The 72,089-nt window shown below is 42.2% G+C and overlaps 3 protein-coding genes across 6 annotated transcripts in view; 1 reads left to right on the plus strand and 2 right to left on the minus strand.

Annotated features, from left to right (window-relative positions):
• Positions 1-15,702: 15,702 nt before the first annotated feature.
• On the minus strand, positions 15,703-50,327 carry CRY1 (cryptochrome circadian regulator 1). 2 transcript variants are annotated; one of them, XM_031600058.2, is made up of 14 exons: positions 49,893-50,327; positions 30,756-30,864; positions 27,503-27,645; positions 26,129-26,313; positions 24,819-24,907; positions 24,018-24,158; positions 23,607-23,918; positions 21,318-21,469; positions 21,021-21,223; positions 20,144-20,245; positions 19,739-19,834; positions 18,687-18,758; positions 18,455-18,562; positions 15,703-16,612 (listed from the first exon to the last, which is right to left on the minus strand). In XM_031600058.2, the coding sequence occupies exons 1-13, from the start codon at positions 50,048-50,050 to the stop codon at positions 18,459-18,461; spliced, it is 1,866 nt and encodes a 621-aa protein (XP_031455918.1). In that variant the 5' UTR covers positions 50,051-50,327; the 3' UTR covers positions 15,703-16,612; positions 18,455-18,458. The 2 variants fall into 2 exon arrangements, with proteins under 2 accessions (XP_031455918.1, XP_031455919.1); XM_031600059.2 differs by lacking the exon at positions 23,607-23,918.
• A 299-nt stretch (positions 50,328-50,626) lies between these two features.
• On the plus strand, positions 50,627-57,706 carry MTERF2 (mitochondrial transcription termination factor 2). Of its 3 annotated transcripts, none has more exons than XM_090143286.1 (3): positions 50,627-52,587; positions 52,786-56,239; positions 56,449-57,706. In XM_090143286.1, exon 3 carries the CDS (start codon positions 56,460-56,462, stop codon positions 57,654-57,656), a length of 1,197 nt encoding a protein of 398 aa, XP_089999412.1. In that variant the 5' UTR covers positions 50,627-52,587; positions 52,786-56,239; positions 56,449-56,459; the 3' UTR covers positions 57,657-57,706. The 3 variants fall into 3 exon arrangements, with proteins under 3 accessions (XP_089999412.1, XP_089999416.1, XP_031455916.1); XM_090143290.1 differs by having other exon boundaries at positions 56,112-56,239; XM_031600056.2 differs by lacking the exon at positions 52,786-56,239.
• A 2,750-nt stretch (positions 57,707-60,456) lies between these two features.
• The window catches only part of TMEM263 (transmembrane protein 263), a 12,419-nt gene continuing 786 nt past the window's right edge, over positions 60,457-72,089 (minus strand). The window contains exons 2-5 of the mRNA XM_031600057.2: positions 71,445-71,510; positions 70,349-70,480; positions 67,287-67,356; positions 60,457-63,047 (exon numbers count right to left, since the gene is read on the minus strand). Coding sequence (XP_031455917.1) covers positions 62,761-63,047; positions 67,287-67,350 — 351 coding nt within the window. The 5' untranslated portion in view covers positions 67,351-67,356; positions 70,349-70,480; positions 71,445-71,510 and the 3' untranslated portion in view covers positions 60,457-62,760. The remainder of the gene's footprint in view (positions 63,048-67,286; positions 67,357-70,348; positions 70,481-71,444; positions 71,511-72,089) is intronic.

Raw genomic sequence — 72,089 nt, forward strand, 5'->3', positions numbered from 1 at the left:
ACTGGGGGCCCCAGGCCTGGACGCAGTACTGCTGATAGGGCCTCACAAGGGCAGAGCAGATGGGGACAATCCCCTCCTTGCCCTGCTGCCACCCCTCTCTTTTGATGCAGCCCAGGATACTGTTGGCTTTTGGGGCTGCTAGCACACACTGCTGGCTCATGGCAAGCTTTTCGTACACCAGGACCCCCAAGTCCTTCTCAGCAGTGCTGCTCACAATGAGTTCTTCTCCCAGTCTGTGCTCATATCTAGGATTGCCCTGACCCAAGCACAATGCTTTGCAGTTGGCCTTGTTGAACTGCATTAGGTTCTCATGGACCCACTCCACAGGCCTGTCCAGGTCCCTCTGAATGCCATCCCTTCCTCCTGTTGTGTCAGCTTGGTGTCATCATAGAAGGTTCACTGCTTCAGATTGGGCATTACTGTGAATTGAGGTGAAATCTGAAGGATGTCAGCAAGTTTAGTCTTTTCTTTAAGTAATGAAAATGTTTTTTCTGTGTATATATTTTGCACTAGGAATGTAAACCTCAGTGCAAACAGCCCCCTCAGCATGCTCTCTCCTGCTAACTGTTACAGCACTGCATTAAAAGATGCAAAAGGGAGCCTTAAATGAGCTAGAAGAAAATAGAACTTCACTTTCCTCAACATATATGAGATCTCAATTAAATAAATAACACCATGACTGAGAAGCAGAGCATGATCCAAAACCAAAACTACCTCAGCATCACTACATTAAGCCTCACTTACACAAGAACACTCTGGCAGCCCCCAGGCTGGGAGCCTCCAAGCAGGTACAAAACACAGCAGCACCCTCTAATTCCAGGAGCTGCTGCTGCAAGAAGGAAAGCACCAGCACATGCACACACACACACATGCAAAAACACAGAGCTTGTGAGGTCATCACGTGCAGTGCTGTCTCTACTGGCCTTGTTGCAATTAATGGCAAGGCTGTCCAGTTTCATCTGCTGAGCTTGGCAGCAGGTGAGTTCCAAAGGCATGGATTCCAATCGTATTAAAGGAAAACGGTCTTCTAAAAATAAAATACCCAACCAACACACTGTTCTTTCATTTAGCTCAAAATGAACACATAGATCATGTAAAACTGAAAGAGCAAAGCAGAGAAACTGGCCTGCCTTCCACTCCTGGGAGAAGCTGGAAACTCATTCCATATTATATTTTAAAATATCATTTTCAGAAGCATTTGATACCTTACTTGGAGGACCCTGGGATGGATGGGTCCTTTTTTCCCTGCAAAAAGCCTGTTTCTTCTCCTAGGCCACTAGTGTAAATACCAAAATAGATCACTCTGAATTGGCCTGTTAACAATGATTTATTTAATGGCTAACCACAGTGTCTGAGGCTACTGATAGACAATTTAAATATGTCACACAAACATAGCACTTTGTTTTCAACTCATTCCCCGCACACATTCAATAAATTGAGCATGGGAAAATAATAAGGCAAGCAAGGCCTTGGTTATCAGTTCTGACAGGGTTCACAGTCCTTCTAAACGAGTCTTTAAGTCATTTCATCTCACATTTGAGCATAATGCTCCTGACAGCCATGGCTCAAACTGAGCTTTTTTAAAGCCAACACAGCTTGGAAATAAATACTGGAAGCTGTTTGCTGGAAGCTGAAGCAAGGCCGAGGTCCAGTGCTGCAACCATCATAGCTCCTCAGCAGCATGGCTCCTGGCACAGCCCAGCACAGCCCCAGCAGGCTGGGGGTGCTCAGGATCTCCTTAAGAACCAGGCTGAAGATCACCAGACACCGCTGCATGGAAGACAGCCCCAGCCTCAACATTTGGTTTCTGGCATCCCTAAATGGGACAGGGCCATAGATGTGGATTTGGGGCCTATTGGCTCCCTGCACAGATGTGAATGCCCATGCTGACCCTCCCAGCTACAGAGAAATCCTTAGAAGTAATGAAACGGGAGGTGGTAGAGTTACTGTCCCTGGAGGTGTTCCAGAACCATGTGGATGTGGCACTGAGGGACACGGTTAGTGGGCATGCTCAGGATGGGCTGGTGGTTGGACTGGATGATCTTAGTCGTCTCTTCCAACATTCATGATTCTACAATTATATGTGCCCTGAGGGCCTTCAGGATCATTTCTATGGCATGCCGTTCTGCATGCTTTCTGTACCCATACTGAAGCTCATATTACTCTCATTTACACTTTCCTATTAGATCCATTCCACATCACAATTAAAAACTATTCCAGCATGCAGTATTTAATGCACTTTAACACTTAAGGATACAGTATCTTGCTGGAGGAAGTCAGATCTTCAATGAAATTTGGTCTGCTTTGATTAATAATTGATGACATTTTTGCATAGGAAAGTAAAAAAAAAAAGTGACACACTTTCTATTGATCTGAGAGCCTCAAGTAAATGAAACACATTGCCTACATCTGTTAACTATTGATATGACTGCAATGCAGAGCAGAGGCTACTTCACAATCAGTACAGATTTAAGGGTGAAAATAGAGAAAGGCTTAACCTGCATGATCTTCAGTTTCTTTGAAAATGTAATTTGACATTGAACAGTCAGAGAACCTGACAATACAAGGTTACACCTATCTTCCCTGAACACTGCAGTGTTAACAACATAGAAGTAGTGGAGATAGAGCAGACACTTCAATAACTGAAAGAGCTTTAAAGAGTTTAGGGTAGGATCTTGAGCTGGAGAAGAAACCATTTTGAAAGTACAGATCATTAGTCTGACCTCTATCATATACAAAGTTTTAAAACGGGTATTGAAGGAGATAATAATAAAGATGCAGAAACAAATGGAAGTGAAATGCAACGTGATTTTAGGAAAGACAGCTTGCATCTGACTAAACTTGTCTGAATAATGCCTTGTCTTGATTAGGGAAAAGTGGTATACCTTATCTACATGGACTTCCATAACATTTGAGCTGGACCCACATTCAGTGAAGCTGGAGAAGCCATGTGGTTTGGTTTTGTTTTCCTTCTGTTTCTTTCATGAATGCCATTGTACCAGTTCAACTCAACTGAAGATGGGTCTTCTTCCAACTTGTGCCAGCTGTATTAAGCTTGCAGGGAGAACCTGAGCGCTAACAAGGAAAGAGCCCCTTCCCAGCCGTGGCTTCCCTTGATTGATAGCAGACATGGGAACCTTAGTGGGACCTGATGCCAAGCTCCATAGAGGCACAATGTTACCTTGAGCCCAGGGGAGCTGCGGAGAAGCTTGCCTGGGTAAGGAGCAGCACTTTGCTGCACTTGATCTGCAGGAGACACTTCACAGCCAATGGGAGAGGATTATAACTAACCAGCAAGGACACTCTAGGAGAGCATTTCCAAGTAAAGAATATTTAACCAGAAGAGCTGAGAGGCAGAGGAACTTCATAAAAGAAGACTGATGAGTTGTTAGCTGTCACTCTATGCCTTTCTATGCATCAATATTTCTACTGGAAGTAGGCAAAATTAAAAGTATTAATGGGTCTCATTTGCCCCAGAATTTTTTTTGGGGGAAAAAAAAAGAATAGCAGAAATATGAGATCATTTTCTCTTCCGACACATTTAACTGATGGCAAGTACTTTTGTTCTCCAATGTTTCTGGTCTTACATTTTCCAGAGTCCCAGCTCCCCTTAGAGGCTGAATGATGACTTGGTGCACGTGTACATTTATAAACACGTCCTCCTAAAGATGTGTGCCTTTCCATTGCACACATCTCCCTAGAGGCAACACAAAAAAGGAGTGATGGGCATTGGGTACTGCTGGTGTGAGGGAACATCAGTGCCCTCAAGGTGATGAGCAATAACAACTGAAACTAGCCAGAACTACCCATCTCTTTGGGACATCTGTTTTATTGTATTTCCATCTCACACTTACACCGACTGCAATTTGTCAGTGGTAGGACGCTGTGAGAGCTGCTGGGCTGTGCACTCGTTTTCTGGAATTTGTTGAGTCCATACCTCGTGATTTCCCATATGATTATAGTGGAGGAAATCAAACTAGACTGTGTCCATACTGGGACTGGTATAATCTGGGCATGCTTCATAGCCCTTGCCTCCCTGAAAATGTAGGTACAACTAATGAGTTAATCTAGAACCACTGAAATCCATCAACATTGTGCACTGATTTCAGTACAGACATGATCAGACTCTGTACCATCTTACCAGCTATAACCTACCTTACAAGATTAAGGGTAAAGGAAAAAAAATAAATCAGTGATAAAAAGCTTATCGGCAAGCCTATGGTATGAAAAGCCAGCAGGATGTTTCCTGGCTAGGAAGGGCAAAACAGAATTGTTTTTCTCTCAGTCAGCAGTAGAAAAGCAGACTTCAATGTGGCTATAAGATGAACTCTTACAAGCTGAATGAACAATCAAATCAATATTTCTAGTTTTACACTCCTACACGTGCAACGCAATAAACCTTTCAGTATTTTGATCACAATATTTGATGGCTCAACAACAAAGAGAGTGAACCAAAAGGAAGAAAAAAAAGAGGCACTTACAAATTTGTTGGGTGAAAGCCACAGAGGCTTTCTTTTAAATAGGAAATGCTTAAGTGAGTTTAACGAGTTTAACAGAGTGAAATAAGTCATTTTGCAGATTTGCAAGGCACGTTCATTGAGGTAGCACTTTACTTGAAGCATCTCTTGATGTACCCTAGCAAAACCTTAAAGAGAAAAATCACAAGCTGGATGTACCTATATGGATTGGAAGAAGGAGAAGCACTCATAAAATTCATAAAAAGCAGGTGAATAAGATTGTTCTTTCCTTTTTTCAGATAAAAGGATATATATTGTTAAGGTATTTAGAAGAAGCTCACACTCAGAAAGGTACTGCCAACCCCACACATGAGCCTTTGCATGTTGAAGGGTGGCTGGGCTGGCTGGAACAAGCAAAACATGTATCTACAGAGTATCTACAGGCCTGGAACTTTGCAGGAGAGCCAGCAGATTTTTGTGTTTCACAGCAGCTGAAAGCTTGTCTCAAGGAGCAAGTGACGCCAGTGATACCATTCCTTGAGTTATTTCCAGGAAAAAACTTATTTTTTAAGATACTGATTAAAAGCAGACTTTTGTTCCTAAAACTAACTCAGCCTAGACATCAGGAAAAATGAAATAAACACAATTGCCATAGATAGAAAACTCTGACAACGCTGTTGCAGAACAGAGAGAGCGTATGAGTGATTAGACGATCACTATTGGCTTCAGTTCCTGATAAGCGTGGGAAGCAGCAGTAAAACATCTTTCTGTGCTGCACAGCATGGAAACATCTTCAGCAGAACCACCCAAAGATTTGTACAGAGTGGGTACTCACACACTAATGTAAAATAAATACGGAGAGGCAGAAAGGGAATGGATCTCTGCAGCAGTTCTTCCAAGACAAAACATCAAGACCCTTGCTGGTCATAGGAGGCGGAAAGGAGTTGAAAGAGGAGTGCACCCTCTGAAGAGCTGCTGTATGTTCATGAAGAGCTGTGGATTCTCTGAAGTACACCCCAATATTAGCAAGTGGACTGACCCTGCGTATTTACTTTCAGGTCCATAGGTCCCCTGCAACTCTTCTACCACATGCTTATCCTCCAGCTGATGTTCTCAGCCTTCCTCAAAGGGTGACAAAATTCCTTGGGTTGGTCAGCAGTGGTCAGAAATAAGTCAATTCAGATTTCTGTGCTAAATCCAGCCAGTGCAGTCAGCATACTTTTAGGGATCACCCACACACAGGGCCATCCTTATCCAACACACTGCGAAGCCATCCGAGACAACCAGGGATGCAGGGCAGCCTGGAGCACGGTCCTTTCCCCAGCTGCTCTGTCTTAGGCCTGGAACACAATATTCAGTTTGTGTGGCCCTGTTTCACATTCTCAGGAAGATTTTTTCTGTCATATCACCATACCACAAAGCCTCATGCTGCAGCAAAAGGGAAGGAAAAAACAGGAGACGAGACAGGTGTGAACGGCAAAGGACAGAACGGAAAGGAGCAGAATAACATCTTTCTTTTCCTCTTCTCAGATAAAGGGAAATACACTGTTAAGGCATTTATAAGCAGGTCACAGAGATGAAAGGAATGTGATCACTGTGAGCAGTTGGGGGAGGACAGTGTGCCTGCCCCCAACCCCACAGAGCAGCCCTCCCTGCAGTTTTACAGACTCTGTTCTCCAGCAGCCAAAGTGGGAACTTCAGCTTGGCTTTGAAGGCTTTGACTCACAGCTCTTAGCCTCCCTCTGTCCATTGACCTCTGTCTCCATCAAGCCCAGCATAACATCCATCCTGCTAGGATCCTCTGACAACGGGCAAGAAGGAAACACCCTCCTCTTTGCTGGGCTACATGTGATTATAGAATCATTTCAGTTGGAAGAGACCTTTAAAGGCCAACTCCACTGCAACGAATAGGGACACCCATATCTAGATCTGGGTGCTCAGAGCTCCTTCAGCCTGACCCTGGATATCTCCAGAGAAGGGGCATCCACCACTTCTCTGGGCAATCCGTGTCAGTGCCTCACCGCCCTTATCGTAAAACTTCTGTCTTATATACAATTTTCCCCTTTTAGTTTGAAACCATTTTCCCTTGTCTTATCACAGGAACCCTTCTAAAGAGTCTATCCCCTTCTTTCTTACAGCCCCCCTTTAGGGCTGCTTTCAGGCCTCCCTGGAACCTTCTCCAGAATGAGCAGCCCTGCCTTTCTCAGCCTGTCCTTGAAGGGGAGGTGTGCCATCGCTTGGATCACTTCTGTGACACTCCTCTGGATGTACTCCTGCAGGTCAATGTGATGCAGGTGGCTCCTTGCTGGTGAACGAAAGGAGCATGGACCTACTCAACAAGGACACTCAGGGAACAGAGATGCTAGCTTCAGCTCTTCTGGTCCAGTCTCAGGACTGAGGGGATGCTCTGCAAGGAAGAAGAAAAGGCAGGACAACAGATACAATTCAGTGCTGTGCAAAGGAAAGTGATAATGAGAGATAACACTGGGATGGAAGAGGGGAAAGTATCCAGGACATAAAGTGGTGCGGTATTGGACAAGGCCTTCAGTTACAGGTGCAGAGAGAAAAGGCAACACTTCAGAGCTGTGCTGAAGAGAATAAGCTGCAGGGACAAAGGATACGATTTCTACAGCGCTGCCTGGAATTCCCCATAGACAGATGTGCTGCTGGATACTTTCCAAGCTCACTGTAAGACAAGCTCTGCCCCAAAGCCCATATGCTATGCCAAGAGGGATGGAAGCTTCCTTCACTTATCCCTCACGTTGCCCTGTTCCCCAGCTCGGTGTGGAGGTGCTCGCCTTAGAGCCCAGCAGAGGAGGTCTCACTGAGGATCCAGCATTTCCCTGCACAGCAAAGAGCAATGGGCACTACTAGTGGATGCTGTGTGGTGTGACCCACCTTTTCGGTGGGGTCTGAGTGATGAGATAGGGCTGTTTCCACCCAGGGGCCTCACATCACCCTGGGGGGACCCCAGGGCCTGCAGCAAGGAGGCACCAAACAATGGCGGCCACTCCCTTTGGAGGTTGGGGAAAAAAAGGCCTTGGAGTGAAGAGTTAATTACAGGTATTGTGTTCCATTTCCTACAATTAGGAGCCCATCTGTAGAGATTTTAATTAATGGAGATCTTATGAGGAGCCTCAGTTTGGCTGGAGGGTCTTAGTGGGTGCGTTTCCATTTCCTCAGGTATTTTCTGTAGCTGTGCAGTCATTACCATTTGCCATTAGAGATGGTGTTAGATGGCAGTAAAGGAGGAATGAACAATATAATACCTTTCATGCAGAGCAGATGTATGCATTTGCCTCTTCTCCTGACTCCCACCATCCTTCCCAAATTAATACAACTGCCGACTACAAAAATCTTTTTTTTTTTTTAAGGGTGCATGAAGCCATTTTTGCAGAATGGAATGAAGAAGCTTCACCCTGTGTACTATCTCAAATATAAACAGACACAGGGTGGCTATTAAAAGGAATGATCTAAGTAAGTCCCTTTTCCTTCTAAAGCATTTTCATTTCATTGTTTTACTATGTGTCACAAGTAAGACTTACCAACATTTCTATTGATTCCTTCATTTTTTTCCAGCTTTCTTTATATATAGCCCCTTCTCTGGTTATGCTGTTTTTTTCTCAGTGTAACCTACTTAGTGTCATCTAAAAGTGCCTCAAAACCAACATTCCCAGATGAAAGAAAAAGCTTAAATCACATATGTCATGTCTGGTACGTGCTTAAAATGCCCCAAAGCCTTGAGTTTGAGCAACCATGAGGACTGCACAGCACTGTCAAGAGCGTAAACCACCAGGGATCTTCTGGCTTCAGGGGGCTTTGCATGGAGCAGAACTCATTTATTTGCTCACAAAGTAGCTGTACAGGTGCTCCTGGCCAACCTTACCTGCAAACCAAAGCACAAGCCAACTTGCATAGCCCAATCAGGCCAGGTGTGCACAGCTGACTCCAGAAACTGTTACTGGGCCCTTCCTATTAAATGCCACAGTGTGTGTTTGCCTGCAGTTGTATAATCCTGATCCCCCTCCTACGGCTGAGCCTCAGCAATATGGATGGGGCTTCCACTGCAGGTCGGTCCTGGAGCCAGGACTGCCCAGCACTGCAATCTGGAGACAACTGCACACATGTCTGTAAGGGATGAGAGATGATCCTGTAGATATAACCAGAGTGGTGCTTTTACCCATATGGGAGTGCTTTGAATCTCCTGCTGCCTGAATATCACTTCAGTTCCTTCCATTTACAGAAACCATTTTTCATTCACTGTCTTTAATGAGACATTCAGCTCCACAACAATATCTAACTCATCAATCTTCTCCCTTCAAGAGCACTTATACTGATCTTCCATTTTCTTTTATTATATACAGAGCTATACACACACACGCATATACATAATGTGCGTACACTGTAGGTTCCTTTATTTTTGTCTTTTTGTTCTTTGCTGTGTTTAAAACTAGTGTTTATAACACTAGTACAATTACATGACTGTTGATTACCTTATTGATTTATTGTGCCCTGAATGATCTCTCCTCCCCTTTGCAGCTGCTTGAAATTTCCCAGTTGCTCTTAAAGCTCTGTTTTTTAATACATTTCTCTCAGGAAAAGTATTAACCAGCTTCTGTGTCATGTCTTCTCCTGCTTGTTAGTTGCCTGATGAGATCTACCCACTCATACATAGTTTTCTGATGAAATACAATCTGCAGAAGTAAAGTGTATTTATTCTGACCTTCAGGGAGTCGATCTGACTCAAAGCAGAATTCCAACTAACCTCAGATTACCACTTAAGAGATTTTGCAATGTCTGCCCTCCTAGCTAGGTCCACCATGTTACTCAGAGCCCCAAGAGACAGTTCTGCTTCCTCTCGTTTGTGCTCTCTCAGTTCCCTAAGCAATCATTCCCAAATTTCCAAAGTCAAAAGCTTTACATACTGTCTATTCTCTGTCTGGCCTGGAACAAGCCACAGTTGCCTTTGCTACTCAGTCAAGTATTACTGAAAATGTGGTAGATAGACAATATGCTATGCAAAGCAGCAAGCCTTTGGGGGGTTTGAGGCATTGAGTAATGCAGCTTCTCCTGTGGGAGTGGCGCAGAAAAACAAACCAGCTGTCTGGATTGAAATCACGAGCAATTAACAGCAGTTTCAATTACCCAGAACAGAGCTTAATAAATATTTGCAAATTACACCCTACCTATTTTCACACGAACAGTGGAAGCCCTTGAGAGCTCAGATCAGAGGGACATTGGCGGAGGGAATTCTGAAGGTCAAGAATTCAGCAGATATTTCAAAATTCTCTTCTTAATTAGAAGAGAAAGAAGCAAAGTCTTCTCTGCTGTGTGGAGTCGGGTATGAGAGCTGCAGAGAGAAATGAAAGAGGATGATCAGAGAGAAATTCTGCCAGAGCTTTCTCTTCACAGTGCATGCCATGGAAGGAATCCCAATGGGAAGAGATCCTACTCCTGCCCAGCCTTCAGAATCCAGCGGAGACACCGCAATTGCACAGTCAGAGAAAAAAGGACCCATTCATATATACTTGTCTTGTGAGAAGAGACTGTTCTGGAAATGAGTGTTGTTGCATACCAAAAAGTCTCCTCTGGGCTGAGGGGATCTCAGTTTCCTTCTCAGAGCTGAAAGAAACTCAGGGTTCATAACTGCTGCCACGTTAAAGCATATCATGTCATGATAGCTGCAGAGACAGAAACCCTCCACAGATCATCTGATAAAAATAGCTAAGATACACTGGGAATGGAATCCATCACCACTTCACTGGAGCCGCAGGAATCTCTTTCCATTGTAAACGCACTCCATACGACAATGCCAGCTCTCGCAGGAGCGATAGTAAGACATAAATCACACTAACTCAGAACAGCACCCACCAAACAATGCAAAATGCCTATAAAGTGAGGCTTGACTCCACATTTGGAGAAGCATGCCTGAAGTTGGAACATCCAGGAGGGAGGCTGGAGATAAGAGCCAAGTCTGTTCCGACGGTGGGGAGGTGAGCTCCGTAACCACCGACACAGACAGCCCCACACACTTGAGTATTTTGTTACTAGCTCATTCTGGGGAGATTACGTGCTCTCAGCACGTCTAACAGCTGATGCACAGGTAAGGAGAGTCCTAGTTTCTACAAGAGCATAAAGTCACAGATCTGTGGTACCTGTATGGCTACCTGTCTTTCTTCCAAAATCCTTTCATGTGCTCAAGCAAAGTTAAGCACTCCTGAGCATCTCAAGCATCCAAGTGTTTGCCCCGTGTACCTAAGTCCTTTGTGGATGGCACACTAAATGCTTAGTAATGAAGCAATAAGGTGTTGTTCCACATGAGTAAAGACAGCAGAATGAGGTTCAATGAAAGAAAGCTTTAGATTCACAAAGAAGGCCTGATTTTCACAGGAATCTAATCAAAGTCAGCTCCTCCACCATGCATCTGCAAATTCCCATTGCAAGCAGCTTCAGAAGAGAAATAATTTGGTTAAACCTGAGAGTGACTACATTTTGCTGTCATTCATTATTTAGAGACCATCTAAAACTGGATTCAGATCCTGAGGTTGGGTATGCAAATTCGAAAGTCTTGGCACATGAAACATCTCCCATGGCTTCATTTTTGTCACAAATTTCCACATAATATTAATGAAGACAGAAGGAGAGTGATTTCTCTTACGATGCACTCTAATTGCCCACTTACTCAAAGGGACGTGCATACACATCCTAAAAATCCACCCAGAATTTTCTGCCAGTGGTGGTAAAATGTAAATTGAATAAAGGTTCATCAATCCGTATCGCTGCAGTTTCAAAATTGCATTATTCTTTATCTGGATCCACGGGAACACACTTGATTAGGACTGTAAGCACATGACAAAATGCCTGGCAGTACAAATGCTGCCTAGTCATAAACATAACATTCCAATCTTTCCCCCGCCCCCCATCTACAGACATCATTACTTCACACAGTATTTTATAGTATTGAGCAGGAAACTGCAATAAATTTTTCAGATGCTACAGTCAAACATGCACTAAGGTAATTTTTCCCTTACTGGTTGTTAGGTGGTTTTCTACATGGCTCAAGACTTCAGTCCTTAAAACAGGGTTTCACGTGCCATCCCATGCCAAACTGGATGTTCCAGCTTTACCAAAATTCTCAGCAGGCACCTAGCACCACAGTAAGCACCAATAGTCCCAGCCTCATAGAATTGCTGAATATCCCAAGTTGGAAGGGACCCACGAGGATCACTGAATCCAACTCCTGGGTCCACACAGCCTCCTCATGGCTCAGTTAGCCTCACTTCTACAGCACAGAGAAAAAGCCCCTTCTGAGTTCTGGATGCTGAGGAAGAAGCCCAGCACCGAGAGCATGGCAGAAAGGCAGTCCTCTCCTCATTAAGTGCCAAAGCATCACTCTCTGGAAGTACTTCAGAAGAAATCTGTACTGCTGTGTACCTAAAGTACCTGCAAAGGATCACTGCTTCCCCCTTTCTCGCCCCCTCAGAAAAGGCCTACGTTACAAAGGGCACAGTTATCAAGGTAGTCAAGACGAGGGATGCTAGTTCATACCGGATAAAAGGCACTTAAGAAGCACATATAAGACAAGTAATTAAAGGCCTTGCGACGACCACGTGAACTGGAGCTCTAGAAAGCAAAACAGACCTCAAGATCCTCCCTCTCTGTAATTGCTGTCTGTAAATTGCTCTTTTATTAAATATTTATGGACTTGCTTGCCGGCTACTCCCAGTCAGAAAAACCACAGTTAACAGGATTATCTGCCTGTGCCAGATGCAAGTAGCAGAGATAAGAGAAATGGAAATAAGGATAACTCACCTGCATTTGGAGCATGAGCTGCCACTAACCGAAGGTCCTGGGGTGTGATCCTGCACGTGGGCTGTACTCAGGCATTTTGCAGCTCTTCTATAAGCATTCTGAAGTCCAGAATCGTTTCAATTGGAAGGGACTTTTGAAGGTCATTTGATCCAACTCCCCTGCAATGCACAGGGACACCCACAGCTCCATTTGGGTGCTCAGAGCCCCTCCAGCCTGACCCTGGGTAAACCCAGGGATGGGGCATCCACCACCTCTCTGGATGACCCATGTCAGTGCTTCACTACCCCTATCACAAAAAACTACTTCTTTCCATAAAAAACTTTTTCCTTACATCTAATCCAAATCTCCTCCCTTTTAGTTTGAAACCATTTCCCCTTGTCCTATCCTAACAGACCCTGCTCAATCATGGCATTTGCACTAAGATCTGTCGTAAGCCCAGCAGTGTCAGCCTGAGGAGACGCGCTGCTTTCCTATATCTTTTCCTTCTTTTCTGCATCTTCCACCTCTCTGTTCTGCCTTGCGTTTTGTAAACATCATTGAAATGAACTCCACTTGCATTTTTAAATTTAATATTGAGTTCAATTTGCATTTGAAACACACACAATTGCACTTCAGGAGCCTAGATCACTTGAACATCATCTCCTGTCTGGCAATGGGAGTATAATTACAATAATGTCTGCTAAAAATTTCCTCTGGGTAGAACCCAGTTTTTTTTTTTTTTTTTTTTTTCCCCATGTTTGAATTTCTTTACTTTCTGAGAAACAAATTGCAGTAAACAATCAACTTGAAAGGTGAGACAGTGTATAAGAGGTGTTTTGTCTGTTTGGTGTTGTAAGGAAGGAACTCTTTCCAAAGCAACGCTTGTCTGTGGAAATTAGGAAACTGCACAAGGAAGAGAAGGTTGGTTCTTTCCATCCCGCTTCTTCCATTCCAATCCAGTCTAACCCAACTCAAGACAACGTGGCGGTGCTAGCAGGGGAGCGCGCTCCAAGACCACCGGAGCCATGTGGAACGTGGCCTGTCTTTCACTTGCTGAAATGCACCACCGCCGCCTTGCTGTGCTCACACCCTCTGAGCGGCCCCCATAAACATCCAGCACGCACAGATGGATGTCAGTAGGTGCCATTTCTTCCACAGAGACGAACTCAGAGATGCACCTTTGCTTCGTACGCACCTCTGCGTCAGGCAGCCTTCTGGCAGAGCGCCCTTCTGCTGCCCTCTGTCACACGGCGACAGCGTGTAACGGGGTGTTGGTGGAAAGGTTCAATCCCTACAGTCACACCACCGTCTGCCTTTTATGTTGGCGCAAGGAAACAGGAGGCATTACTTTCGGAGCAGCCCTCGTGCATTTGCGCAGCCCAAGCCGACGCGATAACTTTCCCCAACAGCAACTTTAAAAGAAGAAAATCGGTTTCCGCTTTGGAAAAAACCGCGGCCATCGCTGTTGCCGTATTGAACTCTGCCGCCTCTACGCCTCCCGCCTTCCCCAGCAGGCAGCGGAACGGATCCGGCGAAGGGGAACGGCCGCTTCCTCAGCCCGCCGCCCGCCGCTCCAGCTCCCACAGCGCCATCTACAGAGCGGCGCGGCAACAGCAGCCTGCGGTGCGCCGGCTCAGGGCGAGGGGCTGCGGGGAGCCCCCAGCGCCGCGGGGCCTTTCCCAGCTCTAACGAGGCACCGTTTGTGCTATCATCTCACACGCAGCAAGAAATCTTTAACTGTGGGAGGAAAAAAGACCCGATTTCGCTGCGCACCACCCCTTTCTCTGATGAACAGGGAGATGGCAAGTGCGTCTGCCCGCTGCTAGGAGCTCCTGCCAGGAGGAGAGGATTTCCAAGTTAGGGGATGGTTCATGCCAGTGCTTCAACAGAAACTGGTCACTGACGTATAATAAACATCTCACATCGGGAAGCTCGGTTACAGAACTCCCTTTGCATTTTCTCCTCGTTCTGAATTAAAGATTATCCCCGTAGGGCCACCACAGCTCAAATGAGAGCAGGCCTGTTGCAGGTGGCACCAGCACTAGCAAAAGGCCCACCGAGGCCCTCAGAAAACACTCAGCTCCTTGAGACACCCGCACTGCCACTCATCTTTCATCACTCATCAGCTACAGTCATCCCTGCACATGGGACTCTGTCCCAGGGTTTGGTTTCCAGCCTACTCTGCTAAGAAATCATAGAATCAGCAAGGTTGGAAAAGACTTCCAGGATCACCTAGTGCAACCATCCACCTCCCACCTGTAATTCCCCACAAATGTTATTATTGTGGCCCTTAACGCTATTGGGCTTGTAACTCTTTCTCAACAACCACAAAGGAGTAGTAGCGGGAGAACGCAACTGACACGACACAAGTTTTCCTTTACAAACCTGCAGATTTGTCTGCACCAACCAGAGGAACCCTTTCAAGCAATTAAGGAGGGGGTAGATTTAAGTTACCATAGAAATTAACTCCTTAGAAAATTTTTACATGAAGAATGTGCAGACTGTTTGAGGGAAAGGTGATATTGAAGAATTTTCTTACCTTAAGTCACTCTGCAGGACTTTCTTCACCCCTACATTCAGAAAAGTATTTCAACTAAATGGCATGGTCTTCTTCTAGTAGAAGCCAACAGGAAAAACCCAATAACATCTTCTCTTGACAGAATAAGTCATTTCCTAAAACATTCTCTCTTTAGGACTACCAGAGTCTTTTTTTTCCCCTCCACCCTAAGCAAACAGAAGAATTGCTTATTTTACTGGCTCTGAATGTTACTAAGAAACCTCTCAATTCTACTTGGACTCAGCTGTAGAAAATACTTAGCAAATGTTTCTCCGTTCTGTGTTAAGATTTTTCTTTGAAGATCAAAAGATTTCTCTGCCTCAAGAAAACACTATTTGATAGTAATTTTGATTTTGTTATTGCATCCCAGTCAGTATGCAAATATATTAACTCATGCTGTCAGTCTAATTTTCATAAAATAAAAATTCAGTTATCTAATATCAATGAATAGCCAGCATCACAGCAACTTATTCTGCACCAAATACAGTGAGTATGTTGTCAACCCATGAGTCGAGTGTGAATTTTATTTCCACACCAACACACAAAAGTGCCCCATGACTACAAGTCAATCATGTGATATTAAGAGGAGATAATTAACTCCTTGCAGATGAGAATTAATCTGTGCTTCCATTCAAGTAGATAGCTAACTTATTTACATGTAAATTGTAGTAACTCAGATTGCTTCTTCGGAGATCTTAATGGCCTAAGAAAACATTTAGGCCCAACTTCTTTGAACATTTTAGATGGATGAAGAGTATTCACTAAGTAGCTAATAAACCTGCTGCTTTTTTAGAAATCAGCATCCTCAAAAAGCAGCAAGTTAGCTTCAGTGCAGGAAAGACTGCCAGGCTACCAAGCCAATTCCATTTATAGCAAAAAAAAAAAACCAACCCAAACTAGATTATGAAGAAACACCTAATGAATTTAATGATGAAAAACATCTGATGTTCAGAACACATACATACACAATTTCAACAAAGGCCCAAATTATTTGGATAGTGTTTTCCTCCAGTATCATTAAACTTGAGTGAAATAAAATGTATTTATTGTTCACAGCTTCCGGATGAAGTCTAAAAAATGGACTTTACTCCTTTTTCCCCATTTTGTTTGGAAATTTGTATCAGCAACACACACAAGGACATTTGTATCCATACATACAGTTTTTCTTTTTTATTAACAATGTATGTCATTACTGAACAAGGCAACTGAGAAATACAAGGACTGGACATATACATCAAAATTTTACAACCTGACAAAAAATTGGCATATGACTTATATACAGGTGCGATTAATAAAGATTACAACTCTACTGTATTTGATTAAACACAGTCCTAATCACTTACGTTATGAAAATATGAAGTTGATCATATAGAAGTCAAATTCTGGAATCTAAAAATAATGTTTAAAAACTTCAAAGCTTTCTATGTCCATCCATTTTACAGAACATCACTACAGCTCTTCCTAATACCATATACATGAAAGATTATCAAAAATATATCGATGGGTCTATGCTAATGATGAATGCTTGTATTTACATTAAGTTAGCAAATACTTCACCAAATACTTTATATACAAAACTCAATTTGTCGTCTGTGAAAGAGTCATTAAAAAGTTAAAAACCATAGAAATGCCAGTTAGAAATAATGCGCTCCAAAAATTGGACTTTACAACAACTGAGAACAATTGAAAATAATTTATGAAAAAGCATGTTATTTTATTACGAGTACTCCCACAGCTCTTCAGTTTCAATACGGAGTAGCAGAAACTTTGTCCTGGGTGTTAAGTGGTATCTCCTCTTCTAACAATGCTACAAGAAAAAAAAGAAACATTCTCAAGCAGTTTGTCACACAGGCTTTGAAGAAAGTAGAAATAATTCAAGGAAGCAATACTCTTCCCCTCTCCTCAGTGCAGTAAGCTCTGTCCCCCCATAGTAGCTCAAATACTCCTCATTTCTTTCTCCTTAGAGACCAGAAGGGGAAGGAAAAACACAATCTCATACTCTGTATTTTAATACTGTTCTGAATGTAAACATCTTTTCACCAGCACTGCTTCTCAAAATTTCCTGCCTGATTTTTACATTTTACTGTGATGTTCTTTTCCAGAATGTTTTGAATGCCCATACCAAAAGCAGTCTCCTCTGCCAAACTAAATAATCCTCCAGCCTGTCTCTCAATGGAAAAACTTAGATGGGAACCAAGCATTTGCTCTAAAGACATTTCTATACAGACGTGAGCTGCAACGCTAACCATGGATGCTGAATTAATGAGCACATATTAACGATTAGATGTCTACTGAAACATGGACTCTTGAGTTGCATTCCACTCAGGCCCATCAGAATACCAAAATACGGTTTGGGAACACAGAAGTGCAGTTTACAGGCTTTTGGGTACGTGCCAAAATATCAGACTGATCAGACTCTGGTTTTCATCTTCTTCCAGAAAGAAGCGACAGGCAGCATGAAAGCAGTGTTCTCCACTGAATCAAATCAGCGCAATACAATTGTTCATAATGCACTGCAATGACTTTGTCAAAGTGCTGACACCACGTAACAAGCAAAATTAGATCTTCCTGTCAAAACTAAATGAAGTAGATTGAATTTCTCTTTTTATCTCTGGAGATGCTGACTGCATTTTCTATGCTTGCTACATGGAACTCCTATCTTCCAATTCCACCAAAGCCTAACCATGCTTATTTTTTGTTCCTTATTCTTCAAACACTGTAACAACCAAATCTTAAACCTCTTTTCTGAAAGTTAAGGATGCAATGACATGTCAACCACCTTTAATCTATAGTCTCTCCTACCATCTAACTTGTCCCCTTTTTCAGCAGATAGCCTTTCATTCTTTGCCTTTTCTTCTAATTGCTCTTTAATATGTCTTACAGAGTATTTCCCTTGTTCCTTTCAATTCACACTCACTGGGAGAAAGGATTTAACATCTTTGGTATGCTCTCCTTTCTCCATACCATTAACTGTACCCAAAACACAAATTCCAGTTAACTTCCCTATGTTGATGATTGCACACAAATCCAACTTCTTCCTCAATTGCTTCTTTCTACACACTTTCACATCTGTCTATATGTATCTAGGAATGACAAACTACCAATCTGAACATTGTGCCCAGGTTGCAGACCAATGGAACACAATCGAGACATCAAATCCCTAGGCCTTTTCATCCAATAACTACAACAGCATTCTACACTCTTTGTGATGTCTAAGATATGCTCTCCTTAGTCCATTTGAACATCTAGGACAAATCCAGGCTCTGAGATTTGCCTTGTAGGTTGTGTTACTCTTCTGACTCATGTTAGAAGCTGCTGGCACAACTTAAGGCGAGATGCAGGAGAAGCAGAAAGTAACTGAAGCCATATAAGCATCTCTGCTAACGTGTCTGAAACCAGTTTAACCATCTTCCTTAACATCTCAAAGAACGTGTCCAATAGCCTTTTGTTATTTCTGTAACTATTTCCTTTCAGGCTTTTTTTGTTGTGTTTGTACAGCACCTGCAACTGAAAGAGCTAGAGAAAAAACTGAAGCTCCTTTGCATCGCAGCAATATGGATGTCAACACAGATGCTGCACAGAACATCTGGTAAATGTGTGCAGCAATTTATTCATTATCAGGATAAATGTCAGGTTTCTCACTTCTTACCAGTTTAATTTGTGCTCTGCCGCTGGACTTTTGGCCCAACACTTTGAGTTTCTTCTTCTGGATTTGGGCGTTTCCCAGCGCTAATGCCAGTACCAAGAGATGCTCTTCCTGATAATTTAAAAATCAGTATTCATAATCAAGACACTACTATTGTACTTTTATAAATTCAGGAAAAGGTGTTCTGTTTGGCTGGTTTGGGTTTTGGGGTTGTTTTTTTTTCCCTCTTAATTACCTGGTTGCATTAAGTGTGATTGTTGATTGTCTCCATGAGCGTAGCGTAAGATACTACTTGCTTGACAGTAACCTGTTCAGATACAGTAGATGACAAATAAAGTTCTGAACTTCAGAACGTGTACAGTTACATTACTAACACTAAGAAAAAACACAGTTTATTCTCCATCAAGAAAAATCCTCAGATAGACTGTCCTGAACGTATTACGTGCACACAGTCATGCACTGCATTTGTAGCAAACAGAGTAAGGTAGTCTGTTTGGACACAGTAAAATATTTTAAGCTATTATAATATTTAGCATTGGCATTGTGAGTTCCCCTCTTCCTTTTAAACTACTTGGTTACAGAAATAGTAACAAATCCTTAGCGTAACGAAGCTGTAGAAAAAAAAACTAACAACAAATAAAAGCTATTTGAAAAAGCAGGCCAAATTAGCAAGAGCAGCTGCAGTTTCTTGTTCTGTTGTACTCTGCTTATGTTCTGCATGTTGAAACAAAAAGATTACAACCTTTCATGATGAATAAACATACACTGAGAAGACAGTTGTGCTTTGTTAGCTTGCAACTTTGACCACTACAAGCCACATTTTAAAGTTTTTGTGGGGTAACCAGAAATCTTACACATCACAAAAATATCCAGCAAACAAAAAAAAATACCTGTGGAATTTCATTATATATGGAAGAGTGTTAATGAAATCAGGGAAAAGGTAACATGTAAATTTTGCAATCAGATATACAAAGCAAACTCGTCTTTCAGTATCATTCATTTAAAATAAGCCTAGAATACATTTCAATAATTTTTGTTTAGTCACACTTGTGATTCCCTTCACTTCCAAACATACCTACCCAGAACAATATTTTTATTTCAGAGATAAAGATAAGTTCACTCTAAGAAACAATTTTTATGTTTCAAGAACAGAAACAAGGCCAGTTCAAGCTTAGACAACAACTTCCACAAAAAATTATCCGTGTTATTTTCATGTTTTGTCCTTTTTTTTTTTCCCTAGTTGCACAAATTGGCAGATCCTCTACAGATGGGTGCTCCCCACAGTACCTTGCTGCTGAACTCCACTTCCTCCTGAATGAGAGTCTCCCAGGGCACATGGCTGAACACCAACTGCCTGACCATCACCAGTTCCCAGCTGAGTTCCTAGGGAAGCAGGAAAAAAAACAAAACAACAGCATTCCAATTTGGCAAATCCAACTGTTTGATATGTGTTGAGAAATTACTTTGAGAGAAAGAAAACCATGAATTAAGTTTTTCTGTTTGAGATTTTTTAAAAAATTGTCTTTATACAAATACTACCAACTCTGAATAAAACTGGAAGCAATTAAGTTGCTCTGGAAACTGTCTTGTGAAAACAGCTCTCTTATAACACACAATGCCAAGGGCCTTACACAAAGACATTTCAGCTATTCAGTTCCAGTATTTCTACGTATTAAAAACAATGCGACTGACCTCCTGCACTGCTACAACCAGAAATGCTTTCTCCTGGTGAAAAACTCATTAGGCCACCATTTCCATTTCCATTTGGGTTAGAAGGCACTGTTGCAAGAAGACCTAAGCAACGAAATAAGATATGTAGCCATAAAGACAGGAAATAAACAAAAAGATTAAAGGTAGTATCCATTGTTCTCATAGCAGGCAATTCTCCATCCTCATCCCAGGTAGTCCACCTTTATAAGAGGATAACATCTCTCTCTCCCCTGCTGCTGAAATCTTCACAGGTACTTCAGTTACATAGCAGGCATTTTCCACATAATGTTCTGCATACATTTTCTAGTATATATTAGTTACAAGTGCCACTACATCGCATTGGACTGCAGCGTATCCTGATTCAATATCTAGTATTATCTGAATTGCAGCCTCCTGAACAATCTAAATGCATGTGGTTTACTTTTCAGAGGAAAGGCAAAGGTCTTTCCTAACTAGGCAGAATGTTAACAGAGGCTGCAGTAGTTTCTATCTGAATAACAGCACTTGAAAATAGAAGGTATGATTGAAGTTATGAATAAATATTCATTTTCTAACCACTGGTATTAAAACTGAGCTGTACAAGAGTAATGAAATGTTCAGAAGAGCATGTGCTGGTCAGTTTAATTAACCAGAAGTTTTCATAAATTCAAAGAAAATTTTCTGGACAAAATTTGTACAGTCCAGCCTAGCTCTTTTGACAGTTCTTGGTTGTATTTAATGTTTTCATTTATTTGACTATACAACCGTGGTTGCAACACTGAGTTCACACCTATTACACCTATCTATGGGATGAAATCATTAATTGCTAGAAAGCGAGATACATCTACAAATAAATAAAGCCAATAGCCTATAACCATACCCAGTCCTCTGTATCGTGAAAGCTGCTGGTAAATTTGTTTCATCCTCTCAATATTCAGACGGCTTGCTTCCGCATGGTTTACCATTGGTTTGGGATAGTTAACTCCTATAACACATTTTGCAGCCTTCTGGACACTCTCTGGGGCATTCCAAGGATCATAGATGTATTTTGCAGGAAATCCTCTAAGTACAGGCAAATAACGTCTTAAAAAAAGAAAAAAAGAAAGCAATCCATTTTAAATATAGAGCTATTTGACAACGTCAGTGAATTTAATGACAATTCTGTCCTGTGAATTACCTGATGTAATCTCCATTTGGGTCAGTTCTTCTGCCAAAACCCACTGGACAGTAGCAGTGAAAAAACTGCTGAAAGAAGGAACTACAGGACAGCCACATCCAGCTTCCAGCATTCACACTCCAATCTGCATCAAGTAAGAGCTCTTCAAAGACCTCAAGAAATTAGGGCAACAAGTTAGTCTGAACATGGCACATTTTGAAACACTTGCTTCTCAAATGGGAGTCCTCAATTCCAAAGGCAATCCAGCTCTTCAATGGCACAACATTCACAGAATGCTCAGTACATGGTTGCAAATACTTACCTAAATGCCAAACTCAAGAACAAAAGTGTGATAGCCCACTGTGACTTTTACCCTGTAAACAAAACTTGGAGACATCTCAGAAAGGGAAGACTGGAAAGTTATACATCTTTGCTAATATAACCTTAAAAAAAAAAGAATCCTCAAAGGATGGCTTGCTTTCAAGTGCATTTGTTGCTCTTGGAAGAGCTGCTGCTTCACATTACAACTGAGTAAGCTTTGCTAATTTCTACAAAGCAGGACACACAAGGAACTTTCCCAATTCTGAATGCCAGTCTATATACCTCAGACTGTGCTTTCACTAGGTGAGCAGGTCAACAAGTAGAAATCTAGAGTTTCAGGATACAAGAAAGTAACTCAGAAGCTGTATTCTTGAAGGCCACTAGTTAATCTACTGATCCAAGGACACACACTTAGAGATGTATGAACCAACGAGACAAAAACCATCTTCTGTGGTCATCACTATTTGTATTAAAAATAATATATGAGGAAAGGGATTTAAATTTGGAATTCAATCCTTCCAAAGCTTTCAAGTTGCTAGCATTTGTTTGCTTTTAATTAATATAAACAAGCGTATCATGCATTAAAAAGGTTTATCTGCTCACTGATCACATGATCTAACAATGCAGGCTAAAAAGCAGCTTTGTTCTTTGAAGGAAAACCTGAGAGTATTTCTACAAAAGGAGTGTACAAAATAGTTCCCCAAACAGTTACTTCTTTAGCCTGTTTTTCCAAGTTCTCATTTCCCTTTCAAACTTGCACTGCATCCAAATGTTCCAAAGAATCATCATTTTCCTTCACATTAAGGCTCTAAAACAAGATAACACTAACCAAGATCTCTCTCTATATAGAGAAGTATTCATGTTATTTTTGTAACATCCAGTGTATACTGTAATGTTTTCTAGCAGTTAGAGATATTTAAGGAAGAGTTGATTAAAAACAACCCTATTTTTCAAGTGATTGCCTAACAACATAGCAAGATTTTTAGATGAACACGAAATGCTTGCACTCAACTGCTCCACTAGATGCTGCCATACAATAAGACTTGGAATCACATTTCCTCAGAAGGCCAGGTTAGCATTTGCTAGCTATGGATGTACTGATTTAACATCCTTTGACTGCACAAGTCTGTATACATGCACTGTTTCAAGAGTAAGTAGCACTCATCTGTGAAACACAGCCTTTTCATCTGGCCGAATTACCTGTGCATATTTAATGAACTTCAATGAACTGTAAAAGGAAAATTCCTAAGACAGCTTATGTCCTTATGTAATCAAGACTTGTCTTTTAAATGAATTGTGTTTACTTGCAGCTGATCTATTAAGTGAGATGAAATTTCATAAGACTGGATGCATATATAAGATGCAAGCTCAAAATTCAGAGGACAAGTACATTTAAAAAAAATTTTAAATAAAAAACTATTTGTCATCATCATCATCCAAGTAAAAGAAGTGTGACCCTTCCAGAAAAAAAAAAATGTAGAACTGACTGAAATGATAAGATGATAAGATTAAGTTACCACATTCTTTTCTTCAGAGGACTGACATGCACTTTCAACTTCAGCATCTCCTGGGTATTTGCATAGAAATTAATTGCACTGAAACTAGTAAATGGCATTGCCCATACTCACACTTCTAACATAAGGTGAAGGGACAGAAGTGGCTAAAAGGACACTCTCAGCTCTTAGTCTTCTCCCTTAAATTCCTGTGTTTTTCCGTAGCAGGGAAGCTAACATACATTGTGAGTAAAGAAAATTTCAACTACAAGGTTAAACTATATTTCTTAAAATCATAGAATCCTTAGAGTTGGAAGGGACCCCTGAGGGCCATCTAGTCCAACTCCCCTGCAACCAACAGGGACACTGCAGCTAGATCAGGTTGCCGAGGGTCGTACCTATCCTCACCTTGAAAGTCTCCAGGGATGGGGCATCAACCACAAAATTTATGTATAAATATAAATCAAAATTCAAAACCAAGAATGAGAAAGAATACCTTCATTCCTTCTTCCCAGCTAATCCACAGGTCACCTCGAGTCAAAAAGCATGCCACAGCATGCCGAGCTAAGTGGTGAATCCAGCCTTCTTGACGAAGCTGCGTCATAATTGCATCAATCCAAGGAAAACCTGTCCTGCCTTCTGCCCATTTGGCCAAAGCCTCAGGATTCTTATCCCATGGAATTTGAACACAGATAGGATTCCCCTCCATTTTATCAAACCGTGGATTGTTAGTTGCCGCTGTGTAGAAAAATTCACGCCATAACAGCTGGCCATAGAGGGAGAGGGGAGGGGAGCTGTTCTTTTTTACCTGAAGATTATTAAAGGAAAACATTTTATCAGGAAAAGATAGGGGAAAAAAAAAAATCACAACATCTAAGAACGCATAGCTGACCATGTAGAATCATACCTTTTTGTACAGGTCCGTTAACTTGAAATAAAAGAGTCGACAAGACAAACAGCCAAAGCGGAGGTAGGGACTAAGCCCCGTAGGACTTGCCAGAAGGGAATTGGCGTTCATTCGTGGTCTTTCAAAGTTTGCTACCCAAGCCTTTAAAATAAATAAATAAATAAACAAACCCCAAACACGCTAACATCAGACTACAGAGTAGGTAACAAAAGCTAGCAAGCTTAAAGGGAGAAATCATGCACAATCAGTAACTGAGCCCACGTGCTAAACAGGTGATCACATCATTTTAGAGCTAAGGTGATCAAGTGTTCAAGGGATTCTCCTCAAATCAGCAGAATCTCTAGTAAATAATTCACCACAATGAAAAGGTGTGAACTGTCCTCCAGAACTACTTACCCTTCTTTAAAGGTAGAGGAAACTGTGACAATTAACAGTACTTTAGCTTTTAGAGGAACTGCCCTTCAAAGCTGTGAGAAGCATTTCAAGTAAGGTTATCGCCAAAGAAAAAAAAAATCCATTTCTCAGAACACACAGTAGCATGACAGACTTTCTCCAAAGTTCAAGTAGGTGACAGTTTGCTGTCATCTTTTAAAACTAAGAAACAGCAACTTGATTTACATCATTATATAAACGTCCTAAGTATAAAGGGTTATTTTTTGGTTCTTTTTGGAGTTTTTCGGTGGGGAGGGGGCTGATAGTTAAAAAGAAAAAAAAACAATTTGTTCAATTCTCCTTACATTTCATTACTAAGAACAATTCTATTTTCCAGATACATCACGCTCCCAACAATATGAAACATACCTTTCGTTCTAGATGTCTTTCTAGTCGTGTGAGAGCTTCTGTTTCTCCCCCAGGCCATACTGCAGAAGGCAGACCATCTGTATCAAAACCTGAAAAGCAAATTAAAACAAGGAAAGTCCTTGTTTGCCTCTACTGAAGGGCAATACATTCTAGAGTATTGATACTTGATGGCATATGATTATATGCTGAGAACAGCCTTAAGATGGACACGTGGCACAGTACAAGTTCTACAACAGTTCACAACCAAGTCTTATCAAACCACATTCAACAGCTCCAACTTGCAGGAGAATGCATGTTTTTACATTCCATTATAAAGTTTAATGTTGAATGATTTTACTTCAATTCTACTACTTTTGTTTTTGCCCAAAGTGACTTCCCTTTCACTTTCCAAATTATTTTCAAGTTTCCAGCTCTGCAATATATTGCTTATCTCTAATCTACAATTTTACTTTTTATTACCTCGCTACTAAGCAGCAAGAATTGCTTCATTAATTTATAGGATGCCTAAAAGCTTTTTGAATCATACTAAAGGCATCCATGCTACCTTCAGAACTAACATTCCTATGTTTCATTGACTGACATACATAACAGATTGGAATTACGATTAGTAATTCTACTGCAGAAGATGAAAGAGGCAAGCTTTTTTCCCTCCCTTCCTCTCCCCTAAGGACTGTTCACCAAGTACATGAGATAATGTGTTTAGTGAGAACTTTCTTTCTGAAGAAGGCTTTAAAAGACAGAGCAGCAAGAGCGTAGCCAAAATTTGTCCAGAGCCTTTTCTTAGAGATTTGGTGGTCACGCTGCATTTGTTTGTATATATTTCTGAAATTAAAAGTTATACAAACAAGAGAATTTAGAATCTTCTAAAATAATTATTCGCCTCATTATCATCTTTTATGGTATTGCAGGATAAGGTTTTTGGGCTTTGTTTGGTTTTAAATTAGATTGTAAAGTGATAGGTCGATGACAAAACACAAGGTCACCAAACACATATAATGCAAAGGAATAATGAAGACTGCAGCAGCTTGATGATGATTTGGTATCTCGAGAAAGTGGCTGTGCTGTACTTCAAGCAGCTCAACAGTACTCTGTGTAGTTCCATCTGCCTGACCTCCCATTTAACCAAAACAAACACCAAAAAAGCACAGAGCTCATTATCCTTTTTTGTTCTACTTGTTTGTCATAATTGCCATCAGCTAACAATTAACTAGAAATAGAACCTCTTTCATGTGGTTATTTTAAGTGTTACACTTTCGTGGTAGGCTACTTCTCTACTCGTTCCACAACATCTAAACAGTGTAAGAACTTACCTAGCTCTTCAAGCGATGGGACGCCGTACTTCTCATCGTGGTCATCAGAAACTGGAGTGGTACATTTCTGCATTACCTCTGGGGTTATAGTCTCCACTGGCATCTCCAGTGGTTCCATTCTACTAATTAGAGTCTGGAATCGTTTGTAAGTAAGAGGCGGCTGTCCTCCATTTAATTCTATTATTCTGATTTTAAAAGGAAAAAAGAGTAAAAACAAGGTATGTTAGACAACAGGATACTACAACATTTTTCTTTGTTGTTTTTTTGTTTGTTTGTTTTTTAATATATACATCTAGACACACAGAAGAAATATTGTACTATACAGAAAGACAGATATGCATCATTACCCAGACAGTTTGAACCTTATTTTACACCATTTTTTCCTCACCGGGAAAACATAAACTAACTGTTTAAAACCTAGTTAATTATTCTTAACTTCTGGGTTGAGGAAAGTTCCTTAAGAATGAGTAATGAATACAAAAATCTTGATGCAAAGAAAACATACAGATTAACAAGGCAGCAACAAACAAAGCAAAAAGACTGCAGCAACACAGGTGAGTTAGCAAGACCTTATTTAAGATGCATCCACCTGCATAAAAATATAGCATTTTTCTACTCTGGCAGAGTTCAGTGGTATAGCTGATTTAATACTGAGAAAAGGTTAGGCTTCCATTTGTATGCAATGACTTGTTAAAACACAGTTTTCACATTCTGTGCTGTCCATCCTTAAATCTGCAAACTTGGAAATAGGAAAAGTTCACGAAATAACTTAAAGCAGTAAACAGAATCAGCTGTTCACTTAAGGGCAGGGGGAAATGAGAAGGAATTTTGACAGAGGGGTGGATTTTCAATTTAAGATTTAAAAAAAGCTACTGGTTTCAAGTCAGTGTAATAAATTCCCATCCTCCCCCCTACCCCCCAATGCATCTAGCAATCTCCCATACATGTGGCTTATAACACTAAACCAGCATCTACCATAACAAATTACTTCATGTTAAGAGAAGCCAAGTCATATTTTTGAACAGTTTGCAGATTATGTTTCTATAATAAGGAGCTGACACTAATCCATTTAAATAGATCTGTGGAATAACAAACAACACATTAAGTAACACAACACAAGGATATCAAACAATCCCTAGAGTATTACTGGATACATAACTTATAGAAAACAGTTTTGGAAAAAATTGAGGACCTTTTGCTAACTTGTATAGAAATGAAATTGAGACAGAACAAACTAAAACCAAACAAAAACAAATACCAGTTGTCAGAAGTTACAGTTTTTCTGCAGTGCAGAAATGAGCACGCGCTATATAAGAGATACAGTGTAAAGACCTACTTTTTTCTTTTATAAAACCAGAGGTAATAGTAACTTACTTGTCTAGATCATATAACGTGTGAGAAATTCGAACGATGACCTCCACTCCAGCTTCACTAGCCAACTTCTTAATTGCTGCATCTCTCTCCTTCCCAAACGGCTCAGAATCATATTCAATAGAGAGTTTTGCAATGCTCCATTCCTGAAACATAAAATAAATATGTGGTCCTTCAGCAAATCAGCTGCTTGATAGGGACTGAGGAAAAGAAGAATGGAAAGGACATGTTGTAACACCAGCCATTGTCTGTGGAGAGCTGGTAAAAAATACACAAAGGAACAAAATACAGAGATATAGATAGCTTGACTGACAAAAAAGCAGCCAACATCTTGGCATCTAGATTGGAATGAGAGCAAAAAAAGCCTCTATTGATCTGTCCCATTACATTTCCATAGAAGTTTTGAAAATTCAGCTTTAACTTTAGGATCCACATACTTAAGAGGCATAACAGAAGGGAAAGATGACACAGGCTGTCTTCTGAACATTTTTGACCAGTGGTATCTTGCTGCTCTGCAAGCTCTTCACATATGCCTGTTAACTTTAGCAGCAGAGCTGAAGTTTCTGGAGAGAAACTAATTTAAGGTAACCAAATTCTTTCCAAAACAGCTTCAAGTGTAAAAGAGGAGAAGCAAGTAACATCCCTTGCTAAAACCAGACACCACGTATTTTTCCTTCCTGTCCCAAACTCTCCAGCCACCAAGCCCTACAAACATGTAATTAAGCTTGCAGCAACAGGTAGGGGAGAAGAACTAAAGGAAGGCATCACTCACAGCTGTGATTTTTGCAACAGCAGAAAATGGGTAAGGTGAAGTGTGCACAAATGATCCTACAAAGACATCTTGTCCATCAAACTCTAAAGCAACATGCTTCTAATCCCAGTTATCTTAATCAGGAGACCTAAACACATCAGCCAGATTATTTCAGAGAGGTAGACTTATACCAAAGGCACAGGGATACAACACTGTTAACTTAGGGCATTGCTTCACTTCTAGACTCTTTAGCCCCCATCTAGATGGAGCATAGGTACAGTACTTAGGATAAACCACTCTAGGGAATGCTTGGCATCCTTCCACCCTTACATCTGCCAACACCGACACAGCAGGCCCCAAACCCTTTAGCAGCCTCACTCACTCTTACACAATGTTTATTTTACATTTAGTGGTGTAAAAACCATCCATTTGACAGTTGGCAGCACATTTTCTTAAACTCTTCTTTCCTCTGGCAAGTTGGAAAGAAAATCATGAAAAAAGCATCCAAGGGCCAGAGCTACACTGTACTTCTGTCTCTGTGCACTACTCCAGAAGATGAGGACCTACTGTGCTTTCAATAGCAATACCAGCCAGTAGTGCTGAGAACGGGTGACACTGAATTAAGTCTTAAGGGAAGCAAAGCTGTTCTGAGGGATGGAAAGTGGGAAGGAAAGAAGAACACAAACAAATCTCTCTCTCTAGCTCTACCAAAAATCCTAGAGTCCTTTTAGTCCTTTTTAACAATTAAAATATATCAGTGCTCTGTCTTTTGAAAACATTATCCTTCAATCTGTGAAAAGGAGAGCCCTACTAAAAAACAGCCATGAAGTATTCACCCTCAGGCATCTTGGATTAGGTTTCTGACACAAGAGCTCACAGGAATTCCACTACCTCCTACCATTATTGGCTTGAAGATATCACCTTTCAGATAAAAAACTGATGTGTCAGAATTGTTGCTCACCTTTATGAGACATTTAATGAGAATGATCTGAAAAACTTGATTCAAGGTTCCACATCACCTTGCAGGGCAAGTATCTGACGTATAGATTTTTGCTCTGGCACAAGAGGCTACAAGAGTAACTGTATGAGATACAGTTGGTATCAAGGTAGACTTCAGCCGAAAGACTAACACACCCAAGAGATAAAACAATGTCTCTTGTTTGTCTAGCCTGGTGTTGAAGACTTGATTATTAAATCTCTTGAGAAAATAGTCTTTCCAGAAAAAAGACATTTTTTTTTCCCCAGTCTTGCTTATCTCAGTCACCTCAATCCAGTCATTCCATAAAACCTGTTAAAAATCAGTATGCAAAGCATATTGAGCAGCCTGGAGAAGAGAAGGCTCCAAGGAGACCTGATAGCAGCCTTTCTGTACCTGTAGGGGATGTACAGGAAAACTGGGGAGGGACTTTTTAATAAGGGTGAGTAGCAACAGGACAAGGAGAAATGGCTTTAAACTGGAAGAGGGCAGATTTAGTCCAGATATCAGGAAAAAATTCTTTACTTTGAGGGTGGTGAGACACTGGAACAGGCTGCCCAGTGAGGTTGTGGATGCCCCCTCCCTGAAAGCATTCAAGGCCATGCTGGATGGAGCTCTGAGCAGCCTAGTTTAGAGGGAGGTATCCCTGCCTATAGCAGCAGCATTGGACCTACATGATCTTAAAGGTCCTTTCCAATCCAAACCACTCTTTGATTCTATGGTTCATTTCCACTATCCTATTATAGTATTACTTTAAACACGCTATTATTCAGTAAGAAATTACTATCAGTAGCAATTTCTCAGGTTTTGATTTCTCAATAAAACTCTTCCCTGCAAAAAAAATTAAAAAGCAATTTATGATGAAAGGAGTTTGATATCATTAATTACCCTGTAAAGAACAGGAATCTGATGAAATAAAATTGAAAATTCTCAACTTTAAAGTTCAACTTCACCATTTTCATCAAGAACAACAGCAACTTATGCATAAGCTACTTCAGAAAAATATTATGAAGTATACAGGAACAAGAGAGCTAACCCTGCATTTGCATCTGGCCTATCTCCTGTGAAAAATCAGTGAACCACTTCTTACTGCTAAAAAGCACACCAGCAACTTGGTCTAAATCAAGCACTGCTTTTACAGGTCAGACTTCGAATCTCTGAATTCACATATGCATTATTTCACAGGGAACCCAGAAGGAAAACTTAGACCAGGACCTATACATAGCAAAACATGATACGTTAGTCCTATTTCTGGAGAGGAAAAAAAAAATTAAAACTGTATAGTCTAAGAAGAACTTGGGTCAGTTGATGATATGCACAGTAGAGAGGGAGGGAAATCCAAATATAAAAAAAACCTGAAACTGCAAAAGTGTATTAAGCAGTTGCATGGAAAGCAACTTGTACTTAAGTAAACTAGTACAGGAAATACTTCCAGTTGAAACCAGTTTGACAGTCATAGTCATGGACAGAAACAAACTGTAGGGTAAAAAGAAACCTGTATTTTAGTTGTACACATGTCTAGCATTTACCTTAAAAAGCCTGGGGAAAACATCTGCTGGCTGTCCACGAATAACAAACAAACGTGAATTCAGTTTCCGTAGATTGGCATCAAGATCCTCAAGACACTGAAGTAGAAACCTGCAAAGAAATGGAAAGAAACGTTTGCTTTCTGAGGTAGACCAAACAACTTTACAGTAGAAGCAGGGATCAAGAGGAATAGCCCATCTGTTATCAGATCTTCCATATTTCATGCGTATTTTGATGATGCATGCATGCATATCCACATCCTAGTTACACTTAGTTTACAGTAATTCAATAGCTCTTATTAAGCAGCACATAATAAAAAAAAAAAGAGCTCTCATTGAAGTTTTCACCTCAATGCTATTCAGTTTTGGAACACATTAAAACATACTCAAGTCTTAACTGAATCTACAAGTGTCTTGACACCCTGATGGGGGAAAAAATAGCACACCACAAAAAAAAGGAGACAATCAGCTATTGGCATACAGCAATGAAACTTAATCCAAGTGCCCCTTACAACACAGGGCCTGAACTGTTACTAAAAACAGCACGTCAGGAGACTAGATGGTCATACATATGCCTTTGGCCTTCACTTATAAAAATAGCTCTCTTTCTAAGGAGAAATGTCACAAACCAGCTATACCCTCCCTTGAATTTGTAATGAGCAAATCAGGAAACAAGGAAAAAAAGGGGAGAGAATGGGGTACTGCAAATCTGCGAGTCTTCAGGTGAAATGGGCATTTGCACAAATGATGTTGAGGCAGATCTATGCACCAAAGAATTATGAGTGGATGCAGTTACTAATGATGACTAATGGTGAGGACTGTTTGGGGAGAGACAAAAAAAATTGACAAGAAAACTGTGGCTGGTGGACACCTAGAGATGATGGGGATACTCAGATGAGCATCCAAGTCTCGTCACCAGCATAGTGCTTTCCCCACAACATCATCTATATGATAAAAGTAAGGTTTTAATCAGGAGCTGTTCAAACCCTCTACCACGATGATGTTACTGTGCAGCAAACCATGTGCTGACCAGGGCAGCTGCTAAGTTCTGTGCATGCATGTGTCACTGGATTCCCCACCTTCAACCAAAAGTGATCCCCTGAGAGGCAAAGGAGAGACTTTCCAGCTGGAGGCCATCATTCCTGTGAGGACCTGCCATATCACCAATACATCTAAGTGGCACAACAGCCTGAGACCAACCTAGGGACAACACTGCCAGGGAGTCTCTGGGAACGTGGCAGCACAGGTGCAATTATGTGGAGATGCCCACTGAGCTGCAGGTGCCCTGTGTGGTACCAAGACCAGGCACCCAGCAAACAGGACCACTGAAACACCTATTTCACAGAATGAATTACAAAAAATAACCCACTGCAATTAAAATGCTATAGATTCTAAGAAGGATATAACATAACAGTTGTAAACCTACTGAAACTGTGAAACAAGACTTTTTTTCCCCCCCTCTTACATTTTCAAGAGATTTTACAGTTGGTAAGTGATGACTAACATTTTTTCCTTAAAAAGTTGGAGGCAATGTATGAAAAAAATAGTATGTATGTGACCAAGAACTGCCAGAAATGTATGGATCACCTGACCTGAAAGGGTAACAAGTGGCAGAGGAAGCAGGTGTGTAACAGCACAGCAGCTTCTTTACTGACAACTACATTATGTGTTCAATGACAGGAAGAAAAAATGATGCCCAATTCTCTCACTTTGCTTTTTTCATCTAAAAAAACCTCCAAGGCAGTTAGACAATGAAGATATGCTGTATCTAAAAAGAAACATCTGTATGAGAAGTCATTTTAATATTAGATTCCAGACTAGAATCGTATACGCTTCTATTTAAAGAGAATGTGGGCCCTAAGTTTACAGGCCAAAGTTGCTTCCAGGCCTAATGTAGAAAGTACAGAGTGTTTTTCTGTTGTTGTTATTTCTGTTTTAAACTTGGAATTACAGATCTTATCGTGAATTTTGACTATTTCAATCTTTCTCAATCTTGCTTCCCAGGAATATATGCGTTCACAAATTCTTCACAGACCACTATAAACACAAACTATAGTGTCCCAGATGGCTTTGGAATGCTAGGAGAGATTTATTTCTGTTTGTTTGATTTTAAACTTCAAATCACAGAATATAGGGGAAAGGTATTAAAGGAAACTGACAAAATAAAATGCTCACAGCTATTTCAATGCAAAAAATGGTTTCAGGAAATTGTTTTTTCCTATCTACACCTCACTTCCCCCTATCTTCTCAACCCACTTTCTTCCTAACTGACCACAGCATACAACTTTAGTCTGGACCTGACACAAAATCCTATTCAAGAAGATTACATGCACTGACCCAGTCTTCAATTCACATCCAAGGTCCCTAAACTTGCCCTTAATACCATTTAATCTCTATTTTGTTGGTTTTCCAAATCTTCTCTACTATCTCTAATATCTCTCTGTCGCCATAAAACTTTCACGTATGTAAGAAACCAACAGTCTAGACTGGAGTTGTCAAATACATGGAGGAAGAGAGAGGGGAGCTGAGGGGGGGGACAGGGAAGAAATCACACACTCTGCTATCTCCTCTCACCCAAACAAAAACAGAAGCAAACCAAGTCCCAGCTTAGGCTGCACGACTGTCACTAAGAACACACTGTTCGGAGATGAAGACCAAATTAAGCCCTAGCGACCCTGTGGTATTTGTAGTAACAGCAGTGCAAAAGAACACCGCTTTCAAATTGGAGAACAAGGGTTCAGTTTACAGCAAACAATTATTCAGAATGAACGTGCGATTTCTTAAGTCTATTTGAACCTTCCATCTGGTCCAGATGTTCTTAACAAGATGTGCTGCAAGTGATGAAACTAATCTATTTTGTTTTCACCAACCATATTCATGCAATATCACATCTAAAGGGCATTTTCTTGTTAAAATTAGAACAATTTTGTAAAAAGAAAAGCCCTTTATACAGGTTTTTTGTTTTGTTTGTTTGTTTTGTCTTTTATACAGAGGCTGGAGCACCTCTTCTATGAAGAAAGCTTGATGGAACTGGACTTGTTTAGCTTGGAGAAGAGAAGGTTCCTGGGAGACCTCATTGTAGCATTCCAATACTTGAAGGGAGCACTGAACAGGAGGGGGAACGGCTGTTTACGAGGGTGGATAGTGATAGGACAAGGGAGAATGGTTTTAAACCGAGACAGGGGAGGTTTAGGTTAGATATTAGGAGGAAGTTTTTCACACTCAGGGTGGTGAGGCACTGGAACAGGTTGCCCAAGGAGGCTGTGGATGCCCCATGCCTGGCATTCAAGGCCAGGCTGGATGTGGCTCTGGGCAGCCTGGTCTGGTGGTTGGCGACCCTGCACATAGCAGGGGGTTGAAATGAGATGATCACTGTGGTCCTTTTCAACCCAGGCTATTCTGTGATTCTGTGATTTTCCTTGCTCAATTAGAAGCAATAACTTAAGAAAGCTCATTTCTAGACATAACCAATAAGTTTGTAGTTGAATCAACAACTCATCATAACTTAAGTACCCACCTTTTTCATGTGTACAGAAGTTTGATTACTTCTAACTAGATGCTAACATCTAGTTTTAGATATAACTGGACACAAATTACTTTGAATTCAAACATTCCAGAATTCCTGCTTTCATCTAACATGCACTAATGTGAAAGGAAGCCGACAGTCATGCTAGCTCCTGAGACAACCTCTAAGCCCATCACTTTCCTTAATATTGGCATAGAATTATAATGCACACCTTAACAAATCAATGTTCCATTGATAACGTATGTATGTATGTCAGGGGAGGAGTAATAAGCTATCTACAACATGCACCTCCCCCACATTAAGCAAACAAAAAATGTTAAAACAGCAATTCTCAGCACTCTACAAACTGTTACAGTGCATCATTATGGGATCTGGAAAGAAGAGTTACAGAACTACCTTTCCAGGTTCCACTTTGAATGGTAGCACTTGACTACACGTGAGCATGCTGGTTCTGAAGAACCAACTCCATGCATGGGTACAACGCAGAACAGCAAGATGCAGGCATTTTCCTCAACTGCAGGCATCTAAACGGAATTGGGAGCAGCACTCTAGCACAGACACAGCAAACTTATTTGAGTTTTCTCACCAAAACCATCAAAAATGCATTCCCTCTTCAGATTAATGTACTTCAAAATTAGTCTGTGAACTGGAACGAGCATGAAACCCTCTAATCTCATTAAAAAGTAATCTCTCTTCAGTATATGAACTCCTGGAGCAAAGTTTCCTAACACCAGCTTTGAAGTAACAGTTACTAGGCTTGAACTCTATTATACTTTTCCCCCCAAGTGTGGCAATTAGGAGCTATTTAAATTGCTCCCTATAGTAACAGGTCACATTCCTAAGTCTGCAACCTGAAACAACTTTGTCCTCTCAAAGTGAGAAAGCACTTCCTTTAACATTTTGAGTAAATATAAGAAGTGCACAACCCAACTTAGTTAAAAATGCACAAAAAGGATGAACAGATGATTTTAGTAGGTCAGAGCATCAACCCATGTTTCTTCAGCTGAACCAAGCGTTCCACTCCTCTGCTAATGCTGGGAGCAGGAATGGACTGACAAGAACTAAAACTTGTTTGATTCCTCAATCACTAAATATTTTACTTATGACTGCACAAACTCCAGCAATCCATCCAAAATACTGTTGAACCAGTATTTCCGAATGCCTCCTCTCTAACCAATAGTCCTCAGGCCAAGTCCTTAATTTCCATCTCTCCAACAAAGAAAAGCAGCATCACACAAGAGATCTGCAGCACTGTGGTATTCAGTCATCACTTAGGCTTTGTCTCTCAGCATTATGTTATGCAGCCTAGTGGTTGCTGGCTCTATTTTTCTATTCAATTTTTCTTCAGCTTTTCTATCAGATATTGCTTTGTCTTTCATAAAGAATGGGATTCAATAAGAAGGAAGAATATTACACACCACAGAGCATCAACCACACCTTTATATTTGAATGAGTGCAGTTTGCAGCATTAGGCACTGACTGCACTAACAGATCATGTTAACATGTACCTTTACGCATGGAAAGAGAGAGATTTGGCCTTTCATACATATCTTCTGTTTTGCCCTACGTTCAGTTGCATCATTATGAAATTCCAGTATCACTTAGGTAAACACACTTCTCCAATTAGCTTCTACAAGATTTCATCCAATACCTGCAGCTGTAAAATACTGAGAAGTACCTCAAATTTGATATATTTAGTATTTTATCAGTGCATTTTCCTGTTTACCACTAACCAAGCATCTTAGACAGTGCAAGCAGTATATTCTTATGAAACCATAAGAAGATTAAGCTCAGACAGGATTTAATTGTTATGTACACTCCACAGCATCCTTTGGCAGCTCGCCATAGCAGTATTTTCCTGTTACCAAATCAAGGTCACATAGAGGTATATCTTATTATATTACGTGGTTCCAATGAATACAGCATTATGACTTAATTTCCCCAACATATATACCTTTGCTAGTGAGCTTATACACGAGAACAAGAAAAAGTTGACTTCATTCAACAGTGCATGCAGAAGTGAGCTGGCCATGGAGCTAACTAATCTTCAGATTTGCTTTACAAACAGCAGAGAAGGAATGGCTCCTTCACAGTGCAACTCAGGACTTCAGCACCTTTCATAACTTGGTATGAGCTGATCCATGCACAAACCAAGAAGTGCATCGTTGGCCTTTTTTTTTCCTTCTGGCATTGACAACTGTTATTATCTCTAAGCCAAAGCAAAGCAGTGATGGATGAAGGAGACAAGATGCACCCAAGCCCAAGTAGAGCTGTGATATGCATAACTGCTATGAAATAAGCTCTTAAAGAAAAGCAAACAACACAACGGCAAATTGAACTCTTCAGAAAAGGTTGAAAGAAGGGGTTTCAAACAGTAAGTATTGCTTTATAGTGGTTAATATCTACACATGTTCAAGTTGAGCCCTTTTCAGTGGATCTTCTGGAAGCTAAGCAGCAAAGATCATCTCATCATGCTGGACACGAACCAGCAGTGTGCACTTGCAGCCTGGAAGGACTACTGAGTTCTGAGCTGCATTAAAAGAGGGGTGGTCAGCAAGGAGAGGGAGCTGATAGTGCCCCTCTACACAGCTCTTCTGAGTCTCCATCTGGAGTACTGCATCCAGGCCTGGGGCTCCCAGCACAGCGAGGACATGGAGCTCTTGGAGTGGGTCCAGAGGAGAGCCACTAAGATGATCAGAGGGCTGGAGCACCTCTCCTGTGAAGAAAGGCTGAGGGAACTGGACTTGTTTAGCTTGGAGAAGAGAAGGTTCCAGGAGACATCATTGTGGCCTTCCAGTGCTTGAAGGGAGCATATAATCAGGAAGGGGAATAGCTGTTTACAAGGGTGGATAGTGATAGGACAAGGGAGAATGGTTTTAAACTGAGACAGGGGAGGTTTAGGTTAGATATTAGCAGGAAGTTTTTCCACACTCAGAGTGGTGACGCATTGGAACAGGTTGCCCAAGGAGGCTGTGGATGCCCCATCCCTGGAGGCATTCAAGGTCAGGCTGGATGTGGCTCTGGGCAGCCTGGTCTGGTGGTTGGCAACCCTGTACATAGCAGGGGGGTTGAGACTCGATGATCACTGTGGTCCTTTTCAACCCAGGCCATTCTGTGATTCCATGATCTCACATATGAAGTTGGGTGGAACTACAATATGCAATACCATTCTATTAAATAAAACAACAAAATAATTTGAATCTAATCTAGTTTACACTAAGATATAGATCTACTATTCCCTTCCATAACATTCTCACAAGTGAGCTACCTTTTCAAAGGTAGCACTACCCAAAGGAAAGGAATACACAAGAGATGTCTCTTGAATTAGGACACCTTTTGATAGGACATGCATAACCTCCTCAAAAGCAACCTATATTTGGTTCCTGTTTTGTGATCCCTACTTCACAATAGATAGCATATCTAGTCTTTGTAAAGATCTGGATCTGAGCTCTGCACTTAGAGAACACCTATTACTCATCCAGACTCATCCCCACTTAACAAGCAACAAACAACTCAAATTACTTGTTACAAAGGTCAGCTTTCTGGTGATAAGAGATTAACAGGCTCACAGTTCAAGTCTCTTCTCCACAGTCTTCCACTCTAATATATGTACTCCGTGTTTACTTTTCACGAGCTCCATAATCCCAATCTGCTGAAGTCCTCATGATTTGACTTAATTCCTTATGCTGACTCTTTCCAGAATGAAACTACTTGGATCCATAGAAGAAAAGTCAAGAGCAAGCAGCCGTATCTGCAGTGTGGACAGCTGGGGAAATAGGACCTAAAAGCAAATTATAAAATGTAGCTACTTGACAGTACAGCCATGTTCACGTTTAAATAAACTTACAGCTCCCTATTCTCATGTACCCACATAACCTTATTTAAATGAGCTGCTCATAAGGCTTCATGTAATTAAACAAGAGCTGGCCTTATTTTTATTCCTGTCACTAAATAAAGTAGTTCAGTCACATCACTCTCCAGAATCCACGCTGTCCATGAGAAAATAACAGCCAAGGCTCATTTCAAAAGAATAAGAGAGACTGGAGCTCCAGCAAAGCACAATCCTGCAGCCTGATTCAGAAGGACAAGTCCCATACTGACCCTCACTTTAACAGAATTTTTTAAAACTTTTCTTACACCGAAGTCAGCTCTGTAAGATTACAATTACTGCTAATAAGATTTTACAAATTTTACCAGAAAAAGAAGCAGTGAGTAAAATAAATGTATTTCTCAACTACACCGTATAAATCACAAGTCTCTGGTTTCCCATATCAAAACAATCTATTCTATCAACTGAATAGATTAAGGATAGAGATGAAGTCAACTAACATACACAAGAAAAAGTAGAATGCTTGGATGACAGAAAATATCCAAAGTTCTTCATTAAAAGCAGCCGGATTTCATCTATTGCTGGCCTCATGCTGGTCAGCCATTCAGCATCACCCTCACTTCCCACTGCTACTCTAATGAACCAACATGGCCAAAAGCTTCTGAATGAGCTGTTGAAAACTGAAATCCCATCTGAATACAAGGTAAGTGAAAAGAAATCATCTCACATTTCTAAAGAAAAAAAACACCACCACAGGAAGAAACTACATTTTTAAGTAATATCAAAAACCCCAAATAACAGCTTTGTTTATGAAGCTGCACAAATTCAGAAACATTCTTTTGTGTCCCCAGCTCTCTCCTTGTGTGAGCAGGCAATGGTTCCCTTCAGTCCGCAGGAGCCTTACATATCAAAGTCTGAAACTGACAAAAAAGATGCACTGAGCTCAGTAATGTAAGGGCTGGTATAAAAAAACAAAACGTAGTTCATGGGATAATAGCTGAAATAATAAAATCTAGTGACATCTAGATAAACATCTAGATAAACACTATCCAACCTGCCTGTTGGTTAGGACCAACACCAAGGTCAAGGACCAACATTCTTCACTTGAAGAAACTGAATTTAATTTATCTAAATTGAGTTATTGCAGTGGTGCACTTAACTGCACTACATCACTAAAAAGTGATATTCAACCATCTCTCAAGAAGTAAAGATGGTTCCGATGAATTATTTTATGAAAAATGCAGTCTTTATAAGAAGTGTGTTTTTTCTATTTCAGCTGTCTACTCATTGCTTTCATTTGAAGGAATTGCCAAGGAACAACACTTTCATCGATTCTTGACATCTTGACTGTAGAAAGAATAACGGCAGACAGCTGGAAAACATCCTCCACACTGTCAGTTTTTTCCAGTTTGCTTGTGCCAGGTTCAGAATTAACAGCACCACAGCAGATGCAGAAGGGAGCACTGCCAACGTAAACGCGTAAATGGAAGGCACAGGACGGGACGCTCCAAGCCCACCTTCCCAAAACTGGATAACTTTCAGCGAAGACAAAGTGCTTAAAAACCAAGAAGTACAGTGAAATATCAAGCAAACTGCTGGCGCTCCAGGAAGGAGATGCCTCTCTTAAGAAACCGTGTATATATTTTTTTGCTTTAAAGCTGTTTCCATAGATGAAAATAACAGGGGAACATGCGTAGCCTCTGAACTAAAAACTTGCTTAATCACCACTGATGAGTATTATTGCTATGCAGAGCCTCGCACAAGAGATTTTCCTTCTCCGCTGGAGGTCAAACTGAAGGAAAAACAAACCTTATTTGCTTTAATCCCCACACTTCAAGGTCAAGGGAAAAAGATAAGGAGGGAAGAAAAGGAAAAAGAAGCCTCCAAACTCCGCATTCATTACTGCATTGCTCATAACCTGATCATTTCCTTATGCCGTTTGTAAGAACATTTCAATATGAATCAACAAAAATAGTTTCTTAAAGTAGGTCGTTGCTGCAGCAACCAGTTGGCTGTTTGGACTACTCCCTGCCACAATGACCTACTTTTCTAGTTATATGTAACTGTTGTAGTAGGAGCTGTAATTCTAGTTCACTTCCGAAGGGTTGCGAGAGGATTTATAACTTGCAGTTGAACTTTATTCCTAACAAAGACAGATAAAAGCTGCGAGCGTTTACCAGGAGCAGATGGGTTCTGTTCCTTCGTTGTATTTAGAAGCGCTGCCACCAAAAGGTTAAACGAAATCTAATACTCAAAAAGCACCGAGCCAATATGCAAAATTGGGAACTGACAAAAAATAGAAAGGGAAGCTGTCAAAACAAACAGCTACTTGTGAACTACGTGTTCCGAGGCAGCACCAATGTCTGGCAGCAGTCTTTCTATATAGACGGGCTGCTCAGAAGCTAATAAACTCCATCTAGTGCTGTGATTAAAGATCATTTTAAACCTGCACAAAAGGCAAAAAAACTTCTGTCAATGACAGGTAAACTAATGCATTTCTGAACCTTATTTAACCCTGCAGGAAGGGTGCAGTAGGAACATACAAGGATACAACCAAACCCAGGAAGTAACACTGACAAAGACTTAACTCCCTGCTTGCTGTTGCTATGGATGGGCATTATCCTCACAACAAAGGAAAAAAACATTACCGGTACTTCATTGAACTGTATCCTAACCTCAAGGAGAAAATAAAGATCATTTTTGTAACGCTAAGCCCACAGAGATTCACGTTTTAATCACACTGACGAGCATAGGTATTTTTGATCAATCTATACAACCCCACGTTCAAAAGCTGACACTCAAGTTAAATTTGATGAGGTAAGCACAAGAAAATATCACTTTCAATGGGAAGTCAACACAATCCAACAAAAGGCAAGCTATGTATTACCATCCAGCACATCCTAATTAAAACCTCAGTTAGTAGAAAGGTTCTGACACACATCGCTCATACTACAAATGCAGGAAAACAACGCACATGCACCACATTCCTCCAAAGACTATTTTACCTTTAGTCATTTTAAGTTCAGAAGGAAGAAAACCAGAACCGATGACAACAGCACTGCAAGTGGAAAAGTTCTTGAATTTTCTCTAAACCTTCATTTTTGGAACAAATCACACGTAATGACTGTACTCTGCAAATATGACTCTCTTCAAGCAGAACATCAAAGAAATAAAATAAGTATTTATTTACTTTACCAGCACACTGGATGAGCAGTACAACAGCAGCCAGAGCATCTGCAAAGATAGGATTCTGGAAGAAGGATGTAGCAGTAGAAGATAAAAATGTAAAGTCATTAAAAAAAAAAACCACAAAGGCTGTTGCTGCAAGAGCAGCATCCGATCACTAGTAATGCTGCTCAGTTTGAAAGCCTGACCTCCAGTGCCAAAACTGCAAGGTCTGCTGTGCTGTCTCCTATAGAAGAAACACAGAACTCTGGTAAGGCTGTCAGTAAATGCAGAACTGAAGAACATTTCTTTGGCAAACTAACAAGCCTCAGAGCTGGCAGTTAAAAAAAAGTATGGTGGAGATTTCATGAATGTCACCCAACAAGCATTCATAAGAAATAAAACCAAAATACAACCTCACCTCCATCCAAAGACCCATCTGAAACCTGGATGACAGAGATTCCTTTTTAGAATATTTTATTTTAAAAGCACATCTCAACTTTTCAATTTATGGTCACGCCTCTCCCATGAGAGCGATAAGGAAAACAGCCATCCATCTCTGCTAAAAGCTGTGTTATTCTCTTTGTATATTTAAGACAGTTTTAAGAGACAGTTGCTGAAACCCAACCGGACACATAAATGTGCTCCTAGAATATGCCATTCGTTTCTTTCCAAAAATGTGAAATGTGAGAAGAGGGGGGGGAAAAAAAAAAAATCCCTTGATACCATGGAATTTATTAGCAAAAAATCAAACCTTCAGCTCAGAGGAAACTCAAAACAGATCACCACAAAGATTTTTCTCCATTCCTCAATTCATCCAATGTACTGGAGAACAAATATAAGCTATTTTTAAGGTCAGCAGCTCTATGAGCCAAAGTGCCACAGTTCTTTAAGCATTTCTCCTGTACTTCAGAACTGCAGAGGTTGCAAAACTGAGATAAGCTTGCCATGGTGGTGTAGTGCATAGCATAACTGTGACCCTTTGACACACTACGCACTAGGCGTGAAGCTGCCTACATGGAAGAGTTACCTATCAGTGTACTTGTTTTTCCCTGAGAATGACTGCCCTCTCACTTCTTTTCTTTTGATCCCTCTTCTGCTATTCCAACACAAGACACGCAGCGGATTATCCTTCACCTATAAGGTAAGCAGAGCATTGGCATCTTCATTAAGGAAAAAAAAAAGTTCTGCAACTGCTGGCACGCATAGGCTCTTTACTGCAAAAAGAATCAACACATTTCCCAGACCATGTGTTCCACACGCTTGGGAAAGAGACATCACATGGTCAGGACTTCCTTCCAGCACTTGCACACTTACAGAATCCAAACTGCAGGACATTACCTTGATGTAGCACCTGGCTCCACACGCTACAAAACACAGCAGATTACAACCAATATAGTTACTAACCAAACATTTCAAGTGCAAACATGATGAAAAAGAAAACAGAAAAATCCAAGTATTCATAACAGGAATTGTTTCTAAGTAGCTCATGTCATAGGTATTTCCTCTCTGTTAGCGAAAAATCAATAACAATCCACATTCATGCTTTATAGCTTCCACATTTGAGCTTCCAGATTTTTTTTTTCCCCACCCACCCATTATTTCTGGTTTTCATTTGTAAAGGACAGGAGTTTGTATCCTGGGAGGAATCAAACCCACAGCACAAGAACTTTTTGTGGGTATGCAAATCACAAGCATACAAACTCACGCTGCAAGATGTATGTAACTGAACAGGAGAGGAATCAAGGAACATGGACGTAATGGAAGTTTCCAAAGCAGGTCCTGACTTCAGTTACAGGAAGAAGCAACGCAGAACTCAAAAGCTCAAATGCAAACATGACATGCTCATCACTTCAGAAATTAGATTTGCCGGAAATAGTTACTATCCTGATCAATGTTCAACTGACAAAGTCCCTTCCCTCTCTGGTACTTTGAACAAGTTCCATCCCATAGCAACAAATCCGTTGCGTTAGCACTTTTCAAGAAATTATGACCAGTGGTTTTGATACTTAACTGCTTTCTGAAGCCACAATATGAAATCCCTGTTTTCTACTCAAGACAGTCATATAGACATCCAGGCCTTTCAAACACTAATGCGAATTAAAAAGAAAATAGATCTCAGTTTACAATTCAAGAAAAAAAAAAAAAGCATATTTTACTAAGTTATGTCAATTGCAGCTCTGTTACAGTCCCCAACAACACCTACAAAGCTAACATTTTTTTTTTTAAACCATGAGCAATTGCTATGCTCATAACATATAACATAACATAGACTTTTGCTGCAGTTGTCTCCATTCACACCCTCAAAACAGAACTCTGCAATATTGACCTATTTTCCCTGGTCCTTTCTGCACTATCCTTTAGTAAACCTTTATCTCCGTGAAAAGCAACAGTCACATGCACATTAAACTCCAAAGTAGTGGAAGCAACTGCTTAAAGGTGACCTGAAAAATATATGGAGGCTTTGGGGTCAGAAGAACATTGCAATTACAGCTCACCCGTTGGTTGGCCTAGATTGCAAAGAACCTGAAAGCCACAAGTACACGGAAGCACAAGAACTAACCATGCTCCACGTTTAAAGTTGTGAAAACTTATAAGTGTGTTTCACCAAAATACCCCACAGTTCATAACCGGCTAATCAAGATGTAACCACAGGAACTGCTATCAAATCTGCTAAAAGGTAATATGCAACATACTAAACCTATAAACCACAAAGCCACAAACTCCACATGGCTTACACAACCAATCCAGGCTTAAATTGACTTCTGCCTTTTGAGTCCGCTATGGGAACACCAGAAGCACAAGAAGCCCTGAAGTAAAAGGTTTCTTTCAGTATACAGATTAATACATTACAGACCTTAGTGCCACTTCTACACTGAAAAAACGGCTGACTTCACCAGCAGCTTGACCTTCCTCCTATCTCTCGTTATATAACTGACCTGAAAGCCTGCCAGGAACTGAGTGGGTATGGAAGAGAACCACTTTCCTTGAAAATAAGGCTTTCATTCTGTAGATTAGCTGTCATAAATGAAACAGTTCAGGTGGCACAATGTGAACAGCTCTCCTGAAATATTTGCATAATGAAATACGTTTCAAGAGTATCTGCTATTTGTGGCATTTAAGACATTTTTCACAGGCTGGAGGGAAATATACTTTCTTACATGAAAATTAAAGAGAAAAACAAAGTAAAAATTTGTCTTCAAGAACTGATACAGAATTCATTGATAATAACACATTTATCAGTTAAAATCAAATCTGTATTCTTCACTGCATAATAAAGCTGTCTGCACAGATAGCACTTGCGTGAGGTTTGTCACCCTCTCCATGACCAGAGGACATAGCAGCACAAGCTACAGACACATTACTTGACTAGGGAGAGGTAAAGAACGCAGTTTATTGATACTTCAGTACAATAAGACAAAAAAAAAAATGCTAGTTCCAAAGAAAACAAGTAATCCTATGGACTTGTTTCTAGAGCACATCTCCCTTGATCTCAGTCACAAAGTCCACGTGCTCTTCTTTGTATCAAGAATAATTTACTCAGACCTTCTCCTGCAGCCCTTAAACCTGTAGATCCATGGTATAGAACTAGGCCTCCAGAACTGCTTTACTTGAGGAATTAGATTCCTGCAAGATCCTTCTTGCAGCCACCAAGCTCATTGTATAAAGGCTGACTGGAATTGTTCTGGCCTAAAATCACCACCCAGAAAAAAACAACGTATTGAGCACTTTATGTAAGATTTGGCTTGCTGTACCACCCGCTCTCCCCAGAGCAACCAGCACAGACTTGTCTCCTGGTTTAATAACAGTTACGTTACAGAATCTGGTGATACAAAGCTATTCACCATGAGAAACAGGCAAGCATAGGGTAATTTCTCAGCCAGCGGAGTTATTTCTCACCTTCTGACAGCACGATAAAAAAAATAAATTGGGCCTTTCTCCTCGCACAGTAAGAAGGCCAGCACTTATTTTCGACAATAAAACTTCAAAGGGTGTCAACAAATGGAGACACCACAGAAGAAGCCAATAATCACCTTCTGAAAAACACCCAGTGGTTACCACGCACCAACATCACAGGCTACAGTTACACGGTCATCTCCATCCACAACCAAGCCATGGAAGGAAGGCACCCGTCCCTCCCATTCCTGCCTCTCCACGGCTATCACCACCACCACCTTGTCGTGGCACAATCTAATCCTACCAAAAGCAGGCATTAAGCTGTCCTCGACAGCCCAACGAGCTAACCTGCTTCACCAGAGGGCTGTGCTGGCAGTAGCACGAGAGGGTGGAACCAGCCCTTTCATCAGCGGTGCGGGATTAAAGCTGCGAGGACATACGTCAGCACGGCTCAGTGACGTACTTTGCAAATTACAGGACTAGATCATGTAACATTGTAAACTATAGAGGGAATCGCTGCACTGTGGGCATTTTTAGGGTAGATGTGCCCTTCTGGGAAAGAGAGCAGGTGGGCAATTCATGGGTAGGATGTAGAGTGTTTCCCCAGTCTTACAGGATGTACCGTAATACTCTAACCTAAGCGAGTGACCTCTAAAAACAAGTTACTACTCCGAAATAACAGACTTAGAAATTTACAGGTTAATCACCCTCAATTTAGAGGGCTGGCTGAACAAAAGTTCTGCAAGTTGCGCACTGAACGGGCACTGATGCAACTCGTTGAAAGGCACGACAGGTATGTCTGCAACAGAGCACGAAAACCCTGCTTCACCTGAGGACCTCGTACACATGAGCTATAGCAGCTGAGACCGGCTCACGTAAAAGGAACCCCAAGAATCTATAAAATACATATAAACAAACGTTTCTCCCGAGGCTGATGCACGTCCAGGTTGGTATGTGAAGGACCACAAGTCTTGTCATTTATGTATATAGTTTAGATGACTGGCTTGATGTTTAGTATTTCATAAATCAAAGCGATTTTAATCTTAAGCATCAGACCATGAAAACAGAGGGACATTCAATGAATCAGGCCTGTTTATTTTGTGTGAGAGTGGTAGGAAAACAACTGTCAATAAAATTATTTTGAATTATTTCGGTATTAAATTGTTCTCTGTCTTTAGTTCAGACGGGCAAAAACTGCGTATATTATTTGTTAAAGTTGGTGAAATGCTTGGTGTGGGTAAGGGAGTTTGTTTTCGTGCACCTGCTAAAACTGTTAGGGAGCATCCAGAGAGCAAACCACTTCCTTCATGACTTGAAACTACATCTGGTTTTGAGAATATGCCTATAAAGAATAGCAAAAGTGAATCGATGCCTCAAAAAGATGCTCAAGTATTAAATTTTCAAAACAATCTTCAATTTCCATGAATTGCAGTGAATGTCCTGGAAATTGAACATTTGTCTTGGTCTTCAGTTTTTAATACGTTTTGAGGTATAAGCATCACACCTCTTCCTTCTCCTAAATCAACAGGACCAGCTGGCACAACAGCAACAAACTTGGCAAGATGTATGTGAACATATCAATATTCTCACTACTAGATATATGAAATGCCTTATTTCTCTTCTTCTAAAAAAGAAAGTTATCATCTCCAGGAATGATTAAATAGGGAAGGATTGGCAAGACTACATTATCCATCTTGTAAAATCAACTACCATATCAAAAACATACACGCAGACTCAAAAAAACCAGTAAATAATTAGCCAAAGTAAACCCTTATCCAGCAAATAATGGAATGTTTGCATTTCTTTTTCCATATTTTGATCAGGTGCCATTTTGTACAGAACTAGGGCTAAAGAAACCCTCCCCTAAATCATGTTGCTCACACGAGATTCCGTTCTCCTTAATACAGAAAAGTGTGTGAGAACATGCCAGCACATTTTTTCTTATGTAGGTAATGGTTACTTGTTTGAGTACGTAAGTTACATTCTCTGCCTATTCTGCAGGCACAATTAGACACACACTGTGTCTGGTGCCAAAAGTTTAAGGGCAGTTATCAAAATCTGAGCAGTTTTCTATTTAGCATTTTTCCCTAGCATTTCTCCATCGCCTCCTTCCTTATACTGGGTAACCACTCTCGTGCAAACCTTTATCTGTGAATGACACAGGAGAACTCATTACGCAGGAAAAGCATGTCTCAATGGAAGTACGTCGTCATGATTTATTTAACAGCTCAGGAGAGTGAACAATAATAAGAAACTGAAGAGAACCAGAAAAATGGAACAAGTTGATGAAGGCCCTCGAGTCTGTTACATAGCATTCATGATTTTAGCACAGGTAGGCTGCATGCCAGGAGAAAGGAGGTCAGTAAGGCCATGTGACTGCTTGGTAATTAGGCTTGCTCAATAGTGCAGTTACACAAAAATATTAGTTCATGAGTGTTACATGACTGTTTAAAGAGAAAAGTTCATCAGAAATGTATTCAAGGTTGCAAGATTCAAAACACATTTTGAAAAATGAACCGTAACTGTTGAGTCTGCAGAGTAACAATATTGTTTCCAACAAGAAGATAAACCTCCTGTTTTCCTAGCGTTCTTACACCATTTTCCTCATGTTCACTGTTAGTCATACTTCAACCTCCAACAGAAGAGTTTTGCTCAGGTCACTGGAACCACTAACTTAGCATAACATAAACTCTTGGTATAAACCTACCCAAATCAAGGAAAGATCACGGTAAAACTACCACAAGAGATTAAATCTGACTCATCTTCCAAATGCTGAGGGGTTTCTGCTCCTACTCTCAAACATTACGCATTTTTGACCAATGCAACACCCTACAGCACAGACATGCAAGCATCCTGCTAAGAGTCATCCAGTGACCAAGGAGATAAAGTGTTTGGTTATCAGTTACAAGTGCTGAACGAGACTGGCAAGCCAAAAAACCGCATCATAAGTCTTGGGTATGCATGCTATGAGAGTGTGCATTACCATCAGTTAAAAATAGCTCATTAAAACCACTGGATCCTAACATGGACCCATTCCAAACTACTAAGCGTTCATTTAAATATGATTTTATGGTGTTCATTCTAACAAAGCTCTGTCAATCACCTACTTTACAAAAATTAATGTATTTCTTCAGACGTGGGGAAAAAAAAAAAAGGGCTTACAAAACTGGGCTATGAAAGCAGGGAGATCTTCTAGTCAAAGCCATGTACAGCACGTGCACTGAGCTGTACAAGTCCCAGGAGGCTGTCTGAACTGCTTGGGATAGCAGAGTCAACTCACCCTCCTTCTATAGGCCTCTGTTCATAGAGAAAAAGGAGTGGAGGTGAGGAGGGCTCCCTCCAAAAAAGAAAAACATAGAAAATTCTCTCTTCTGGAAAAACCAAACCAAACGAAACCAAACAACAAAGAAAAACAAAGCCTCTAACCATCAACTGAAAAAGATAATTTTCTTCAAAAGCAAAAGACAGTGTAGCAACTGTCCTTTAGAACACCAAGAACTGTGCAAAAGCAAACAATTTAGTCAAAGCAGATGAGTACACAAAGGTACTCAGGGACTGCATTAGCTGAAGCTTGTATTAAGTGGCCACTGAAGAACCAGGACTGCAGCACTACAGACATAAGCTTCCTTTTGCTAAAATCCAAGTTCATGTTCTGTTTACAAGGGTGAGTAGTGACAGGACAAGGGGGAATGGTTTTAAAATGAGACAGGGGAGGTTTAGGTTAGATATTAGCAGGAAGTTTTTCACACTCAGGGTGGTGACACACTGGAACAGGTTGCCCAAGGAGGCTGTGGATGCCCCATCCCTGGAGGCATTCAAGGCCAGGCTGGATGTGGCTCTGGGCAGCCTGGTCTGGTGGTTGGCAACCCTGCACATAGCAGGGGGGTTGAAACTAGGTGATCATTGTGGTCCTTTTCAACACTGGCCATTCTATGATTCATGCCTGTCCACCATTCACGGCTCAGAGAACACAACCCAATGGCCTGGTGTTATGTAGCATTTCGCTTGCAAAACACATCAGAAACCTATGAAGTATTCCTAAGACATGTGATTTCCTTAGCACCGAGGCCTGTTCCTATTGCCCAGATTCTTTCAAAACATAAGCACTGACCATACTTTGTCCATAAAGATCAACACTGCTAAGCATTAGGGCTCATTATGCAAAAGGAGTTATTCCCTTCAAAGCAAACAAACAAAATAAAAAGCCACTGTGAGAGAAACGCATATCGGACCTCGGATATGGAAGAAATGATAACTAAAAGCTATTATTGAATGCTATGAGCCTCACTGTTGTCAGTGGAAGCGCCCATCCAGGAAAGGTTAACGTAAGAAATCTTAGTATTCCTATCCCCTGAAAACCAGAGACTGGACCACAACCCGCATCCAAAGCGACAGAAGTCACGGGGTCCGAAGGAAACCATCCTCGAGGAGAACCGAGCACGGGACGATCCCAACTCCGTCCCCGGTCATGACGTGGCGCAGTGCCGTCACGCCGCGCCCGCTCGCTCCGAGGCAGCGCTCAGCTCCGCGCCGCGCTCCCGACGGGACGGGTGGCGCCGAGCCCCGCGGTCACCGCCCGCGCGCGGGGCCGCAGCCGCCGAGCGACGCCCGGAGCGCCCCACGGGGGCAGCCCCGTTACCCGCTCCTTATATGGCGCGCACGGAGCGTCCGTCTCCCCGCGCGGCCGCACGGAGCTCCCCGCCCGCGCCCGGCCCCCACTCACCGCCAGCGGTTGATGCCCACGTTGGAGGAGCCGGCGAACCAGGGGTCCAGGATGTAGACGCAGCGCACGGTGTCGGCGCCCCGGATGCACTCCCGCAGCGCCGGGTTGTCGTGGAGCCGCAGCCCCTTGCGGAACCAGTGCACGGCGTTCACCCCCATGCCGTGCTCATGGCCCGGCGCCCGGGCGAGCAGGGGGCGGCCGCCGCCCCGCGCGGTGCGGGGGGCAGAGCGGCGCGAGCGCTCTAGGATCCGGCGGAGGCGGCCACCCGACGGGGACGCATCACCCCGCGGAGCCCCGCGGCTCGGCGGGAAGGGACGGCTCGGGGACGGGGAGCAGCCGCGCGCTCTCCTCGTGCCGCGCCGCCGACGGCCGCCACCTCGCCGCTCGCCCTGTGACTGCGCCGGAGCTCCGCCGGGCGCTCCGCCCCGCCCCTCGCCGCCGATTGGCCGCCTCCGCCCCCACGTGACCGCCGGCCCTCACGTTTCTGAAGTGTGTTCGCCGCCGGCCGCGGCGGGAGGTGGCGCAGCGCGGCGGGATTCCCGCCCAACCTGGGCGGCGCGAGGGGGCGGCGGGGCGCGGGGCCGCGAAGCGCCTCGCGGAGGAACCGCCGGCCCTCCGGGCGCGTGCCCGCTGACTGTTATGTATCGCGCCCCGCGCGCTCCCGCTGAAGGCGGCGCGCATGCGCCGCGGTGCCGCGCCGCTCCCCTCGGGCGTCCCCCGCTTTCAGCATTACCCCTATCCCACCCCTCACGTCTCGCTGCGGGTCTGGCGGCACCGAGGCGGAGTACCGATCCCCTCTCCGCCTCCCCCGTCTCCACCGACGGGCCGCTTATGTAAGGCCTACGCAGCCAGCCCGGCCCGCCCGCGCGGCACCCACCCCCTCCCCTCCCCCAGCGGCGATTACAAAACTGCCAAGTACGCGGGCACAGCGAGGCCGCCTGCTCGTTATTCGCAACGCGGTGTTTGTTTATGAGGTTGGAACTCCTCTCCCCGAGCGGCTCGGAGCCCTGTCTCTCGTCATCGCTCCCTGCCAGGGCTGAGGCGCCGAGCAGCGAGGCGGCAGCCCGCCGCCAGCCCCGCTTCCCGCAGCCCCGCTCCCCGCAGCCCCGCAGCCCTCCCCCGCGGGTTTCGTAACCGCCGCTCCCCGAGCCGCGCTCGCTGCAGGCTGAGCGGCAGCCGCAGTCTGCCTAGCACTGGGATAAAGCACCTCCTTCTGACCGCACCTTCCTTGTTAGGCCGTTGGGCAGCGGGTCAGAAGTGGAAGGGAGGTGAAGAATATATTAATTAAGGAGGCTGTCTGAGCAAGGAGAGAAATAGAGCCGTGGTTAATCGAGGATCTCGCTCGCCTCGCTGCTGTGCTCTCCTGCGGGTAACTTTCTGAAGGAGCGCTAATTGGGCTCATTTAGTGCAGACCATGAGAACAAGGTCAGAAAGGGAAAAGGATAAGACAACGGTGTGACATGATAGGAATTGAACGTGAAGTACATACATCAAGTATGCGATATGTTGTGTTAAGAATTAGGAGTGCTCTTCAGGTCCCTGTTCTTAACATCACTGGATGCTGCTGTGTGGTACGCATTGACAAACACCGACTGTTCGTGAAAGTGTAGCACAGTGGGAAACAGTCCCAACTGGGCTCACAGAGTGGCCCTTCTGCAGTTCTCTCAGACTTAGATCTAACACAGGCTACTGAATGTGCATCTGACAACAGAAGGGTTTCCAGAGCCAACAGTGCCAATTTTAATGCTCTGAAGGATATGAACATGCAGATCCCATGCTAGTTTGAAAAACAGTAAAATCACAGAATGGTTTGGATTGGAAGAGACCTGAAAGACCCATCTATTTCCAACCCCCTGCCATGGGCAGGGCTGCCACCCCGCAGCTCAGGCTGCCCAGAGCCCCATCCAACCTGGCCTCAAGCCTCCAGGGATGGGGCACCACAGCTCTGTGCAGCTGTGCCAGCGCCTCACTGCCCTCCGAGTAAAGAATTTCTTCCTAACTTCTAACCTAAATCTCCTCTCTTTTAGTTTAAAACTGTTCCCCCTTGTCCTATCGTTACCTACCCATATAAAAAGTTGATCTCCCTCCTGTCTCTAAGCTCGGTAATTTTTGTATGAAAGTGCTCGCATGTCTACAAGTTGAAAAGATTTGTGCGTCACTGATTTGTTTTCTAACTTCAGAAGAGATCCAAGGCAGACACGGCTCCAATCACCCAGAGGAAGCAGATTCTCACCAGCACAGCGTGTTCAGCTTCTGAAGCACCACCAGCACCCCCTGCTAGCCCGATGACCACATCTGTGAATTTACTGCTTTTTTCTGTAACAAGTGCAGCGATCACATGGAAGCACACGCGCTGAGGTTACAGAAGCCTCCCCTAAAGGCATCAGCGTGCCTCTCCTCAGGAACCTGAGGTGATTTCCCATCACGGAGACCACGCAGCGCATTCACCGCACTCTAAGAACAAAAAGCACCAAGGCATCACCTACAGCACACTAAATATGCAGCTGCGGGATGGCAAAGTCCTTGTTTACGGGAGAGATCCGCACCCCACAGCAATCCGTCCGCGCGCCATGGCGGTAGGGCGGCTCCGCACGCCCCGACCACACGCTATGCTACGTTCCGTTCGTTCCGCTCCGCCCCGCCCGCTGACGGGGGTCGGGCCCGGCGCGGCCGCGCAGCGCTCAGCAGGAGGCAGGTCAGGCGCGGGGCGGAGGGGCCGTGCGGGCGAGGGGGGCTGTGCTGTAGGGGTGCAGCTGGGTGAGAGCCAGCAGCCCATTCGGGCTGCCTTTTGGGTTTGTAATCTCTCCATACGTAGACCCGCAGTCCCCGTTGCGATACAGATATCAACCGCTGTCCGGCATGAGTTTATGAGAGCTCTGAACTCTTGGCACAGGTTAAATACTCAGGCGCTGTTGTCATCTGCAGACTCTGACATGCATTTCAGACACCAAGCGTGACCGCTAAGCTTCTTCTCAGTTCCTGCTGCACGCCGTAACATTATCATCTATTCATCTCTTTTCAATACAATCTGCTCACTGTTTTACAAAAGTTCCTGGGTATGCAGTCAAATGTGGTTTAGCAAGTGAAGGCTTCCTTCCTTTTACAGCATTCTGTGTTTGCATGGAACATAGAATCATAGAATGGGCTGGGTTGAAAAGGACCACAATGATCACCGAGTTTCAACCCCCTGCTATGTGCAGGGTCACCATTCTCACTATCACCAAGGAAAACATGACTGTGATGCCAAACATAATTCCAGACAACCTAAAGCTTCTCTAAAGCAAACTTAACAAGAATTTCCATGTCAGATTTTGGAAAAGCGCAGTTTACTGTTGCAGAATTTGGCCTTGTTTTTAAAAAGCTCCATAACTAATCTGTAAGATGACTCTCTATTGTAAGTGACTGCATTACTCACAAGGCAATTTAGCCTAACAGTTGGATTACACATTGAAATAAAAGTCATGGTTAGTTATTTTCCCAGTTTGTACTTTGCAAGCATCACCTGACACCCCAAACAATTTTAATAATTGTTTATTTAGATGGCAGTTTTCAGCTGAGCTAAAGCATTAATGCAGAAAGCCCCGACCCTTCAGAGACTGATTACTTTGACTGGACCCAGTAAATAGAATAGAACCACTCAGTTCTCAAATGCAGGCAGTTGTGTCACTTCCTATGGAGGACAGGCTTCAGTTTTCAGTCCTGGTGAAAGTCGCTTTTTCAGGATACAAAAGGAACAACACTGGAAAAATCTTACCTGCACTTTGGGTTGATTTCATAGCTACTTGGAGAATCACTGTGGTGGTGAATGGAGTTAAATCCAGCTGGTGACCGGTCATGAGTGGTGTCCCCCAGGGGTCAGTGCTGGGGCCTGTCCTCTTCAATATCTTTATTGATGACCTGGATGAGGGCATCGAGTGCACCCTCAGTAAACTTGCAGATGACACCAAATTGGCCGGAATTGTGGATCTGCCTGGGGGTAGCGAGGCCATACAGAGGGATCTGGACAGGCTGGATAGCTGGGCTGAAGCCAGTGGGATGAGGTTCAACAAGACCAAATGCCGGGTCCTACACTTTGGCTACAACAACCCCAGGCGATGCTACAGGCTTGGGGCGGAGTGGCTGGAGGACTGCGTAGAGGAAATGGACCTGGGGGTATTGATTGATGCTCAGCTGAACATGAGCCGCCAGTGTGCCCAGGTGGCCAAGAAGGCCAATGGCATCCTGGCTTGCATCAGAAACAGTGTTGCCAGCAGGAGCAGAGAGGTGATTGTTCCCCTGTACTCAGCACTGGTGAGGCCGAACCTCGAGTACTGTGTCCAGTTTTGGGCCCCTCACTGCAACAAAGACATTGAGGCCATGGAACGTGTTCAGAGGAGGGCAACAAAGCTGGTGAGGGGTCTGGAACACAAGCCATATGAGGAAAGGCTGAAGGAGCTGGGATTGTTTAGTTTGGAGAAGAGGAGGCTCAGGGGAGACCTTATTGCTCTCTATAACTTCCTGAAGGGAGGTTGTAGTGAGCTGGGGGTCGGCCTCTTCTCTCATGTCATTAGTGATAGGACCAGAGGGAATGGTTTCAAGCTACGGCAGGGGAGATTCAAGCTGGACATTAGGAAGTATTACTTTTCAGAAAGGGTGGTCAGGCACTGGAATGGACTGCCCAGGGAGGTGGTGGAGTCACCGACCCTGGGGGTATTCAAGGAAAGACTGGATGTGGTGTTGAGGGACATGGTTTAGTGGGAGCTATTGGTAATAGGTGAACGGTTGGACTGGATGATCTTTTAGGTCTTTTCCAACCTTGGTGATTCTATGATTCTATGATCACTCATTCAGTGCTAGAGCTCACTGGGCAGTAATTCTCAAGCCACTAAGTGTATGAAGATAAAGCCATTAAACCTGGAGTTATGACATACAGCTTCGTTGAGCTGTGAGGTTGTGCCTCAGAAACTGAAATATGACTAAGAACCAAGTTACTGATGAACAGCTTTCTGCTAACGGCAAGCTTCAATGTAGTTCAGCATTTTCTATGTCTTAATCTACTAGTTTATGATGTGGCAACATAATGAAAGTCCAGCTACTAGAAACTGAAAAACATCAACTTAAAAGCAATGATACACATTATTGACAAAAAAGTATTTTACCACTAGAAAATGTTTAACCATACCTGAAGTTCTGTCACTTTGGTCCCCTAAACAAATCATGTATTTTCATGAAAGATGGATAGAAATCAGATTGTAAGGATTTCATGTTCTGCATGAAGCTTCTTAATATATGTTATGCAAGAGATCAGATTGGGTGATTGTAACAGTGCTTTCTCTCTAAAAAAAAAATAAAAAAAACAACCAAAAAAGCCTTACTTAATACTCAATGGGTGCTTTTTGAAGCACATTATGCTTTGGGAGAGGTGAATGTGACTGTATAAATAGGGTTGTCCAATACACAACGTAATTTTCTCTTCTTTCCCCCTTTTGAGTTAGGGCAATTTTCAGTGTGTTAACAGCAGCAGCAATTAGGTCAAGCATTTCAGAGACTAGAAGTTCTCACTTCCACCTCGGTGCTTCCTAAAGGTTGTTACAAAACCACCCCCTAAGAAGTTAAGGATACATCAGTGATATCTACGCACGCATGACTGCCGCTGCAGCTCCTCCGGCTGTGGCAGAGCAAGTGGCACTGCCTGTGCTATTCATGATACCTGGCACTCAGCACCAGCAAAGCTGCCCCACTGGGTTATCCACAGCTGCACGGTGGTTGTGCACTTACCCAAAGGGCTGCACAATGGCTCTGGGCCCACTGGAGGTGGCAGGCAAGGACAAAAAGCAGAAGTTGGAAAGAAGGTACTGTAGAGGCAAGTAAAGGCCTGAAGATGTAGCACTGTGCTTGCTTCCTCTCCCAAATATCAGGGTGATTACTTAGCCCCAGTTAGCAGATTCAGCTAATGAAAAATGCATAGATACACAAGCGGGTTCAATGATTTTTTCTTTAATTGCACGGAGAATGAGTTGATAAGGCAGTTAAGCTGTGAACTGCTACTGAAGGAGCACCTGGGAGTGCTCTGACACATGAAGGAACATGTCATGCTCTAAACAATGCCTAAGCAGTTAAGCAAATACATTAAGAAGAGCTAAGAAGTATGTTTTAAGCTGTATTTTGGTTTTTTGTTTTTTTATTCATCTAGTAGAATTGCTGTCAAATTAAATTGCATGTAACATTTTTCCACTGCAGTGTGAGTGAGCTGTAACACCGTCACTAGCAGGAAATAGCTGACAGCTTTGTTCTTGTATGACTGCAGCATATCATGGACAGAGTACTGCCCCCATAGCAGCACAGTTGCATCCACACGTTATGTTCTGGTGAGGCATCAATCAGAACATTAACCTTTCAAAAATCTTTTCTTTCCCTTCTGCACAAAAGCTGATTTTTTGTGCTAATAACAAAAAATACTGTTAAGAGTAATTTCTTATGCCAGCTCAGTCTAAATATCAATGGTTCTGCGAACATTACGAGGTATAATTTGTGTCTTCAATGTGTTTTCAAAGCATTGTTTTTCCTCTCTGCGTAGAGCTGCATTCCATGATGTTGAGAGGAGTTGCTCACAGTGCAAAAGATACAGTTACATTTCTGTTGGCAAGATGTCACTGCAGTAGGCCTGGGTTGAATATTTTGTCCTTACGGCCTGAGATAACAAAAATAGGCTTCTTAATCCATTCAACGTACACAACTGATACAAAGTCAAGAGAGGAAAATAAAAAAACCATTGAGGATCTCCACAAACTGTCAGTTGATATTAAGAAAATACGCAGAGGAAAGGAATGGGTCCTTCTCCAGGATGTGGCCTACGTTCCAGAAATCGCCAGAATTCTACGAGCAATGGGTGCGGATGACCCCGCTATTGCCAGTATCTTGGAACGCTGCCCAGAGGCAATGCTGCGTAGTCCTGCAGAGGTGAACTCTCAAAGAGCTCTGTGGCAACTGGTATGCCAGAAGGAAGACCAGCTGATTAAATTAATAGAGCAGTTTCCAGATTCTTTCTTCACTACCGGGTATCACGAGAACCAGAAAGCAAATATTCTATTTTTTCAGGAACTGGGACTTAAGAATAATATAATCACCAGGTTCTTGACGAGCGCACCCAATATCTTCCACAATGCAGCTGAAAAAAACAAACACGTGATAGAGACATTACAAAAAAGTTACTTAAGTTTAGGAGGTTCTGATGCAAATATGAAGATCTGGATACTGAAGTTACTGAGCCAAAATCCATTTATTTTGTTAAGTACCTCCTCGGCAATTCAGGAAAACTTGGAATTTCTGCAAAAGAGTGATTTCACTGACCACGAAGTCCTACAGCTGCTGTCCAAACTTAAAGGTTTTATTTTTCAGCTTACACCCTCCACTATGCAGAAGAGCATGCTATTTTCCAAAAATGTCTTTAAGTGCAGCGATCAAGAATTCAAACGACTGGTACTGAAATGCCCAGCCCTTCTCTACTATTCTGTTCCAATTCTGGAAGAAAGACTTGAGGGACTGCTGAAGGAAGGAATTTCTATAGCACAGATTAAGGAGACACCAATGGTGCTGGAGTTGACGACACAAATTGTTCAGTACAGGATTAAAAAACTTTCTGCTTTGGGGTACAATATAAAGAGTGGAAATCTAGAAAACTTGAATGGTACTAAGAAAGATTTTGAAGCAAATTATGGTAAGATACAATCAAAGAAGGAGAGACCAATGTTTAATCCTGTTGCTCCTCTAAACATTGAAGATTAATTTGAAAACCGTACTTAAAATTATGCAATAAAGAATGATTAAAGAGAAAAGAGGTTTTGGTTCTTTGATAGGAGTTGAAGGAAAAGTCATCTTAACCAGACTGTAGTCTTATGCTGTCCTTTGTCGTGGAGTGGGCTTCATGCACAATTTCATTATAAAATTGCAGCTTTTTAATGCTGGTTATGGGAAAGGTTGATTAATCCTTTACATAAGGATTATTTTTTTTTCCCCCAGGGAGCATCTTACATATCTTTTTGGTTCTGATTTCCTTATCTGCCTGGCCTCTAGCTTCTGTGGCTTTTCAGCTCCATCACTGCACTGTCTGTGGTAGTGCTTAGCATAATCTTTATCTGAGAAAGAAAAGGAGGATTATTTTGCCAGTAATATGAATCCACCCACTGGTCCACCGCCTTTGGAGATGTATATCGAGTTCCATTCCTTATTGCTGCAGGAAGTGGCTACAGCTCCTGCATCCTGAATTGAAGCAGATGTGACTTTTGTGCGTCAGGACCCAGATACAGCATTGTCTGAAAACAGGCAGAATACAGTATTTGTATTTAGCAGCTACTATGGTAATATCCTAGTGTGTTCATTTACAAACCATAATGCAAAGAGACTACAAGACAGCCTCCCTGAAATTTCCATGACTATAGAAACTGATTCCTTTTGCAAAAGGATGGAGGGTCAGAAGGAAATACATTTATTGCTGTTACATGGTTGTTCATTTCATCTTTTCTAGCAAGGCATGGAGAGAGAAAAGGCTATGGAGTGACTTAAACAAGTCTCACATGACTGAAAGAGAAAGGGAAAAGTCCTTTTTTGTATGGGTATAACAGAACTAGAGTCTGAGCACACTGGTGGTTAAAAGTGACCATCAGATTTGCAAATAGCTGCCATAGTTTCTAAGTATATGGGTGACAGTTTCTCATGTATCACTGTGATTGTTGACAAGTGCTAGCTTTTAAAATAGTACCTGTCCTACAGTGTTTAAGTCCTTGGGGGATTTTTATTTATTTTCATTTATGGGCTGTGAATAATAAAAAAAAAAAATAGCAGCACCATTAAAGTTCCTCTCAATAAAATTAGAATCAGCAATATTACATGTGAAAAATAAAGGCAGACTTTCTTAAGCAGCTGTTCTATACAGATTCCCCTTTGGCATCAAGAGCTAAACCAGCCACACCCCCACGCCAGGCCATCCCAATCCAGGGTTCCTTCTCTTGAGGAGGAGCTTTAAAATACAGAAGAACAGTGGTATTGAATTACTTATCTAGAAAGTGAGCTGCAAGGTGATGCCACACAGCCTGCCACATTAACTAGTGCAAAATCTGGTCAAAGCCGTGAGGGGATGCCAGGAGGTCATGGAGGTCTGGCCAGAGCACATGTAGTGGCAGCCAGAATTCAAGTGACACCACCACCAGCCACCACAGATGTTCAGCTGCCTTACTAAGCCATTTGCTGGCTGACTCTTCAAAACACACAGTTGATTTATAAGAGGGAGCAGAGACAGCCATATGAAAAGATTGCAGCAGCTAGCCTTTGTCACTGTTTGACTGTCCTCCAGCACTCGGCTTTTACTGTGATCACCATATTTCGATTCAAAAGCCTCCATCCCTCAGACACAAGGGGGCATTTCGGATCTATGGAGGTATCCATAATACCATCTACTGTAATGCTGAGCCCCAGAAACAAGCAGTCATTCAGGATGAAAAGGAAACTGAGACATAAGAGAACGTTTTCCATAAGAAGTTCTAGCATTTCTACTGGTATCTGGTTATACAATTCCTGCTACTGTTATTCCCATCATGTAAAGTACTCCCAGCAGCAATGAAAGAAATGCATCATTTTCCTGTTTCCTCAACAGTCACTGCCAGTTATTGCAAAAGCATTTTCCCTTCTGCAAGTTTCAAAACAAAAGCATAAAGACTCCTTTTCTATACCAGCCAGCCAAAACTCATTCAGCCCTTCATCCATAACTATACCTGAGGCCCATCTCTCTGCTCTTCCCAAGGTATATTCAATAACAAAACCTCAGTTAAGCCCTTGATTGCCAAAACATTACTCAGTGACTGCTACAGTGAAATCCTCTTCTTAATCTCTGCTGTTATAGCAAACATGAACATAGAATCATTAACACTGGAAATGACCACAAAGATCACCCAGTCCAACCATCAGCCCACCCCCACCATGCCCACTGACCACATCCCTCAGTGCCACATCCACATGGTTCTGGAACACCTCCAGGGACGGTGACTCCACCACCTCCCTGGGCAGCCTGTGCCACTGCAGCACCACTTTTTCCAGGAAGAAATTGTTCCTAATATCCAACCTGAGCCTCCCCTGGCCCTTGAGTCCATTCCCTCTCATCCTATTGCTGTTATCTGGGAGAACAGCCTGACCCCCCACCTTCTCACTCAAAGTCCGTGGCCCAGTCTTTTTCTGCAAAACTAGCAGTCATGTTTATCAAGATGATTTGTATGCATTTCCCATTTTGAAATGGGGGGGCTGGGAAAGTGTGAGTTAAAAAAAAAAAAATTCCATACTCTATTCAACTTCCTACAATCTTAAAAGCGGGTATCACCAATCCTCAGTTCCCAGGAGAAAAACGAAACAAAAAGCAAACAGTGAAGATGATTTTGCATTGTGTCTGTGCACAGCCAACAGCACAGTGAAGCGTGGGTTTTGTTAACAGCAGCTTGGTGCTATTTAGGTGCAGATTGCCTGGGCCACCGATACAGTAAGAAGATTCAGACATAAGCATTTACTGATCTGCCTTTCTCCACAAAGTAACTAAGGAAACTTTGGTAAGTCTGAAACAGCAACGATTTAATGTTTCACAAGTGTCAGGACAGAGTCAGAACAAGTTCTTAAGAAGGGACCTTCTTAAGTGAATGGAAAATATGCAGAATACAAGAAAAAGTTCTTCTCAAAAACTAAAACCATATGCCACAGTAAAGCATTTCAGTTACAAGATTCAGAAGTAATAACTACAGGACATGCTAAGAACAAAACATACCAAAGCACTGGCAACCTTTTACAGTTCTAACATTGCATCTCTCCTAACACGCTTGTTCTGCAGCAAGTTTCATAGCATAAAAATTAAAGAATGCCATAAAAAAAGGAGTAAGACAAGTTCAATGTTCGAGTATTCAGAAAACAGTGAAGGATTGGATTGAGTGTTACAAATCTTGCTATGCTTCTAAACAGCTGGCGTGCAGTGCTCACTGGTAGTGCCCTGGGGTACGCTGGAAACTGCCCCAGGCTCAATAATTTGCTGCTGGTGTCCAAGGTGCTCATCCCTGCAGCTATCTGGGATCTTTAAACTACGCGGCATTCCATCACCTTCTGACTATAAAAATAGTTAAGGACTGCATTTATTGCTTGACCTTACCTCATGACACACACTTCCAACAGTTTAGAGATAAGCAACTGGTGCAACTAAGAAAAGGAGCAGAGAGTTCCACCTGCTGTGTTTTGCTGTCCCCACTGCCCCAGTCAGTAAACCTAGTAATACATAATCATTACTGATCGCCAAGTCAAGCTGTTCCAGACTGCAGCTGAAGCACCACTGGCTCAGAAAGACAGGGTTACCACTGTACCATCATGTGCACAGTTTAATTTCAACATCCGTGAATACAGGAGCAAGTTTTAGACACGTGATATACTTTTGTTTTTTTTTTTTTCTTTAATTCCTAAAAAGTCTCTATATATCCTTGAACAACCACAGCTACCTGAAAAGTAAGCTTATAAGCTTAGAAGTTTTTGGAAGGAACACAACTTTTTAGAAAATACTGCTTATACAATGTTCACAGCCTTCTTATTTGCAAAGTCAGCACACACACAAAAAAAGATCACCAGCAGCTTCTACTTTAAGGCAACCTCAAGCTGCGTCCTTGGAGTGCATTTTGCCTCATACACTGCAGAGGACCTACAGATGTTCCCATATGAGGAGTGTCAGAGTTTGGCATTTGTCAGTAAACAGCTTACTCTGATTTTTTTTTTTTTTTTAAATGGGCTCACATGCCATTTTTGGTTTAAATAAAAGTACTGCATTTTACTCAAAATGCTAAGTATGAGATAAAGATGTAGTGAAAAAATTATTGCATTTGTTTGAACAGAGCAAGAAGCTAACCTGGCACATCATGGAGTCAAGACAAGAGCTTTGCTGGTTCTTCAGTGGTTTCCAGCTATACAAAGCAGTTTTTTCAAGTTACATAGCTGTGTTAGATGACTACAACCACCTGCTCACTTCCATTAAGCCATCATTATTTTCTGGTGTCTCTCAGAAGCTGATCAAAGCAGTTTCCACTTGCAGGAGACAGATGCCTATCATTAAATACACCTGAGATTTAGCAATCTTGTATTCAGTAAAAACTGAGCAAGTTTCAGGTATCTGGAGTCACAGAGTCTCTGAAGCTTGTTCAATGAACTGCACAGAAACAATAGAACAGCTCTTTACAAAGCTTCACCTAATAAAGAGAGATTCTTTTCTAATAAGGCATTTAGATTTTATTATCCCTTGTACCACACTGTCAAACTTTCTCACCTCCCATCTCCCTCTCATTTCCAATCTGTTTGCTTCCAGTTTGCAATGGCAGAGTGGAATCATTGAAAACTGTCAGGCTGTCTGCAAGTACTGTTTCCTACCTGTAACTACTGAGGCACATCCCATGGTGCCATTACACAGCTCAAGGATCCTTAGCAGGAGGATGCAGAAGCCACTGAGGACAGTAAGTGGCACCTCATCAAACTGATGATACGGCAGATTATCAACTTAAGTTTCTACGTTCACATTTCAGTCCAAAACTGCAGAAGACTTACAGTAAGTGAATATTCAAATATGCATTACCCCTTCAGACACACATACTCGCTCCTATAGTTATCAAGTGTAACATTTCACCAGATACAAAGCTTGAAACTAGGCCGTAACAAATCTTCATATGCTGTGCTAGCCAAGCTTCTTCTGTCCTTTCCGGATGAAATCAGCTTTCTCTTCAGAAGATAGTGTCTAAGACACATGGCTTCTCATGGTCCAAATCTTAGCAGATTTTAATGCCACCAAGGTAATATTCTAGAAAGTCAAATACTTCTCTCAGTTTTGGCTTTAGTCAGACTTGTCTTTTTTCTTTCCTGTTAAAGGCACTTTGCTTGCAACAGCAGATCCTACTGCTGTAACACCTCCAGCCACAGCAGAAACACTTCCTTTGACCAGCCCCACTCCCATTGAAGGCACTGATGTGACTGCTGTTTTGGTGATTTCCAAGCTCTTCCCTCCAATCCAAGCAACACCCCCGATCGTGGCACCCACAGCTCCCTTTGTCACACTGAAGATACCACCAGTCACACGAGAGAGCATACCGGGCTGCTGCTGTGGGTGGTCTTTGATTGAACCTGAGGGAGGAAACAGCAATCAAGTCAATCACGGTGCCACAATTAAAGCATTTTCAAAAGAGTTATGAATAAGTATTTCCTTTTACAGTCGAACAACCATTGCATGCAGTACATACTTACTTTACAGTTTATTTTTCTTGGATGCTCATACAACACCATTGTTCCAAATAGGAAAGTGCAGTGCAGTGAGATACATACACCTCAATGCTGTTTTCTAAAATGCAAGTCAACATAGGGTCTAGAAATATCAGGCACACAGTTTCCACATAGTTTTAAGTGTGGAAATCAGTCCTTGCCTGTACAACCACCAGCCTCTTTGATGCTGCCAAGTCTCGCAGCCAAGGGAGTCCACTTCTGGATCTCATTAACGGCAAGGGAACCTTGCTCCCCTCCAGTTCCACAGGGCAGGGTGACAACTAAATAACTCCTAGTTTAGCTCAAGAAAAGTGGTCCCCAAAGGCATTAACAGCTGTGCAGGCAGTGACAGGCTCCAATCAACAGAAATCCCACTGTGACAGAGAAACAAAAATCACTTTTTTTTTTCCTGCACGTTGTTGATCATGGAAGTCTGGTTTTCCTTTATGTTATGTTTAAGCTGTGTTTTGAATAATGGTTCCTTGCTGTGTGCTGGGTAAGTCAATTCACAGTTTCTGTTTATGGTACAATTACACAGCTTCAAACTAACGGAAAATACTGAAGTAATAGAAAGCCTCCCAGGTTACTACTTAGCCTCTTCGAAATTCACTAAGTACTTCATACTTCTAACTGTAGGCTTTTAAATCCCGAGGAGATGCACATATCTTACCTCTGAGGTGAACTAAGATTCAAATCCACACGCCACTACTGCATAAGATAATTTCATCTTCAAAGACCAGGACTTTTGGAGCAGTTTGGTTTGCTCCGATACTATGTTAACACTTCATTTCAGCACAGAAGAAAACATAACTCACTGTACCTAAAAACTGGCACATGTTGGCCTACAATACATTTTTGGTGTGAACCTTGAGGAATTTCTGGTCTTTGCAGCAGCACTGCATAGGTGTGTCTCAGCTCATGCCTTGTCAATTCCTCACCAACCACAAATAGCACTACAAAAAAGTTTCAGATAGAACCACGGCAAGAGACAGACATTTCACAAGAAATAAGGATAAAAGTCCCACTGTTTGTTGGGTTCTGTGTGCACATGCATGATTTATAAATAGCTGTAGGTAGAATATGAAAAAACAAGAGGAGGAATCAAAAAAAGAGCAAGCGGAATCACAATGGGCAGATGTAGGGAAGAAGTAATCTTAAAGACACAAGGGAGTCTGAGACAGAAAGAACACTCTCAGAAGAAGACAATGAACGTACAGAGAGGCTGGACAAAAAAATTAGATCTAAATCCAAAGACCTGTCAATATCTCCTGAGATATGCCACAGGAGGACCAGCAAAACAGGTCTCTGTTCTCCAAAAACTATTCAGGCTCTCTTAGTTGCTGACACCTGAGAAGACTATTTCTCCCAGCACTCATGAGGAAAACTACAGTGAATGACTTCCTACGTACATCCAGAGTTTATGGTAACGTTAAGAACTGAACCAGGAGTCAGAATTAATTAAAAAAAAAGTTCAGAGTTAAAGGGTGTGCCCAGAGTAATTCAAACAGATGCTGTCTAAATCCAAGAACTGACAAGTTCAGCAAAAAAAGGTATCAAGAGGAATAGCACAACTCAAGGAAGATAGAAAAAAAATATTACAAATGCTTCCATTCCATCTTATATTGGTCTCTGTCAAGAAACTGATACAGATAACAGAATGGCTTGTGGACACTAGAAACATTAATTGACAGCTTTTTACTTAAAACCAAGTAACTCCTGTAGCCTTCACTATGGACATCTCCAGCACAAACACACTGTCAACAAAAGCATGCAGAGATCAGAATTTATATTTACATACAAAAAGCCTTTAAAGTTTTTTTTAATTGCTGGTTGACTACTACTCTAGGATATGCATTCCTGATCTCCTTGATCCTAAGCAGCACAAGAAAAGTAAAGACAGCACGTTCCTAGATTCAAGGAGAAAATGCCATGAATTCCCAGCACAGGGGCTGACTGCCACAGTACCTCAAACCAACTTCCTGCTCAAAGTCAGACAGTGAACAAAGGTCAGAATGAATGCAGCCTGCAAACTTGGTGCCACCTGCAAACCAGAAGATAAAATACAAGAACAGTACTACCCACAGAAAGTATGAGCAGAAAGCTTTCTCTTGTTTGCATTTCCTTAAATTCTCCAGGCAGCATGCTGGACAAGCATCATTTGAGCAAACTGGAACTACTTCTGTCCTTAAAAAATAAAATTAAAAAATAATACCCAACAAGTTGGTTTCAGAATTGAACCTTTCCTTTAAAAATTCATGTTGGCAGCTAGTTCACAGAGCTGGTCTTTTGGCCAACACTGAACTGCATAGCATTCCATCCACATCCATCTTTTTGTGATGCTGTAAGCATATCACATATGGAGACATTGTATGACATTTTTAAAAAAGGGATGTTCAAGGGTATTCCAAGGGTTTTAACCAAGCTCATAAACCTTGAAGACTGTACATGAAAGAAAAGCAAAAGGGAAAAAATAAGTCCTCAAGGATGGTGTTGCTGTTAAAACTAGTCGGGTATCATTCCATTCCCCCTAGCTACACCAACCCCCTCCATCTGCTCAAAGTACATACTCAAATGCTTATTTTTGTATTAAGCTACTGTGCAAAAGTCCTAGTTATTCACAAGTTTTAAATAAAACCTTGCACATGAAAGCAATGACCGCGCTCTGCTGTTAACACTCTGAATCTGGACAAACTGGACAGCCAAGGTGAGTTTGGAGGGGTTCTGAGCACCCTGACCTAGATGCAGGTGTCCCTGTTCATTGCAGGGGAGTTGGACTAGATGGCTTTGAAGGATCACTTCCAACCAAAATGATCCTATGAAGCTATTCAATATGCTAGGAAGACAAAAAAAACCCCAACACTTCTACACTGTCATCTTCAACAAAAAAAATCAATTATAATTTAATCAGTCAGGCCACCATTCAAATTCTATACATGTGGTTTGGCATGTGTGAAACAATTCACTCTTCAAGGGGGAAGAAAAAAAACAGGAAAATAAGCTTATGAAGTTTGACTTGAATATATGACATACTAGGGCATAGGTTCCAACCAGACATCTGTTCTCAAAAACACTTCAAGGATCCTGACAACCCTACAAGAGCTTAACAAGTATTTTCTCTTAACAATATCCTTAAAAACCCCACTGTGCTACCAAAATCTATTTATCCCTTTCTTCTCATCTTCTTGTCCTTGTACTTCCTGCGTTAAGAATACAGCAAGTTATTCTACTTGATCCGCATCTACTTCAGCTGTGGATAATACTGCTGTTCAAGTGAAGTAAATTGTTCAGTTACACAATATGTAAAAGCTGAGAAAAAAAATAACCTGCGAACAACTAGAGCTTTAAAGTGTCATTATAAACCAAAGAATAATGAAACAGAGGAATCAGGACTTGCTGACCTCTACATGTTTACTATGTTTGGTATTAAGGTGAGAGAAGACGAAATACAGAAGACCTATGTGTTGAGAGTGGTTTTTGATCCAGCATGCCCCCAGCCACGCTACACAAACCAAATCCTCACAGTCCACAGCCTAGAAGGGAATACTGCTCATTCAGAATTTTTATTTCCTCTGCAGATATAACAAGACATTTAAAATTCATTTGGTTTGTGGGACCAAGATGTCCCTGTATTCTTTTTGTCATCTTCATGAAACCATGAGATTAAGCCAACCAGTGAGAACCACAACTAATTTTTATCATGGACAGAGTCCATGGAGTACTTCTCCAGAAGTAGAGACAGACCCATCTTGTCTAAAAGTCACAAATACTACAAACTCAGCAAGCATCCAAAAGGGTAGTGGGCTCTTTTCACCTCATATATGGATTGATTCAGACCTCTGGGAACTGATCTGCAAACTACATCCTTCAGTATCTACCTACCTTCTCTAACTTACCAGCAGAGTAATTTATCACAGTAAACTCAATGGTTAGTATCAGGACAATACAGAATGAACAAGAATCCAGGCCTATCCCATCCCAGAACTGAGTTGTTTACTGTTATTCAAAAGGTAACAGAGTTCAACTTGTAGATCCATTTTTAAAATAGATTTGATCTTTTGGCAAATTTCTGTAAACTTACCTGGTATTATGAAAACTAATACATACCTTCTGGTGGTTCATCATGGAGGTAGGATGAGACTTCCTGATGACTTTTGTCTGTTTGATTCATTGTTGCCTAAAAAAAATAAGTTCACATACACTGCAGATCTCTTCTGCCAAAGCAAGAATACAATTTGTGAATCTAAAAGTCATACAGCAACAGTTCCACAGACAAGGAATTTATTCCCCGTTACTAGATAAGCTGACATTTGCTGCCCAATTATTGCAGCAACTTTTTATTATGAGACTGTGCTGCTGAACTCTTCAACCAGACTGAGTAGTTGAGGAGGAGCCTTCCAGCAGGTCAGCCACTTTGACATGAGCAGCGACCCTACACCAAGCACACCTCAAGCAGCCACCACCATACAACAGCTTCTGATTATGTACTATAAAAGAGATGTGCTATAAAAGAGATTAGCAATCATAGTGGTGGATGCTGGAAAAACAATAGCAGTCTGCCTGTAAGACCCATTAGGACCTAGGAAGCAGCAGTTTAAAGAAACGAGTGCTTGCGGGAGGATTTGAATAAAGGCCAAGAGAAAAAACAAACACACACAAAAAAAAGGTGAAAGAAACATAATGAAAACACTCCATGTGGTGACAGCAGCATAACTGGAACAGTTTAACTATATACAAGCGTTCCAATGAAAACATCTCAGAAACAGGTGACACTAAAACAAAACAACAAAACCACACAAAACCTGCCATAAGCTGCTTCCTAGTGCAGCTCAACATTCTTCTACCTTTCTGCTTTGCCAGGGACTCCCGTATTTTCCTTCTCCCTGCACATATGCAGAAGCCCCTGAGATCACTCAATTTCCTCCTGGGTTTGCTGACAGCACCATAAGAAATGCAGCCCCTCCTGCCATGCCCATTTCTGCAGCTCAGGAGGGTGGATCTGAAGAAGGGATGAGGAGGCAGATGCACAACTCAAGGGTGGGAAGAGTCAGCCTGAAAAAGAGCAACTCCAACCCTCACAGCACAACTGTGAAGTCAAAACAGTGCAGTTAGAGCCAGCACCCGCATGCTAAGTGATAGATCTTTGGATGAGCAGAAAGCCTAAACTGAACATTAACAAGTCTTCACAATCACCCCTGAGGGGATCAGCTCACAGCTCAGGAAACAGGGGAACCTCGATACAAGAAGCTGAACAGGAAGGTGAGCAACAGCATCTATCACCAGCATGATTTGTGTGATGGCAATGGCAAGCAGGTGCCCTTCTGTCTTTTGATGTGGAAGAAGAGAAACAGGAAAGTGATTAACAGCACATCAGTATGGGAGACTAAATACATGAAAGCTAAGAGGCAATTTGGAAAAAAGCAGTTATGTAACTCCTGTTCTTTTATTTAATCACAACTCAGTGAGTTTGAAAAGAGCCTGACAGATCCTAGGAAGAAACAGAAGGGGAAATGAGTTCTGAGAAAGGACCGGATTCAGCACCAAGCCATTTCTTTGTGTTTGTCTCCTTTATTAAAAAGACCTAGCTAGCCTTACTTCAAACAAAGGAAAAATGGTGAAAATAATTTTCAAAATGACTCAAGGGAAACCCAAATGAATTAGTACAGAGAATAATCTGTATTTATAAAAAACTACCCCTATAATGTATTTGAATCCCCAATATCTAGCCTGCTTGCAGCTCCTAAACACATCCCAGATGAAATTCACTGCTTTAATTTCCAAGAACTCTGCCAACATCTCTTCATAAAAGCCTCAGAAAAATAATTTAACCCTCTAATCACAGACAGAATAACATCAGAGATCATAAGCAAGCTTAGAGGGCAGTTGGAAACTGGTTTTGAAGATGGTAGAATGCTAGGAACCATCACAAGATCCTCGCTGTTTTAGTATTTCCCACTGTTAAGAAGTTATCGGATTCAACAGCACCGACAGCACGTACAGCCCCAGAGAAGGGTCAAGAACCTACTGTGCGAGCCATCATACAAGTATTCAGTAAAGACAAGCCCTGTTCCGTGGAAAGAACTGGAGTAAGGTAGGCAAACAGGTAACTGTTTCGGAAAAGACTGCTTCACAGCTGTCTGTAATCCAAGTTAGACCACTGTCAGATTGACATACAGCTGCAAGCCAAGAAACAAGTGAAGCAATGTATTGATAGGGGAGCTTCACAGTAGAGTTTCTTGTTTAGGGACAAAAACAAAACCCTGCAGCACTCCATAAAAGCAGTGATGCATTCCCTCCCCTCTCTATCTTCCCCAGATGATCAAGGTTATGGAAATCTTGAATACAAGCTACTTTTTAAAAAGGTAGAGCAGAATTTTACACAATACATCACTCACCTTCAACAATCTAACGCAATTAGGACACCTTCTAAGCCACAGAAGTGCCTCATTCTCCTACAGCTCCATGGACTGCAGTGTCCTACTTCACATGGGTCAAGCACTGGTAACCTGCTGTTACCAGACCCCAGAAAGTCTTTTCTAGGTCTGTAAAAAGCAGCTAACAAAAACCAAGTCACTCTTGGTAGGACTGAATTCATTCTAAAGGGAAGGGAGCCTTGAGGGGCCTGGGATCAGAAAGTTGAGCACTGCTACAGTGTAAAAGGGAAAAGTGGATCACAACATCAGAAAACAAAACAATTCTTGCCACAGAAGAGACCTCTCAATGTACAATTCAAGTCTTTTGGGGTTTTTTTTTTGCAGCTCTTCAAAGAAGCAAAGAATCAAGATCTACCTCCAGCAAAGGACTGAAATGTTTTAGATATCTTGATGACAGCTTGACTCACGCTGCTTTCTTTCCTATTTAATGTGACAGGAGACTTTAGAATCTGAAAAACTCTTACAAACCCTGCATGCTGAACAGAACATAGCTCATCTGGTGAACAGGAAACTCCAAGCACAGAAGCACACCTCGAATCTGGCTCCCCTCCAGAGACTTAAGGTGAGGACTTCATTAACTAGAGGTCAAAGGTCTGGAACAATTCTCAGTGGCAATGACTTCATCCAATCCAAGAAGAAGGGGGAAGAATACCATTTTTCTTTAAAAACTGGAGTTGGCAAACAGGTTCTGCTCTTCTATCTTTAACATAATACCATCACAGTGAAAGCACTCACCTACAATTCAGTGTCTCCTTGGTGTGATGAGATCCAAGTGCTTATGTCCCACCTTGGAAGGGAGCCCACAGTCACCCGACTGCTGTTTCCTAAGGGAGGCTCCTCTTCACTCTCCCAACTAAAGGTACGTCCCTGCAAAGGAAGAGAAAGCAAAACCCATGATGGAACTGACCAACACCTGGTTTGTAAGGCATCTGGAGGTGCAAGGATAAGTTTTGCCTGGAGAATTAGATCGTTCAGACACAATATTGATTAAAGCATCTTGGAAACATCCAAGTTCAAATCCCCCGCACTCTGAATCTGCAAACACACAGAATGCAACAGCACAATTATTATCAGCATTGCAAGTACATGCAACTAGACAAAGACTGAGCATAACTTGGGAGCTTTTCTGACACATTTTATAGCATCTTACTCAAATTATGCTAATGCTGGAAAGAAAAAAAAGATGAAAAAAGGGAGGCTGGGGGAGAAAGGAAGCAAACATCTCTCCTTGGCATGTTCATCCTACGATGCTGAATTCAGTATCTTGAGTCACTGGTGGAAGATCCCTGCTTCCCTTAACACACACATTAAGTGACCCCATGGAAACAGACAGGATATGGGATCTTGATCTTGAGCACTGGTACAGATGGACAGCTGTGAACAAAACATCTGGGGCATGAGTGTTACTTCCCAATCTCTTCTCTCATCTGTGCAGATGAGCACATAAGCTTCATGCATTCTTACGTAAAGAAGCAAAAACAAATGTGGACCTTATGGGAAATTCTGAACAAGAACACAAGTGACTGGATGCTTTTTTCCCCTCTCTATGCTCATAAAGCCCCTCCTCTCCTCTCCAAAAAAAAAAAAGAACCCACTTTCTCAGTTGGTTTTGAAGAAGAAAGCACATACTTTCAAACTGTCAGAATACAAATATCCAGAAGCTTCAATGATTTATACAGTCGTAAGGAAAGAAGTGGCTCAGAAGAGGTTTTACGGTTGAGACCTAATGCTGTTACAGGACCCTGAGTGAAGGCTCCAGGAAGTGCTGGAGGTCCCAGTACAGCCATGCATACATCCACATCCGAGCCATTAAACACAAGAATTTCCTCACCAAAATATATTCCTTTGCGAAAGAGGTGTCAGGTCAGCTGTTTCCCCGGAGATTTTCTGCATCCACCTAGAAGAGAAGTGCTGCATTAATGACATCGTATGGAGCAGGGCTACCACTGTGTTCCTGCCACAGTGGGGAGAAGCTCTCAGCACAGCCTCCAGGAGCCCAGCTGTTATGAGATTCAGCTCTCTGAAACACCGAGGACACAACCTCTCCTTTGTGAGTATGGATGGAGCTCCTGGACAGCAGTCGGCACTGATGGCCATCAGCCTTCAGCTAAGCAGCACGTGGACACGCGTGCCACCTCCCTGACTTCGTGCAACGCTCACGGTGTCTCCCAGACTTCGCAGACAAACAGCCCCACTGTTTGAGCTCAGCAAACCCAGCCCAGTAGCTGCCAGCAGCTGGTTTCTCTCAGTGCCACTGCTCAGACGTCTGTGGGCAGCAGCACAACGACCCGAAGATGAGGCCAATTTCGCTTGGCAGCACTGCGCTGCTCCGGCGCTGGAACCACTCCTTGGGCAGAACTGTGAGCAAACCGACCGTCCCAGCTCAGCCCAGAGCCCGGAGGGAGCCGAGAACGGCCCAGAGCTCAGCCATCGTAACGCCCCGCAGGTTACACAGAGGCACGCTGCCCACAGCGGC

The sequence above is a fragment of the Phasianus colchicus genome, chromosome 1 (genome assembly GCF_987193195.1).
Source record: "Phasianus colchicus chromosome 1, bPhaCol1.hap1.1, whole genome shotgun sequence".
NCBI classification, from domain to species: domain Eukaryota; kingdom Metazoa; phylum Chordata; class Aves; order Galliformes; family Phasianidae; genus Phasianus; species Phasianus colchicus.

Bases quoted from the DNA above. Each gene is read 5' to 3' on its own strand.
- CRY1 (XM_031600058.2), bottom strand. From the start codon at position 50,050: ATGGGGGTGAACGCCGTGCACTGGTTCCGCAAGGGGCTGCGGCTCCAC. The intron at 24,159-24,818 runs GTATGTTTCATA...TTTATTTTAAAG, and splicing joins AAAGACATCTAGAACGAAAG to GCTTGGGTAGCAAACTTTGA. The intron at 20,246-21,020 runs GTATGGTTATAG...TTCGTTGCTTAG, and splicing joins TTCACGATACAGAGGACTGG to GTCTTCTTGCAACAGTGCCT.
- MTERF2 (XM_090143286.1), top strand. From the start codon at position 56,460: ATGATGTTGAGAGGAGTTGCTCACAGTGCAAAAGATACAGTTACATTT.